The 72089-nt window shown below is 34.1% G+C and overlaps 3 protein-coding genes and 2 long non-coding RNA genes across 11 annotated transcripts; 2 read left to right on the forward strand and 3 right to left on the reverse strand.

Moving 5' to 3' along the window:
- Positions 1-28358: 28358 nt before the first annotated feature.
- LOC120082748 lies at positions 28359-35565 on the reverse strand. Of its 5 annotated transcripts, none has more exons than XR_005483265.1 (4): positions 35204-35565; positions 35001-35082; positions 30769-30923; positions 30441-30648 (listed from the first exon to the last, which is right to left on the reverse strand). It is a non-coding gene; the product is annotated as an uncharacterized LOC120082748 (long non-coding RNA). The 5 variants fall into 5 exon arrangements; XR_005483264.1 differs by having other exon boundaries at positions 30769-30918; positions 35204-35563; XR_005483263.1 differs by lacking the exons at positions 30441-30648; positions 30769-30923 and adding an exon at positions 28359-28409 and having other exon boundaries at positions 35204-35548.
- Positions 35566-37921: 2356 nt separating this feature from the next.
- On the reverse strand, positions 37922-42189 carry LOC120082727 (transcription factor PIF7-like). Of its 3 annotated transcripts, none has more exons than XM_039038004.1 (6): positions 41850-42189; positions 40648-41152; positions 39519-39617; positions 39277-39342; positions 38360-38743; positions 37922-38275 (listed from the first exon to the last, which is right to left on the reverse strand). In XM_039038004.1, exons 1-6 carry the CDS (start codon positions 42041-42043, stop codon positions 38162-38164), a joined length of 1362 nt encoding a protein of 453 aa, XP_038893932.1. In that variant the 5' UTR covers positions 42044-42189; the 3' UTR covers positions 37922-38161. The 3 variants fall into 3 exon arrangements, with proteins under 3 accessions (XP_038893932.1, XP_038893933.1, XP_038893934.1); XM_039038005.1 differs by lacking the exon at positions 41850-42189 and adding an exon at positions 41280-41746; XM_039038006.1 differs by lacking the exon at positions 41850-42189 and adding an exon at positions 41585-41736.
- Positions 41860-47109, forward strand: LOC120082730. The gene is made up of 4 exons (XR_005483253.1): positions 41860-42001; positions 42173-45276; positions 45699-46375; positions 46469-47109. It is a non-coding gene; the product is annotated as an uncharacterized LOC120082730 (long non-coding RNA).
- On the reverse strand, positions 45532-47762 carry LOC120082729. Its single transcript, XM_039038007.1, has 6 exons — positions 47097-47762; positions 46746-46840; positions 46319-46585; positions 46098-46239; positions 45866-45947; positions 45532-45791 (listed from the first exon to the last, which is right to left on the reverse strand). The coding sequence occupies exons 1-6, from the start codon at positions 47120-47122 to the stop codon at positions 45591-45593; spliced, it is 813 nt and encodes a 270-aa protein (XP_038893935.1). The 5' UTR covers positions 47123-47762; the 3' UTR covers positions 45532-45590.
- A 3368-nt stretch (positions 47763-51130) lies between these two features.
- LOC120083544 (heparanase-like protein 1) lies at positions 51131-56735 on the forward strand. The gene is made up of 11 exons (XM_039039341.1): positions 51131-51583; positions 51903-52047; positions 52678-52936; positions 53022-53058; positions 53143-53326; positions 54021-54169; positions 54249-54482; positions 54964-55153; positions 55258-55383; positions 55503-55602; positions 56146-56735. Exons 3-11 carry the CDS (start codon positions 52727-52729, stop codon positions 56524-56526), a joined length of 1611 nt encoding a protein of 536 aa, XP_038895269.1. The 5' UTR covers positions 51131-51583; positions 51903-52047; positions 52678-52726; the 3' UTR covers positions 56527-56735.
- The last annotated feature ends 15354 nt before the right edge of the window (positions 56736-72089 follow it).

A 72089-nucleotide genomic window follows, 5' to 3' on the forward strand; every position in this document is an offset into this window, starting at 1 on the left:
AACAGAAACACAAGTTGTTATACCTGATGACAGCATAGAGGATCCATCGACCTACAAACAGGCGATGAAGGATGTGGACTGTGATCAGTGGGTCAAAGCCATGAACCTCGAAATGGAGTCTATGTACTTCAATTCTATTTGGAAACTTGTAGATAAACCAAATGATGTAAAACCAATTGGTTGTAGTGGATCTACAAGAGAAAACGAGACCAAGCCGATAAAGTACAGACTTTTAAGACTCGACTTGTGGTAAATGGTTATACCTAGAAAGAGGGAGTGGACTATGAAGAAAATTTCTCTCATGTTGCTATGCTTAAGTCGATTAGAATACTCTTATCCATTGCCACCTTTTATGACTATGAAATTTGGCAGAGGGATATCAAGACAACCTTTGTAAACAGCGATCTTGAGAAGAGTATCTATATGGCTCAACCAGAGGGATTTATTGCACAGGGTCAAGAACAAAAGGTTTGTAAGCTTCAAAAATCCATTTATGGGTTGAATCAAGCTTCTAGATCTTGGAATATAAGATTTGATACTGCGATCAAATCTTATGATTTTGAACACAATGTTGATGAGCCTTGTGTTTACAAGAAGATCGTCAATTCTACTATAACGTTCTTAGTTTTATATGTTGACGATATTCTACTCATTGAGAATGAAGTAGGTTACGTAACTGACATCAAGAAATGGCCAGTAACGCAGTTCCAAATGAAAGATTTGGGAAATGCGCAGTATGTTCTCGAGATTCAGATTATTCGGAACCGCAAGAACAGAACACTAGCCATGTCTCAAGCAATTTATATAGACAAAATATTGTCTAGGTATAAGATGCAGAATTTCAAAAGAGGTCTATTACCTTACAGATATGGAATTCATTTGTCAAATGATCAATGTCTTAAGACACCTCAAGAGGTTGAGGATATGGGACGCATTCTCTATACTTCCGCAGTAGGGAGCTTGATGTATATAATGTTATGTATTAGACCTGACATATGCTACGCAGTATGGATAGTCAGTAGGTATCAGTCCAATCCTAGATATGATCATTGGACTACCGTTAAGAATATCATCAAGTATCTTAGGAGAACGAGGAACTACATGTTCGTGTATGGTACTGAGGATTTGATCCTTACTGGATACACTGACTCTGATTTTCAAACCGATAAAGATGCAAGAAAATCTACATCGGGATCAGTGTTCATTCTGAATGGAGGAGCAGTAGTGTGGAGAAGTGTGAAGCAAAACTGTATTGCGGACTCCACAATAGAAGCTGAATACGTAGCTACTTGTGAAGCAGCAAAGGAAGCAATTTGGTTGAGGAAATTCTTGACAGATTAGGAAGTCGTTCCAAATATTCATCTGCCTATCATTCTATATTGTGATAATAGTGGTGCAGTTGTAAATTCAAGAGAATCAAGAAGCCACAAGTGTGACAAGCATATTGAGCGCAGATACTATCTGATCCGGGAGATTGTACATCGTGGAGACGTTGTAGTAATCCAGATATCTTCTAAGCAAAACATTGCTGATCCTGTTACAAAGGCCTTCATAGCTAAAGTGTTTGAAGGTCACCTATAGAGTCTAGGTCTACGAAGTTTGTAAACTAGGACAAGTGGGAGAACTTTTGGGTATATGCTCTAGTTTATTGTATTCATATGTTTATTGTACTCATATTTTTCTCACTTAAATTCAACATTATGATACTCCACTAGGAGTTTTTATGTCCCAGTGGGAGTTATCGTTGGATTTTATGTCCTGAACACTCGTAGTTTGTAAATTAATAAACATATTCTGTTTTGTTTTTTGATAAAGTTCGTTATTGAAATTGTAATCTTGAATCCAATAAACTAAGGTCCTGAGGCCTATTTAATGTAGTTTGAATTTTATGTAGTGACATAAATGTGGATCAAGTTCAAATATATAGCCAAAATGGTCTAGTATATGAATAGGTTGGGCGCCTTATTCTGAGGACACTATGGAGCGGCCCACTTTGTAGTTAGTACAAACGATGTTGATCCTGAATCGTTCATATAGAGATATGTGAGTGGGGGCATCCTATGCAATTGAGTTTGCATAAGACTGAACCATGAAATAAGTCACTTTTTTACGTTCTAAATGCGTTTTATGTATAAACTGAATATTTCGTTAATTGATGACCTAGGTAACCTTAATCTAATCCTGAGCTAACTATGAACTCCTGTTCACTTGGAATTATCCTTAGATCTGGCATAGGTGAGGGCCAGCTCATCATCGGTTGGCCCAATAAGCCTCCCATTTCAGGGGTAAGATCGGGTGGATAGCTGGGAACAAGAGTGCAAGATGGAATTCACTCCTACCTGTTAATAGGGATACTAGATAGGTTGTTTCCTTTTAGTACTGAGATCCATGTCTTGAACAAGGGACCCCACCCTCTCCTTGGCCCAAGAGGGATTCGGTTTATAGGTTGGACCTTAAACCAATTGTTTCATTAGAGGATCAATGGAACTTAAGGAACAAGATGTAGTCTTGGGGGTAAAACGGTTTGTAGACTCAGTAGAGATTACGAACAACCTGTGAAGGATTAGCTTACTAATCATGGTTATATCAACTGGACACAAATATATCTATAGTGAGGGGAGTGCAAATACGAGACTCTAGTGGAATTACCGCTTAGTTAACGAATGGTTATTAGGCTCTGTCTAAAGAGTTTAGCCAGCTAATCTCGATCGTTGGAGCCCATGATCTATAGGTCCATTAGGTTCCCTACTAATTCATATGGAATAAACTTAAGAACAGTATGAATAGAATGATTCGAATTGTTCGAATTAGGTTAAGAGAGAGAAACCGACAAGTATAATGTGATATAATATCGGGTTTTTTCAGTTTAGAGATTCAGCTTTAATATTTAAATGTGATTTAAATATCAAGAATATGGATACGTTTCATATTCGGAAGCTTGAAATAATGGAAATGGTCAAAGGTGTAAAAAGTTAAAGAATTGAACTTTTGACTTTGAAAAGCCAAACTTTGACCGACCTTATATCAAATATGATTTGAATTTCGAGAAAATGAATGCGGATTCATGCTCGGGATGTCAAAATTAGTCAACACGGAAAAAATCATAAAAAGTCAAAATGTTAACTTTTTGGTCCAAAGTTTGACTTTGACCAAATGACTATTTTGCCTTTGACCATAGTTAGTGGAAAATCCGATGAACTTTTGTTGGATAATTCCCTAACAAAATAGTGGGTTAGGTTGTTGGCTTATAGTGGAGATATTAAGCCCACTAAGATAGTGGATTATAGCTGTTGGGTTTTTATGGATTTGGTTCATGCAATTGTTGCATGGTTTTTTTTCTATAAAATGGACTTTCATTTTTGAATGAAAAAATTTTGCCAAATTATTTTCTAAAATTAGGTTGAAAAAAAACCCAACCCTACCCAAATTCCATCTTCTTTTCCATCTCTTTCTCTCTCTCGTTTTCTTCATCCATCGGGTCCACAATCCGGTTGTGATCCAGAGGATAGTAGGTCAACTCTAGTGGTGTCCGAAAATGTTCGGGTAGAGATTCAGCGAGGAAAAGCAATTTTCGGGAGCTTCAAAGGTAAGTAATTACTGTATTTTTTTCCTTCAAATTGCATGTTTTTTCCTTTAAATTAAAAGCAATTAGAGTGTAATTAGTCCTTATTCCGTTGCGTATGTCTCGAGTTCCATCATGTGCTGTCCTCTCTCCCAGAATAAAGAAATTACAGCTATTTTAACTCTATTGACTCCAACACATTGATATCACGTTATCGGTGATAGAAGCTACCACGGATAGCACGTTATCGGTGACAAAGAGCTATCACTAATAACATGATATCAATAAGATCATTGATAGCATGATATCAGTGAGATCATTGATAGTATCTTATCAGTGAAATAAGTTATCACTGATAACCACGATACGAGTGATATCAATGATATGGATGATAGAAGTTAAGTGAAATCTATATCGAGTTTCTTTGAAAGTTCATAACTAGTTATAGAAGTCTGTCATTGCTAGCCTTAAATGTTAATATTTCAAGGTTTATTTTAATTGATGAAAATCTATCAGCGATAGTGATTGATAGCTACTATCAGTGATAGCCACGATAGAAGATTATTATTGATAGCTACTGTGTTAATCTTTTAATATTGATAGCCATCTATGAAAGTCCATCATTGATAGCCACTAATAGTTTTCCATCACTGGTATAGCTTAATCTTTCAAAGTCGTTGGTTTTCTTTCAATGTTGATAACTACTTATAAAAGTCTATCATTGATAGCCATTGATAGCTTCAACTATTAATATTTCCAAAATGATTCCAATTGATGAAAGTGTATTCATGATAGCCACTAATAACCAACAACAAATTAAAAGATGATATTTCAATTTGTATCAACATTTCTTAAATTGAAAGCTACCACTAATAGCAACTATCAGTTATAGCAATTGATAGCGGCTATCAGTGGCTATCACTAATAGCTTTCAATTTGAGAAAATCAGGAAGAAGGGAGCAAAATGGTGGCTAGGCGTGAGCTTTTTAGTCTTTTGCCATTTTTTGTTCTATATATGAAATTATTTTATCATCATACTATATATTCTATTATTTTAGGCTTGAATTCCATTTTTGCAACTAACCTAAAAAGAAAAAAAAACCCACAGACCCAGCGACCCAGAAATATTAAAAAGGCCACAACCCAGCTGCCCAGCCCAGGTACCAAATTAATTAAAAAAAGGAAAAAGAGATCGGTCGAATACGCAGAATTGACCGAACCAATGAACCGAATCGGACGATCGATTTCATTCAATGGTTTAGCGAAATCGGTTTTTAATATATTAAACCGATTTCGTCAGTTTCGATACCGTTTTTCGTTGAAAACCAACCCCACCTGACCGATGCTCACCTCTAGTCACACTTGCTTATCTTCCTAAGAAAAGGCGTTTGAATTTTCCTTTCAATAATCATGTAGCATCACATTGTTTTGATTTAATACATTGTGATGTATGGGGTCCTTTAAATGTTCCAACTTATGTTGGTCTTAAGTACTTTTTGGCCTTAGTACATGACTGTTCAAGATTTACCTGAGTGTACCTTATGGGACATAAATGTGATGTTAGTTCCATTATTCCTCACTTCTTTTGCATAGTAGAAACTCAATTCTCCAAAGTCATTAAGGCCTTTAGATCTAACAATGCTCCATAATTTAGACGTGAGGAATGTTTTGCTGCCACGGGTACCATCCATTAGTTTCTTGGGTAGAAAGACACTAGCAAAATTCAGTGGTTGGGAGGAAGCGTCAACATCTTCTAAATGTTGCAAGAGCTCTATTCTTTTAGTCAAGATGCCTATTCATTTTTGGGAGGATTGTGTTTTGACGGTCTCCTTCCTCATTAATAAGGGTGTTCAAAATTGGACCAAAGATCGATCCGACAGACTGAACCAACATTGGTCGGAGTCAATTTTTTCTTCGCTACACCAAAAAATCGATCAATCCACGTTTAAATAATAATAATAATAATATCTTTTTTTTTTTTTAAAAAAAGGGAAAGAATAGGTAGAAACCAATGGCGCATCCTATCTTTCATAAATCTATCATCACCGACTAACAAAAATCGACCAATCTGTGGTTGGCATTAGTTTTGGCCCAAAACTCGAAAATCGATGTCGACCGACCGACGAACACCCGTAGGACTCCCATACCTCTTTTCTTAGATAGTTCTCCTTTTAACTGTTTTGCACAAGACCATGGTTAAGAATAAAATGAAAGTCTTTATTAAGCCTCTTCTTTCTTTGTTGGTTCAAAGGTGAAAATTTGACCCTAGGGCCACTCCATGCGTTTTGAAGGCTTATAGGCTATATGATCTTACTAGAAGGAGAATATTTGTTTATAGAGATGTGACATACTAACTTAAAAGGAGGCATGATGACACCAATGTGGAGGGTTTGTTTGCTGACATGGTGTTGTCAACCCGTCTTGGATTCTAATGTGCCTATGCTCCCTGCTAGTTCTTCTCCTCCTTTTGGAACCTTATGCTTTTTGCTCCAATGACAACCACCTACTGATAGCAAATGAAGACTGACAGTATAAGATGCGAGTGAATTTTATAATACATCAGAATCAAAACTTAAAAATAAGGTTATTGAAACAAGTAAAGCTAAAAGAAACACAGAATGCATAAAGAATATTCTAAATGCCTTCAATATATACACATCTCAATAGATTATAATAGAGCAATTTCTACCATCTAATTTATTTAATATAGATAAATTTAAAATAAACAAAAAAAAAAAAAAAGAAAAAAAATTGTTTTTGTTTTTGTTTTAAATTTTGAAATATAGATTTCACTTGAACTATAATTTTATTTAATTTATTATTTTAGTAATTTGATATCTTGATTTTATTAAATTTGAAATAAAATTTCACTGACTTTTATCATTCTAACTAATTTAAATTAGGACTTTCTACATATATAGCTTAAATAAATATACCAAATTTCACAATTGCAGTCTAATTGGTTATTATTGTACACAAAAATCTAACTCAATTTACTTTTTCAACCATTCTTACTATTCAATTTTTATTAAATATATATAACAATATTAATATGAAAAGAAGCATGAAAAGGAGTTTCTTCTAGTTATAAACTTCCCAAAACAGCTTTTTTTTAGAACCTATAGATAGGTGATCGATTTTCAGCTATATAAAATAAAAGAAAATAAATGAAATCTCCTAAAATAAAGAAAAAAATAATATTAAACAAAGAAGAGAAGATAGAGAATTAAAAAAAGATATCTAATAAATAATGATAATTTAAAAAAAAACTCCAAAAGAAAAAAAATTAAAAGAAAGAGAAAATGTATTTTAAAAATATTATCATAATTTAGAGTCTGTTTGGAATGACTTAGAAAAAGAATATATATATATATATTTTAATTTCATTTTACTTAAACACTTTTGATAAAGATTCCTTAAAATAAAAACATTTGACAACTCTTTTTTAGAAGTATTTTTATATACAAGTTTGTTTGGTTTGTTATATGTTAAATGGGGTTTTGTTAATGTTTTTCAAAGTTGGCCCATGGTGACCGGAAGTTTGCTGACGGGGTTGTCGGAAATGATGATTGGAGATTGACAGCCGGCAATTGTTGGAGGTGACCGACGAATTTCCTAGATTGATTTAGACAAAAGAAAAAAGAACAAAAAAAGTGTAACTCATGAGTTTGAATAGTAATGGGCAAGAGTATAGGAAGCCTAGCTTCCTAAACTCTTACTCCAATAAAGATTGGACTTATGATGCTTAACTCATTCCAAACCTAACCAAGGAAACAAATACCTCTAAGATGTTGATAGAAAGATTGCAATAAACTTTGTAGCATAGCACCTTATATATTTGATAAACTTTGAGGGATTTGGCAACCCAAATCTGAATCAGGTAATTAATACTTGTTCAAAATTATTTTTCCCTGACTGAAATGAAAATCTGTAGGCATCAAATCGCACCATATAATTTTCAAAGAAAAAGAAAAAATCATAATATTTATTCTTGAATTAACCACAATAGATGTTGAAATTTGAACTCTGAAATGATTATCTTCTTCAGGCACCATTATTAGACTAAACTGAACTCTGAAAATCTAACAAAAAGACCTTAGACAGATGGGTTGGAAGAGAATTATTTTTAGAAAATAATAATAATAATAGTAAAGAAAGAAAAGACTTACCAGCTTTTCTTCAGTTTTCATTTGTGTTGATGGGATTGGAGGGATGATTACCTTCTCATATCCCTTCAAATGCTTCTTTTGTGTTCCTTTAGGGACGACACTAAGAATATGTTCGGGAATAATTCTCAAATAGTCTTAAAATCATTCTAGAACATGTTTTTAATAATTGAAGATCAATTTCAATGATATAAAAATTGAATATAAAAATGTAAAATTAAATATTAAATTGATTGAGGCATGTTTAGAAGTGATTTTGAAGATGACAAAAATGTTTTTAACGATTTCAAAATCACTCCAAAATATACACTAACAAACTGCTCTCACCAGATCGATAAGAGAAAGAAAAGCTTATAGCAGAGAAATCACTTTTAGAATCATATTAAATTTCGAAGCTAATCAATTTGTCTATGTGATTCTGTTTGAAGGATAACCTTAAATTTGATAACGTAGTGGTTGATGAGTGTTTTATGTCACATTCCCTCTTAGATTACTCTCTTATATAGAAGAGACTGTGATGACAGCAATTACTAATCCTCTTATGGCATTCACCGCCCATCTAGACTTCCATAACCTACTTAAATAAACCTTGCCATACAAACACAACATAAAATATACCAATACCATTTCCATACCAACAGAGAACATTAAGGGTTCAATACACAACCATACATAACATATTTACAACACAAAACTTAGTGGGTCCCAACACATCCTTACTAGTCCTTAACCATGTACATGACATTAATACAAACATAACCAAGATAAACACCTATAACTTCTCTTTTAACTTTACGCTTCAATCTGTCTTTTGAGTGACAGAGCAGCAACACAACTATCCTTCGAAGAGTTGACCACTACCTAGGGAAAAGAAAAACATTTAAAAAGAATGAGCTACTAGCCCAGTGAGTGATTATCTGAAAACACATGAACTGGAAAAACAAGCAAACTCATACTTAAAACTTTTAAACATAAAACTACTGAAAATCATTAAACATCATAATCCTTAGTTGAGAGAAAACCCTTTTGCTCAATCCCTCAATGTTAATCCTTAATTGGTGTGGAGTAATCTCAACACAACTAACGTCAACTCTACCTACGTGCACATGGTTATAACTGAGTACCATCATATCTTAGGTACTAGGGCCCGGATACCTTCTCATAGTCCTTTAGTATTGGGTTCATCATCAAATCATTATAAAATTCATTCATGGATTAAAAGCATACTTTGAAAACATAAGTAAGCTAACATAACATAAAGAGATGATTAATGCATGCCTCATAAAACATAAGAATGGAAAGACTTAAGTCATGCTTTCATAGAAACATCATTGTACTTAAGCATGCGTTAAAAGAACTTTTAAAACTAGTTTGCTTGGAAACCTTTCTCTTTATACTAGAAATAAAAACAAGTATCAAACTAGCTTAAGGAAAACCATGCGTTCATCAAAGCATTCGGAAAATACTTGAATTTTTCACTCACTATGTTGGGCGTCCTTCTTATGGTTGGTAGGCCTTCCCTATTGATGTTTGTCCTGTGCAAATGACAAATACATTTGCTCAATGTCATTAGCCCCCTAATGAGCCTAACTTATAAGAACAAATTTAACATCTAACTTAGGGTACCAATCTCTCTTCTCAACACATACTAACTAACGCATTCCATCCTTGGTACCTTAGGTTGCTAGGCTTTGCAATCACATGCACTCATCCCTTGTGCTTTGCCACACTTGCCACGCTTATGCGTTGCACGCTTCACCAATGCATCAATGTACACAGCCTCAACGCAGCCGCGCACACTACCTCACACACCACAACACGTCTACGCCTCACAGCACAACCCTTGCATGCGACCTGGCACAACGCCTTGCACCTAACCTTGCCCTTGCACGTATGCCTATTGGCACCTTCGCTCGGCCAACAAGCTGCTTGTTTGTTCAATCGAAGCAGTTGTCTGCTTGTTTAAATCCAAAATTCCAAATTTCAACTTTAAGCTCGAATAACTCATTTTTCAAACATTATTTTGGAAAACTTCGTTCTAAAAACTTGTTTATAAATGTTTTATCTCTCTTATCTTAAAATTTGAGCTTCAATTCGGCCCGAAAGCCTTTAACCTTCCCACCTTCCTCAATATTACTCGAGAACTTGAATCACTTAGGAAAACTTCAGATTTCAACTTGATTTTATGGGAGATCACTTCCGGCAGCCTAAAATCACCATCTACACTCTTCAATCTTCAAGCTACCTTAAGAACTTCCCTCTTGGAACGAGTGAAATGGCCAAACCGATAACCTTTTATGTTCTCATCTTTTTATAGTTGAAAATGCATGCCTCAAATCAAGCTTAAGGTGCCAGCTGGCCCACTAAGTGAGATTAAACCTTCTAATCATGACAACTGACCCATTAAGATTAGAGTTTAAGCTGAAATCCTTCACTTCTTCACCAATGCAAGGCCCTCCTTCCATCGCATGGCTCAGTAGCACGCACGCCCCTTGTTCGGCCAATGCATGCGCTTGCTCCATCATCACCTGAGGCACAATCGCTCGTTTCTACGTGCGTCCAACACCTCTCTAACCTCAGCGTATGCTTCAGTGCCTCCTCACGCCAACGCCTTAGACTAGTGGTTGTCGCATGGCTTCATTCTCGGCATCAGTTAGCCAACACATGCCTAGACTTAGCCTTGCATCAACACATGACTTGCACCTCTCCTAACCTCTTAGACACATATGGCCGCCACACACCTATGCTCTGACCTTTAACGCTGCAAGGATATCCATACTAGGTTTCCCACAGCTGGCCAAATTTCCTTCTTCCTACTTGGCACATACACACTTCAAAACCCGAGAGCTTTAGGTTTCAACACTTAGAATATTTCCTATAGTCATAATATTACCATAAGCTAACTATGCTCAACATTTTTAATTAATCATGCTTAAGTGGGAAAAACAAGGCATAGGGTTTACAGTTTACCTCCCCCTTATAATATTTCATCCTCGAAATTTTGCTTCAAGTTTATTAGACAAATAAATGAGAGTATCTACTCTTCATTTTCTCCTCAATCTCCTAGGTGGCTTCCTTAGTCACATGATTTCTCTACAATACCTTTACTAAATACTTGCTTTTTTCTATCGAGAATTTCCATCGACTCCTCTTCATAAGACAAATCTTCCTTTAACTGCATTGGTTGCTCTTGTAGAATATGGGCAGGATCTGGTTCATACTTCCTCAATATTGACACGTGGAAAACATCATGTATTCGAGATAGTTCCATAGGTAAGGCTAACATATAAGCTGTTGAGCCAACTCATTCCACTATCTCGTAGGGTCTTATATACCTTGGACTTAGTTTCCCTTTCCTTCCAAACCTGAGTATTCCCTTCCAGGGAGATAACCTAAGAAATACAGGATCACCTATCTCAAACTCCAGATCCTTTCTTCACTTATTTGCATAACTACATCTATTGTTAACTCATAATCTGATCTCTGACTCTTACTTATCTCCCTAGCTATTCTTTGGAGACTAGAATCTTCTGACTACTCGCGAAGAATATCATCAACTGAGGTAGGTCGTACCTGAAATAAAGCTACCAGATTCCCTACTTGGCCGACTGCTAAAATAGTGTCAGCACTTTTTAGCTCCTGCAACAACACCCCTCGAACAGTACAAAGGGTAGCTTTCACTGATCCCGACTTCCTATTGAGAGCATCAACTACTACATTTTCTTTACCTAGATGATACTCAATAGAACAATTATAATCTTTGATCAGCTCTAACCATCTTCTCTGTCTCAAGTTCAGTTCCTTTTAGTCAAAGATATACTTCAAGCTCTTATGATCTATTAATATGTGGCATCGCTCTCTAAACAGATAATGCCTCCATATCTTCAGAGCTAATACTATAGCTGCATACTCCAGATCGTGAGTAGGATAGCTATGCTCATGCTTCTTTAAATGTCTAGAAGCATAGGTTACTATTCTTCCTTCCTGCATTAGAGCACATCCTACCCTATCTAGATGTATCACAATAAATCTCAAACTCTTTACCTAGGTAGGAAGAGTAAATATCGGTGCAGACACTAGTCTTCGCTTCAACTTCTAAAAACTAAGCTCACATTCTGGTGAGCATTCAAACTTCACATCTTTCCTTGTCAGATTAGTTAATGGAAGAGCTATCTTTGAGAAACCCTCCACGAATCTCTTGTAATAACCTGCTAACCCAAAAAAACTGTGTACCTCAGATACTATAGTAGGTCGTTCCCAGTTTACTATCACTTCTGTCTTCTGAAGGTCTACACTAACTCCTGTTGCTGACACCCTATGTCCTAAAAACATAATCTGATCCAGCCAGAAATCACACTTGCTGAACTTAGCATATAGTTTCTTTTCTTGTAATACCTGAAGTAAAGTCCTCAAATGTTCCTTATGATTTTCCCTGCTAACAGAGTATACTAAAATATCATCAATAAAAAAAATTACAAACTGATCTACATTAGGGTGAAATATCCTATTCATAAGATCCATGAATCCTGCAGGGGCATTCGATAAACCAAATAGCATTACTAACAATTCATAGTGTCCACATCTGGTTTTGAAAGCAGTCTTGGGAACAACTACTTCTTTAACCTTTAGCCAATGGTATCTTAATCATAGATCTATCTTGGAGAACACTATGGCCCCCTTTAACTGATCAAAGAGATCATTAATACGAGGTAGTGAATATTTTTTTTGGATTGTCACCTTATTCAATTGCTTGTAATCAATACATAACCTGAGAGTTCCATCTTTCTTCTTCACAAACAGAACTGGCGCTCCCCAAGGTGATACACTAGGTCTGATATACCCCTTGTCTACTAACTCTTGTAACTGCACTTTCAACTCTTTTAGCTTGATGGTGCCATCCTATATGAGGCTTGAGATATAGAAGTTGTATCTAGAATCAAGTCAATAGTGAACTCAACCTCCCTGTCAGGTGGCAATCCTGACGACTCCTCAGAAAATACATCAAGAAACTCTTGCACGATTGGTACGTCTTCTGGTTTCAACTTCTTATCTTGTGAAATAGTTACATGTGCCAGATAGGCTACACATCCTTTGCTCAACAGTTTTTTTAGCTTTAACTGCTGATATCAAACTGTTAAAGAGAAGTCTTATGCTTCCTTCAAATAATATCCTTTTCTCCTAGCCTTCTAAACACTACCTCATTCTTAAAATAATCAACATAGGCATAATATTTACTCAGAAAATCCATACCTAAAATAACATCAAAATTAAGTAATTCTAGAGGAATCAGATCAACCCATAAGCTATAATTTTCAATCATTACCTCATAGTTCTTATAATATTCTCACACTACCATTACATCTCTAACATGCATGGAGATAAATGACTCATCAAGCATGCTTTCTAGCATTCTATCTATATGCAATGCAAACATGCTAGAGATAAATAAATGTGTAGCACTAAGATTCAGTAGTACATAAGCAGATTGATTACACAAAGTTACTTTACCAGTTACAACGTCTAAAGACTCCTCAGCTTCCTGATGGGTCACTGTATATACTTTACCCTGTTGTTGAGGTCATCCTGTTATTCCCTTCAACTTGACTTCACTAGAACTCTCACCTCTGGCTCCAGTTGCTTTTGGTTGATCTATTGTTTGAGAAGTCAGTTTCTGTTCCACCTGAGCCTCTCGTACTAACTGAGGACAATCTTTCTTAAAATGACCTATCTGTCCACACTGGTAACAAACATTTCTGCCACTGTAACAAACATTTCTGCCACTGTAACATGTCCCCAAATGTTGCTTACCACAATTCGTACAAGGGGGTTTCCTACCTGTACTAGTTACAGACTCGCCAGTATAGCCTAACCCAGATCTATTGGCTAAAATAGCTGGCTGTCTCGATCACTTCTTGCTTGATCTCTCATGGTTATCTATCCATAATAACGAGGTCTAAAACTCTTACCTCCCGACTCTTCTGGAATTCTCCGCTATTCCATCTTTCCTTTATGCAACTGTTCCTCATCAGCTAAACTGCTCTCATCCCTGATAGTTGTCTTAACTAGCTGAGTGAAATCCATCCAGTTAGCTGTAGAAGTGATTGAAGTGTGGATCTTCTTTCTCAAGCCATTCTCAAATCGTCTGTGTCTTTCTTTCTCTTCTACAATGATCGAAAGTGCATACTGAGACAGCTCAGTAAACTTCTGCTCGTATTCAAAACCGTCATCGATCCCTGAACTAACCCAAGTAACTCATCTCTCTTGACTTCTCTGAATAAATTGGGGTAATACTTGTCCTCAAAGGCATTTCTTATTAGAGTTAGAAAACACACAGTGAAAGTAAAATAGATTATTAAGCATTCTAGTTCATTAATTTTGGCTTTGAATTTAGCATGCTCATAAACTAATAAGAGGGTTTCATGACAAACCTTTTAAGAACCACTTAAAACTCGAATTCTAGCTGCAAATCTCCTCCAAATCTGCTTGTGAACCACCTCAAGGCCTTCCCTACTATCCTCTTGGTGCCTTAGATTGAGTTGTGGAACTCAAAATAAGCTTGGATTGAGGGAATTTAGAGATGAGGTTACTGCATCATCATGGCTGAAGACCTTCTTCAACCTCAAAATTTTCAGCAAAAACCTTTCAGTTGCATCCCCGATTTCCACTTCAATCTTCTTTATTTATTGCATGACTTTCATGCAAAGGAGATTGTTTCATGTATTGCAGCTCATACTTGGAAGATTGGCTCAAGTTTATGGTGAAGAATGTGTGAGCAAGTTGAATAGAAAGTGGAGAAATCCCATTTTTTGGGATTTTTCATTTTCTATCTTTTTCGATTTTGAATTTCTAATTTGATTTCTAAAATAAAATTTTGCTTTAAAAAATGAAAATCTTTATTAATTTTACAAAATTAATTCATTAATTAATTTTTAATAAAATTATTAATAAATAAATAATTAAACAATTTAATTAATTCTAATTAATTCAATATCAAATATTAAATTAATTTAACACTAATTCCACCAACATGAATCTCTATTCATGAGTTCAATATTTAAATCATATTTAAATATTAATTGATTCTCCAATTTTGTTTAATTACAAAATTAAATGCGTAATTATATCACATATAATTACTAATTTCCTTAATTCTAATTCGAACGTTTCAAATTAACTTATCACGTTACTTTAAGGCTAATCCATTTGTGAGCTAGTAGGGAGACCTCGTGGACCCACACATCATGGGCTCCAACGATTCGAGATTAATTGGTCAAACTCTTTACACCAAATTAACCCACATTCATTAACTACTGGGCCACTCCATTAAAGTACAGAGTTGCACTCCCTTCACTATAGATATATTATGTCCACTCGATATAACCATAATTAGTAAGTTAAACCCTTCATAGGTTGTTCGTAATAACGGTTAAGTCAAATGGCTATTTTACCCCCAAGATTACTTCTTGTTCCTTAAGTTCTGCTGATCCTCTAATGAACAATTGATTTACGATCCGATCATCAAACCGAGTCCCTCTCAGGCCAATAAGGGGGTTGGCTCCCTTGTTCAAGACCATGAGTCAGTACTTAAGGGAACAACCTCCCTACTATCCTTAAAAGTGGGTAGGAGTGAATTCCATCTTGCACCCTATGTCTTTGACTATCTACCCGGTCTTACCCTTGAAATGGAGGTTTATTGAGTCGGCACTGTTGAGCCAACCCTCACCTATGCAAATCTAAGGATATTTCTGAATAAACAGGAGTTCATAGTTAGCTCAGTATTAAGGTCAAGTTACCTAGGTCATCGCTTTGAAATAGCCAGTCTTAAACAGTAAACAACGTTATAAAGTAAGAGTAACTTATTTTATGGTCTGATCTTGTACAAACCCATTACACAAGACACCCCCAGTCCTCATATCATAACATGTACGAACTAGGATCACTTCTTCTATAGCACTTTACAACTTCTTGTAACAACTACAGAGTGGGTCGCATCCAATAATGTTACCAAAATAAGACACCCAACCTTATTCATATACTATAGACCATTTTGACTATTTATTCGAACCTGGTCCACTTTTATGTCTCTATATAAAGTTCAAGTATTCATGTAATAGTCATGGATTTTTTAGTTTAATGGATTTATTTCTAAAACAAAATAAGCAATTCATATATTCAATAACAACTTATTGAATTTTTTTAGAATAAGTTTTATTGTTTACAAACCATGATTTTTAGGACATAAAACCCAACATTTCTAAACTCTGCCCAAGTTAGGGCTTCAGATGTATTCCTTCTGTCATCTACAACTTTCCACCATTTTTTAGTTTCTTTCTAAAGTAAGAACACTGTTAACCCGACCTTCCAGTCATTAGGACAACGCATCATATTAAAACACTTCTCTATCAAGTCAAGCTAGACCTCAACATCTGTTGGATCTGTTGCACCTTTAAATGTCGTTGCACCTAGGGCCTTTAGCCTTTCAATGCCATATTTCTTCTCTCAATCTGCCTTTACAAATCCTACACTTGCCGCTAACCGCTGGGCAATCCTATCAAGCACCCTATCCTTTAATTGAGGATTTTCTTTAATCTGTAGGATACTCGATTCACCCTCAAACGTTGTTTCCTGCACTACTAGATCTCTACCCTTTCTCTTGGTTGGATTTGGATCCTTTCGAACCTCGGGATCTCTAATGGTAGGGTCAGGGTTCTCGTTAGTTGTCTGCTTGCTTTGCCTGTCACTTGTTCTTGGCATCTTTACCTAATTATGAAGTACACATATTAGGGTCATACAACATCGACAAATCTTGAACTAATGCATGAATTCTTTCTCCCAAAACCTTATGCTTTGATACCAACTTGTCATACCTCCTCTCAGATTACTCTTTTAATCTAGAAGAGACTGTGACGCAAGAATTACCAGCCCTCTTATGGCATCCACTACCCATCTAAACTTTCATGAACTGCTTAAATAACCCTTGCCATACAAACACAACATAAAACATACCAATAGCATTTTCATACTAATTGAGAACATCAAGGGTTTAACACACAAGCATACATAACATATTTACAACACAAAACTTAGTGGATCCCAACACTTTCTTACTAGTCCCTAACCATGTACATGACATTAACACAAACTTTATTCATACTCAAAACTTTTAAACATAAAACTACTAAAAATCATTAGACATCATAATCCTTAGTTGAGAGAGAACTCTTTTGCTCAATCCCTCAATGTCAATCCTTAGTTGGTGTGGAGTAATCTCAACACAACCAACATCAACTCTACCTACGTGCACGTGGTAATAACTGAGTACTGTCATACTTTAGGTACTAGAGCCTGGATACCTTCTCAAAATCCTTTAGTATCGGGTTCATCATCAAATCGACATAAAACTCATTCATGGATTAAAAGCATACTTTGAAAACATAAGTAAGATAACATAACTTAAGAAATCTTCAATGCATGCCTCATAAAACATAAGAATGGAAAGACTTAAGTCATGCTTTCATAGAATCATCATTGTACTTAAGCATGCGTTAAAAAAGAACTTTTCAAACTAGTTTGCTTGGAAATCTTTCTCTTTATACTAGAAATAAAAACAAGTGTTAAACTATCTTAAGGGAAATCATGCGTTCATTAAAGCATTTGGAAAATACTTGAATTTTTCACTCACTATCTTGGGCATCCTTCTAATGGTTGGTAGGCCTTCCCTATTGGTGTTTGTCTTATGAAAATGACAAACAAATTTGGTCAATGTCATTAGCTCCCTAATGAGCCTAACTTATAAGAACAAGTTTAACATCTATATAAGAACAAGTTTAACATCTAACTTAGGTACCAATCTCTCTTTTCAATGCATACTAACTAACAAATTCCATCCTTAGCATCTTAGGTTGAGTTGCTAGGCTTTGGGGTCACATGTGCTCATCCATTGCACTATGCCACACTTACCACGCCTATGCGTTGCGTGCTTCACCTATGTGCCAACGCACACAACCTCAACACAGCTGCGTGAGCTACCTCGCACACCACAGCACGCCTGCACCTCACAATGCAACCCTTGTGCGCGACATGGCACAACGTCTTGAACCCAACCTTGCCCTTGCGTGCATGCCTACCAGCACCTCCACCTAGCCAATGAGCTACTTGCTTGTTCAACTGAAGCAGTTGCCTGCTTGTTTAAACCCAAAATTCCAAATTTCAACTTTAAGCTCGATTAACTCATTTTTCCGACACTATTTTAGAAAACTTCCTTCTACAAACTGATTTATAAATGTCTTAGCTCTCTTATCTTAAAATTTGAGCTTTAGATTCCTCTTATTTAGCCTGAAAACCTTAAATCTTCCCACATTGCTCAAGATTACTCGAGAGCTTGAACCACTTAGGAAAACTTCAAATTTCAACTCGATTTCTTGGAAGATTGCTTATGGCAGCCTAAGATCACTATCTGCACTTTTCAATCTTCAAGTTAGCTCAAGAACTTCCCTCTTGGCACGAGTGAAATGGCCAAACCTAAAGCCTCTTATGCTCCTCTCTTTTTATAGTTGAAGATGCATGCCTCAAATCAAGCTTAAGGTGCCAGCTTGCACACTAAGTGAGATTAAACCTCCTAATCACGACAGTTGGTTCACTAAGGTTGGCGTTTAAGCTGAAATCCTTAACTTCTTCACCAACGCAAGGCCTTCCTTCCATCACATGGCTCACTAGCACGTATGCCCCTTGCTCGTCCAATGCATGCGCTTGCTCCATCAGCACTTGAGGCACCCTCGCCCATTGCTACGTGCGGCCAACAGCTCTCTAACCTCAGCGCATGCTTCAACGCCTCCTCATGCCAATGCCTTAGACTAGTGGCTGTTGCATGGCTTAATTCTTGGCCATCACTTAGCCAATGCACACCTAGACTTAGCCTTGCATCAACACATGACTTACACCTCTCATAACCTCCTTAGATGCATATGGTTGCCGCACACCTATACTCTGGCCTTCAACGCAAGAAGGCTATCCATACTTAGTTTCCCACTCTTAGCCGAATTTCCTTCTTCCTATTAGGCACATACACACTTCAAAACCTAAGAGCTTTAGGTTCAACATTTCGAATATTTCCTACAATCATAATATTACCATAAGTTAACCATGCTCAATATTTTTAATTAATGATGCTTAAGTGGGGAAAACAAGGGACAGGGTTTACAATTTATCCATCTGTGAATGCAAATTCTGATTAAAACCATTATCAATTAAAAATTCTTGCAAATAGATCCTTTAGGGGTGGAATAGATGACAATTATAATTTGATTTTGGTTAAGGTCTTCCAGCTTCAAGTTTTAATAACAATCATGTTTGATTGTAATGGTAAAGCATGGATAGTTTGTGATTTCTTAAAATAATGCATAATTTTCCTAATCATTATTCCATATACATTAGCTTTAAAACTAATATATATATATATATATTACATAGTTGCTGATTTTAGTATTTTTTATAACCATGAAATTTTTTTTATAGAAAACATATCATAGCATTTCTAGCCTTGTTATGATAGTAAATGTTGGGGCAATACTTGACTTCTTAATAGCGTTGATTTTTCTTATATTTTATTGTTATTGAAACATTTGTACCCTTTGAATAATATGCTAGAGCTTTGTTAGCATTTTTATATGAGCAACACATTTTTTTAAATACATTGTAAAATCATCTATAAACTTTTAAGGTTATTTTCAAATATAGAAAAATAAATCAAAATATTTATAAAATTTAGCAAAATTTTAGAACTATCAATGATAGACGTTGATAGATACTGATAGAAGTCTATCAGTGTCTATCAACGTTTATCATTGACAGTTCTAAAATTTTGCTATATCTTGTAAATATTTTCAATAGTTTTACCATTTGAAATAATTTTTCAATTTTTATTGTATTTAAATATATTTACATCATAATAAATTTTTAAAAGTAGTATATGTACCTATTGAAGTCAATTGCTCATATTATGTATAGTAGAAAAAAAAAACATAATTCTAATTTCATTTACATCTACGATCACAAAGATAAACAAAATCTTTAAATTTCTCTCAAAAAAAAAAAAAGAAAAGAAAGAAAGATAAATAAAATACTACATTAATACAAAAAGTCAATATAATAAAATAACACAGTGCTTTCAAATGACCATTTTATTTATTTAATATAAAATAAAAACCAAATATCTCTTATAAATCATCGAAATTTAACTCTACCAACACATTAGCCAATATACTAAATAAATATTTAATTCATACATACAAAAACTCCAACAACTATCCATTTAAATAACCAACAATGCATTGCTTTTAAGTTACAAATCAAGGTTAGTCTTATTCTTTTATTCTCACTCCATTTTGAGTCAACATTTATTTGAAATTAACCATCAAAGTGAGCTTAGTTTAGTGGTAATTGACATAACCTTCTTTCCTAAAAGTTGGAGTTTAAATCGCCCATCCCATAATTGTTGTACTAAAAAAAAACCACCAAATCGATCAAAACTAAGAAATCCATGTTTATTAATTTGGAACACAATAAAAGACACCAACCATAACCACAATTATATAAAATCAAGGAATTGTAATGTCTTATTATGATAGAAGAAAATAAAGATGGAAAAATAATGCTTCTTTTGAGTATCACTTCGACTTTCAAAACTACTTAAAAAGTGTCCAAGTATCCATCTTGAAAAATAGATGAATCTATACAACAACACAAGTAATACCCAATGTTATAAACACTATGAAAGATAAGAAGGCAATCTGAGAGAGCAATTAAAAAGTAAAGACAGAAAGGTTGTAACCCAGTTTGATATAATGTCACCTATGTTTGGGAAGGTAGTGTGATTGAAGGGAAAAAAAACTTCACTAATAAAAAAAAGAATTTTTATTGAATCCAATATATAGTTTGCCTTTTTTGTGTTAAAACTTTGGCTCGTAAACACAAAAGTACAGTACGTGCTCTTTTTAAAAGGTTAAATTCTGAATTATTGAAAGAATTCTTTATAGAGCAAGAACAAGTTCTTTCTTTGATCTTTCCAAGAGTTTCTTTTACTTTACGGAGGGTATATAGGGGGAAATTTTGGTATTTGGAATATTATGAACCCTTCATGAATATCAAAGCAAATATGATTAAAACATTTATAGCTTCCACATAAATAAGGAGTTGTACAACAACTACAAATTGGGCGTTTGCTAGAATATAGAATAAGGATATAGAAACAAGAACCAATTCCAACGAAAAATCGAGTTGTTAAATAATAGTACTCTCATACTTCCTAATATAAGACCTAATTCTAACAAGACTACAAAAAAAAAAAATCATGTATCAGTCCAGGTAAATCCATTACATGTAGTAAAAAAATATATAAATAAATCTAAATGTTTTTCATGACCTTATTGATCTAACCAGAAAAAAAATGTATAATCAATTCCTAATTAAATCTTAAGAGGTGTGAATTAATGTAGGTACAATTATTGTATTAATCTTAGTTTTAATATGAAAGAGTAGGAAATAGAAAATATCTATTCTAGTTTTATCATCAGCTATGGGTTCAAATCTAAGAGAAATTCTCGAGAATATTTGCTACCTTGAATTTTTTTTGTCTTTCCTTAATGATAAGGAGAAAAAGAATTGGATAAAAAGAAAACTCCATTTTGGAGTTTTATCAACAGTTTTCTTGTGTAGGCGAAGATCCGATACTTTCAGAATCCTTATGTAAGGAATTACAAAAGAAATTCTTTCAACAAAGATGTGAATTAGGAAGGATTGGTCGACGAAATCTGAACCAGAGACTTAATCTTGATATACCTGAGAACAATACATTTTTGTTACCGCGAGATATATTGGCAGCTGCACATCATTTGATTGGATTTAAATTTGGAATGGGTACACTTGACGATATGAATCATTTGAAAAATAAACGGATTCGTTCTGTCGCGGATCTCTTACAAGATCAATTTGGATTGACTCTAGTTCGTTTAGAAAATATGGTTAGAGGAACTATATGTGGAGAAATTAGACATAAATTGATACTGACTCCTCAGAATGTGGTAACTTCAACTCCATTAACAACCACATTTGAATCTTTTTTCAGATTACACCCATTATCTCAAGTTTTAAATCTAACTAATCCCCTGACACAAATAGTTCATGGGAGAAAATTGAGTTTTTTGATCAACCATTAACGAGTAATCCTAATGTGGGAGGATTTGGTCAGGGAGATGCGGAAACAGTCCTTCAATATCCATTACGTGTGCAAGGCCTTTGGTTCTATTTTGCATATGTTATTTTGGCACAAATCTTTTTATTTCTTAAAAAAAAAAAAAAAAAACAGTTTGAGAAGGTTCAATTGTTCGAAATGAATTTCTAAATCTGCAGATTTATCAACCTCAAGTTCGTAAAAAAAACCAAATTTTTGTTGGCAATTCTACAATTTATTTATATATGATAAAAAAAAATTATGAAAAAATTTTGCTTTTTTTTTTTTTTTTTTTGTTTAGATTCATTTGCTACCGTATTTGGGGAATTACTTATACCGTATTACTAGTCATAGTATGGATATTGTGAGGAAGACTATTTTACCTCTTCTTTATTTCTTTTTTTTTTTTTTTACAATACAAATAGAAGCGTTATTATTATGTCACTGGTGCCAGATTGAAATGTCATTGAATGTATCTATTTTTTTTAATAGAATAAAAATGGATTAGATACTAAAAATGAGATAACTAAATGGAGAATAAAAAAAAATGAAGGGAACAAAGGATCTATTATTGACTATCATGAGATCCTTTCTTATAGCTGGTCCATTCATAAGTTTTTCCTTGATTCATGTTTCCATGAATTGTTGAAAATGAAAATAAGTTCATAAAAATTCAAGATCTAATAAATCAAATAATTCAAAATGATTTTTTAAGTTACTGAGTTTTTGGCTCTGAATATCCAATTGATTAATTAATTTTTATAACGTATTTTATTTTTCTTTGATAAATAAGAAAGTAATCGTTGGCGTTTTTCGAGAATTTTATATAGACCCCTTTGAGATAAATAGTCTTTTTTGTGCAATTCCAAATGTGAAGTAAGTCTTCTTTTTCAACTCTCTCAAAATGGAATCTATTCCATACATATATGCCATAGTTCCTTACTTCGACAGGGTACAAATATATAAATTTTCTATTTTTAGATCCTTTTTCAGACCTATTGTCGATACTAAGTAGCAGTAAAAAATTTGTATCCATTTTTCATGATATCATGCATGGATCAGGTATATGATGATAAATTTTTCAGAAAAAATTGTGTTTTCTACAATGGAATCTAATAAGTGAGATTTTGAGTAAGTGTTTACATAATCTTCTCATGTCTGAAGAAATGATTCATCGAAATAATGAGTCACCATCGATATCGACACATATGAGATCGCCAAATGTTCGGGAGTTCCTCTATTCAATTTTTTTCCTTCTTGTTGTTGTATATCTCATTCGCACACATCTTCTCTTTGTTTCTCGAGCCTATATAGTGAGTTACAGATAGTTTGAAAAGATCAAATCTTTGATGATTCCATCATACATGATTGAGTTGCAAAAACTTATGGATAGGTATCCCACATCTGAACTGAATTCTTTCTGGTTAAAAAACCTCTTTCTAGTTGCTCTAGAACAATCAGGAGATTATCTAGAAGAAATATGAGGTCCTGCTTCTAGTGGTAACATGCTATAGGCGATCCTGCTTATGGGGTCAAATCGATACGTTCAAAAAAGAAAGATTGGAATATCAATCTCATCGATCTTTAAGTATCAAATCAAATCCCATCAATCGAATCACTTTTTCGAGACCTAGGATTCTATTTTATCATCAATCCAATCACGATTCACTTTTTTTCTTTTTCTTATCAATGAATATATCTCTTTACTTGTATGACTTAGATGTACACTTTAAACAAATTTACTTAGGCTCCCCTTATGTGTGAGATCTCCTTACTAAAAACAAACTTAGACTCCTCTTCAATTGAAACAAACTTAGCTTAAACAAACTCATAGAAAGGTTCACACAAAAATATCGTCAATAATGCACTAACACCACATACACTCATTTTCTTTGATTGATGATCTGTTTTTCAAAGAAGTGATGGTTGTCTTGAGTACGAATTTAAAATCGAGACATGGCTCTTTGCATCTATGGCAAAATGAGGCTAAAGTCTTACGAAAATAGCAAAAACATAAAACTAATTACAAATATAGTAAAATTTACCATCAACCCATAGAAAATGTCTAAAAAGTCCATCAAAATCACACAAAAAAGTGCTAGTGGTATGGAATTCTCAATTTTTGAAGTCTATCAATGATAGATGCTATTAGTGAGTCTATCATCGATAGACTCTTTTTATAGATAGTGTCAATGATAGAAGTTTATCGTTGATAGATTCCTTTTATAGATATCATCAATATCTACCTAAGTCTTATCATCGATATCAACGATACATGGATATCACTGATATCAATCTAACTTTTATCACTGATACCTACCTAAGTTCTACTACTGATATCGCTGATATACCCTATGACTGATATCTATTTAAATTATATCACTAATAATTGATTTCAACAATACACAAATATTACTAATATCTACCTAAATCATATCACCAATATCACCAATATCTTTATTATCACTTATATCTATATAACACTAATAATATCGATTTTAAATGCTAGAATTACCAAATTCAAATTTCATTTTAAGTAGGGCTCCAATGAATTCTTTTCTAACATTTAAAGACATGAGTGATAGTCAATGAATTATTCAATCATTGATAGAATCCTCTGAGTGACTAATATATAAGTATATTAGTGGCTATATAATAATAGAAGTCTATCAATGATAGCTACTAATAGATTCGATAATTAGACTTTTGGTTTGATCTCAAGTATCAAATTACATTCTAATTACAAAAATCCAAACTAACTCTTCTACACCAATGTTCATTTACTCATAAAAAAGACTTACCAAACAAGTATTCATTAATAAATTATTGTACATTAATTTATAAAAATCTATAAATTATAGACTTTTATCACTAATTTAAGTAGTCTATAAGCAATAGAAATCTATCACAGATAGACTATAATAGACTTGGCTCATCAGTGAGTTTAATTATCAATGATATAAGTTTATTCCTATGAACTTCATAGTTTTAAAGCATTAAAAAATATGGGTTCATTTGATGGTGTTCCCGTTTCTCATTTCGTTTCCAAAAAAGGTGCCAAATTTGAGAAACTAAGAAATACTACCAGAAATATATCTTTTTATAGCTTTTTATTTCATAGCATTTTATAAACCATGCTATTAAAGAGTGAAAAAAAAGGCGGTTGGTTGGCTTTTTTTAAAAAAAATTGTGCGCACTTATGTTTTTTTCGTTTCCGCTTAAACCTTCGTATTTTTTCCCTTCCCTTCTCCTCACATTTCATCTCCTCACACTCTTCCTTGCAAAAATCTCTCTGTTTCTCTATCCTCCTTATTTCTCTCAAATCCTAAGTCTTTAGCTTCTCTTTTCCAGTCCCACTGTTTCCTTCCTCTCCCTCACTTCGATTGCCTTCACTGTCGTTGTGGCCCAATCTAAAAAATGTCGCGGAAGCTTTTCATCTATATGATTTTGACCTTTTCCTCTTGCAATTTCTTCTCTCTCTCTGATTTTATTATGTTCAATGGGAGCTTCCATTTTTGGTCCTCATATCATGTAACGAAGATTCATTATCCTTTTTATTTGATTTCAATTCTCATTTTTCATATTCAACTTATTTTATTTTTTAATTTAGAGAGGGGAAGGGATTCATTCATCTCTTTGTTCGTATTGTTCTTCCCCAAATCCAATACCATGATTATCTACAGTAACTGCAATCTTCTTTTCTTTCATTTTGATTTCAATTGATTTCCGTTTTCTAGTTGTCGTGGGTGAAGAAAGGTTTTTTTTTCCCTCTTTTTTGTATCTATTTATTCTTATTTTTGTTTTCCCTCTCTTTTTCTTGTGTCCATGAAGTGGAGATTAAAGACCAAACAAATCAAATTTAAGAAACGAAAACGGAAATCAGTAAATTCAGTTGTTTAAGTTTTCTTCTTTTTGTTCATCCTTGCTAGGTTATAGAAGAGCAGTTTTCGAAACTGAATAGGTAAATCACAACATGGTTGATAATTAAATTTGGTAAAAAAAAATCAAGGGAGGTTGGAAAAGGAAGAATGGGAATGGAAGAAATAAAAGGAGAAGAGGGAAAGGGCATGCACAAATTTGAGTGCAACAACACTCGTGTTGGGTGAAAATTTTAGTTTTAAAAATTAAGAGGGAACCAACCTTTGGTTGGAGAATCCTACATTGGAAAACTTTACTTTGGAAGTCTCCCTTATATACTTCAACCTTGAGCTTTGGGTTTGGCCTAAGGGATACCCATGTGTTTGGAGGAAGTGAGAAGATAGATCAATGTGGGTTCAGTGGATGTCTCACACATGCCGCCGTCCGGTCGGGCGCGTGTGATTGTTATTACTATTAATCTCTTTAATAAAAATATTAGTTTTTTTTTAATTTTAAAACCGGAAAAAGAAAAGTCCTCCCCGGTGAGTCGTCCAGCAGTTCATTCACACAATTTCTTCACTTCCATTCGAATGTTCTCCTTTCCTTTCCTACTCTTCTATTTTCCGTTTTTTGAGCAGTAAGTTAGAAAGGGTGTGTGTTTCGGTCAGTAATGGTGTATTTTCGATCGGGTTGTTTTGGTTGTTTTATCCTGGAGACGATGTGGTGATATTTCAGACTTGCTTGCGCACTTAGGTAGAGCCGCGAAACGTCTTAAAGAGAGCGAGCTCCACGACTCAGCCTATACCGAGTTTCTATTTTGTAGGTTTTATTCTTTGACCATTTGTTGTTCGTCGTCTGAAGATCTTGCCGTTTCCAACAACTTGCCCAAGGGTGTGTTTGGGATTCTAATTGTGTGGATGGATTCGAACCGGAGTGATAGCAACAGTGGTGGCAGAGGGGATTCCAAAAGGAGCCCCACAGCGGCAGAGAAATGTATTTGGGGTGGGTCTATGAAGCTTACATGTCTATGGAGTATATGGAAATCGTCGAGAAGGATTCATGACTTGTCATGAAAATCGGAAAAATAAAAAGGATATTGTACTTTTAGAAACTATTTAGGAAAATATTGTTGTTTTCAAACTATTTGTAAAAATATTGTTGTTTTAAATAAGTCACGACCTAGTAGGTCGAATTTTCAACCCTCGACCTTCCTTTTTTTTTTTAGAAAAATATTGTTGTTTTCAAATGGATTCTGTAATCTCAGCAAGTCTGACTAAATAATGCGCTAATGAATCTCATTCTTTTTGCCACTGAACTTTCCAATCAAATTCGAGAGCGAGATTATGAGAGACAGCGAGAGTTTGAGAGAGCAAGATTTTAAGCGAGAGCATGAGCGAGAGCGAGAATATCATACAAATTTCTCCTTTTTTTTTTCCTTTTTAATTATTACACATTCCACCTTTTTTTTTTCTAATCCTTTTTTTTTTTTAATTTTCCATTTTATAAAAAAAAATTCTAAAAATATTTATTATTTTATTATATTTATTATTTAAACTCTAAAAAGAATAAATTAAAAAAAATAATAACTCATAAAAATAAAAAAAATGTAAATTAAATATCTTATTTATATAAAAATAATTACAAAAATCAATGTTGTCCCACAAGGCGGACATCGTCGATTTCGAGCTGGTTGTCGTTGTCGACTTCGAACTTGAGGTTGCTCGGATTCTTCTTGATGTTGCCTCGGTACCCTGCAGGCGCTTCATAATAATAAATATTCATTATGCTCTCCACGACCCGACCATGTCCATGCACGTATGAAGACGAAGGACCAGCCTCTGAGTCATAATGTCCTGAACTAAATGCTGGCATCATCATCATCGGACTAACATAATCAGTTTGACTCTGCGTCTGCGTCATAGGAGGCAACTCTTCCACATTATGTGCAACTCATTAAACTCATCCTCTTCTCGAACAGGTCCTCTTATTCTAGGAGCTGGTGGAGGAACAATAGGTATTATCGTACATATAATGAATTTCCTCCATATAGCTTTGGTTTGTCACTACATATAGCAAGAACCTGGTTCAAATCATTCGCCAACCTCACGGAGTCTACTGTTGTTCGATCTCTGTGGAATTATAAAACAATTAGACAATATTTTAAATAAATTTAAATTAAAAAATTAGATAATATTCATTCATTTACCAGATGACCCACAGCTGCTCCTGGACGAGTGACGAAGCGCCTTGTGATATTATTATACAATGATATATTCTGGAGTGTCATCTGTGTCAAACTGTTTCAAGAGAAACCCCCACTGCAATAAACCTTGCACGATAGTACCATCGCACTACCAAATTGTGCAACTTTTCTGACCAATCTCCAGTCCTTAGGTCAATATCATGCAGTACGGGTTCTGTATTACAAGGCGATGAGATATCCTGCTAAAACCGAATTGTCTCATCACCCTGTCAGAAAGATGCCACTCACCAATGTGAAACATATGAGAGACTCATCGTCCGCTATATGTTTTGACCATTCGTACAAAAATTAGGGCAAAGTATGTACAATAATTTTGTACGGCTCCCAAATAACCTGAAACACAAAATATTATATTAGAAAATATTAAAGACAAATACAATAAAAATATGAATAAATAATCAATTAGGGTTTAGTGTAATGTAACTGTTCAGGGTTGAAGCAGATCAAACATGTATCTATACTGTTGACTACATGTGTGGCTGTCTAGTCACACAATTTTGTCTCTCCAGCCTAAATTATTTTAAAAATTGATAATTTAGAATTTTAAATTAACTAGATCAATGATATAAAAATTAAATTTGAATTTAAAACAACATACCAGAACCGGTAGGCTCGTCCAACTAACTGAGCGTCATTAACATGATGTAGTTTGGAGCCATTGTTGGAAATTGCTCCCAAGCCCATAGTTGTAAAAGTATGAGAGGCCAACTATCTCTCGACCTCAGGTCTGTTGCTTTGCATAGTTGTCTATACAACCATGCCAAGCATGCTCCACCCCACGAATACCGCCCCGCATCATGGAGGTTAGTTAATAGTGGCAGGAACATCAAGTGAACAAAATGACTTGATTTATCTGAAAACAGACTTCCACCATCATTTAAGTATATTATGCTCGCGCATATCTTATGACGGTTTCCTTGTCTGCATCATCTGTGAGCTCACGAAATTGTGTTCTAACCATATTAAACTTAAACCTTGATCCTTTAATCTTGTCGGCAGGTGGGGTCGCACCGAGGTACAGTTGACAAACTTTTAACTAGTCATCGTACATCACTCCGGTGACCGGCTCATCGTCAATAGGTAACCCCGAAAACACTTCTATATTATGTAGAGTGATAGTGCACTCTCTAATAGACATATGGAATGTATGCGTCTCGGGCCTCCATCTCTTGACCAAGGCTGTGATCAGATGCCAGTCCAACTGAATAAATCCTGCCTCTCGACGTCTGCAATATATTTCTCCAGTAGTACGATCTCGCCATACAACATATGATTGATGAATGGACTGGTCATACAAAACATCGGGATCAACAGGTCCTGGGTTTATCTTGACGCTCCAATGCATCCCTTATTTTTGCTCTTCTTTTCTCGAAATAGTTCAAACATTTGAAGAGTGTTATATGAGCAAGAGCATTTATAGGCAACATTCGAGCTCCCTTGAGGACTCCATTTATGCACTCTGATAGATTTGACGTCATCCACCCATATTTGAATCTCCATCATGTGCAAGTCCATTGCTCTAAACTAATGTTGTAAAAAAAACTTAGACAGCTCCGATTTATTCCTTTGATATCTTCAATTTCTTTGTTGAACTTTTGAATTTGAAACTGACACCCGACACGATAAACATAAACTAACACCCAAAAAGTTCACGTTATCACAACGAGATGGATTGGACAGAACCAGCTACTCGACAACGATGTGGATTTTGTAACCAGTTAGGACATAATCGAAGGAAGTGTCCTTCGTTACTAAGACGGGCTCCAGATAGTTAGGGATTGAATAATAAATAATTTTTTTATTATATATTCAATTTTTTATTATAATTTATTGTATATTCAATTTTTTTTTTATAATAATCTATTGTATATTCATTTTTTTTTGTAATCAATAAAGTTTTAAATTATTATAATTTAATATATTCAATTTATAGTATAATAATCTAATATATTCAATTTATTCAATTTATTGTCTAATGATTATTCAATTATAGTATAATAATCTAATATATTCAATTTGTTGTCTAATGATTATTCAATTATAGTATAATAATCTAATATATTCAATTTGTTGTCTAATGATTATTCAATATAGTATAATAATTTAATATATTCAATTTATTGTCAATGATATTCAATTATAGTATAATAATCTAATATATTCAATTATAGTCTAATGATATTCAATTATAGTATGATTATTAGCTCTTTTTTCTCTTTTTTTATAATATATTTCTATGGAAAGTTTAAATAAAGTGAAGACTCTCGCTCTCTCCTAAGATCTTGCTCTCTCACTCTCGCTCTCTCCTAAGATCTCGCTCTCTCTCAATATCTCGCTCTCTCTGTTATTGTTGTTATTTTTCCATTAATGATTACTAGCTTTCATTTCTTCTGGAATAATCACAAACATTTTTTTTATTATGGATTTACTTTTTTGTTCGTAGACAAAGCTAATTCGGAATTGTCTTTCATTCCAAGGCATAATTTGTATCCATGTGCTTCATATCCGCCTGGTGTTTGCTCCCATAAATATAGTCATCCCCACCCCCCACGTCAATCCCATAAGCCTCCATCTAATTCGAAATGATAACAAAATGCATAGGTTGTTAGAAGCAGCTCGAGTACACAGATACATATAGTATACCATCTCATTACTTTATTTCCTCTATGAGGGAAAAAGAAAAGTAATAAACCTGCAATCCTGAGGGTGAATGTGTGTCGAAACTTCAACCTTCGACAACTTAAGCGAGATTCACGAGATTTTCCTTGTCGAGGGTTGAAGTTTTGGCTTATGTATTGTTTCCAAGTTTTTCTTTGTTCGTCGAGTTCTCAACGTTTGACCTCTAGCCTCGAATTCCCAAAACAACAATATTTCTCTAATAAGTTTCAAGACAACAATATTTTTCTAATAAGTTTTGAAAACAACAATATTAATATTAAAGGTCATGTGAAAATCTATGAAGCTTACCTGTCTTAATAGGTAAATATTGCTACTTGTAAGGAATATCCTGTGAAATAAAATTGAAGTGTAGATCTTATAGCCAACGTGATTTGGTTTGTGTGCTTGCAAGGACTGTTTTAGTACTTTTCTTTAAGATAAGCATGCACTTCGGTCTTCAATAATACTCAGAATGTATGTTGTTAAAAGAGAATCATAACATAAATGGAATTTAATTCAATCAATATGAACTATACTTGTTTGGTTGTGAATTTTCCTATCCCTTTATTGATATTTTCTTTCCTGTATTTTGTGGTTGTTGTTGCTGCCTTAAGTTAAACGTCTTTGGTTGATAAAACTAATTTTTAGTTTCTTGGAATGTTGTTAGTTACTTTGCCAACTTCAGTTCCTTTTTTTTGTTGAGAATTTATGACATGGACCTTATAATTGTTGGGTTTTATTGTTGTTAGTTGTTATCTTTGTGCCTGTTTACGACTTTAGGACTTGGACATTTATTTTTGACATGGACCTTATTATAAAGAGAATGAGAAGAAGAATTTTCTTAAAGTTATCGTAGAGATTAGTGTGTTTTATGAGGACTCCCAATGGCTCTATTTATATGACTTCCTCATCTTATTAAGATAACCCTTTGTAGAGATTTTTTAATTTAAATATTTAATAATATCTAATATTAATAAATAACTATCTAACTATTATCTCATACTAAATAGTTTAAAATATTTAAATCATATTTAAATATTTATCTTCTGCAGAATCTTTAATTTGAATCTCATCGAAATTAAATATTATTATTTGAATACAACTCAAATTAATTAATTCTCTCTCCAATTATTTAATTAAAATCTCATTTAAGAGAAGCCTTAGCAGGGAAAGATTCATTCTTCTACTCAGATGCCCTAACCACCTCAAACCAAAGGGCAGACACTGAAGAACCAGCTAAAAACCTTGATTGGGTTCTTGATTCAGGGTGTCATGTTCATATGACCCTTAACAAGGATTGGTTCAATACTTATAAAGAAATGATGGAGGCTCAATATACATGGGTAATAACCACTCATGTTCAGTAGTTGACATTGGCTCGGTTTCACTAAAGTTAGAAGATAGGTCGTGAAGCTACTCAGAAATGCCAAAAATGTGCCCAAGTTAGAAATTTGATCTCATTAGGCATGATTGACTCAATTGCAGTGAATATAGAGGGAAAGGAGGCTACTGTGAAGTTTTGAAGGATGTTAAGAGAATCTTCGGAGGGGTAAAAATAAATGGTGTTTATGTAATTCAATGAGTTAAAAAATTGCAGTCGACTTTAGTTGTAACATCTAAAAAACCTATTGAAGGAGACCTTTGGTAAAAAACTCTCACATATTAGTGCCAAAGGCCTTCAAGCTTTAGCCAAACAAGGAATCCTACCTAAAGAGGTTCATCAAGGCTTATCCTTTTATGAACATTATGTAATAGGGAAGGCAACAAGGCAAAGTTTTACCAAGGCTTAGCACACAACTAAAGCAATCCTTGACTATGTGCATTCAGTCCTTATGAGGGCCCTCACCTTTCCAATCCTTGAGTGATACCAGGTATTTCTTAACTTTTGTTGATGATTTCTCTAGAAAAAGCAGAATATATTTTCTTAAAACTAAAGACATGGTCTTTGAGAAATTTAAGGAATGTAAGATTATGGTTGAAAAACAAACTAGTTGTCAAATTAAATGCCTTAGAATAGATAATAGACTTGAGTTTTGTGCAGAAGAATTCAACGTTTTTTGTAGACAACAAGAAATAGTCAGACACAGAACAGTGAGATACACACCTCAATAAAATGGGGTGGCAGAAAGGCTTAACAAGACTATACTTGAAAGAGTGAGGAGTCTCTTATCTGATGCTATCCTATCAGAGAAATTTTAGGCTGAAGCAGCCTCCTACACAATTTACACACTTAATAAATGCCCTCATGCTTCACTAGATCTTCTATTCTTGAGGGAAAATGGACCAAACACCCACCTAATCTAAGTAACTTAAGGGTTTTGGGGTGTATTGGTTTTGTGCATCAGAGTAAGGGGAAGTTAAATGCCCGAGTTGTCATATGCATGTTTTTGGGGTTTATTGAAGGAGTGAAAGGTTTCAGACTATGGCATTCTACTGAGAAAAATTATGTAACTAGCAGAGATGTCATTTTTAGGGAGACTGAAATGTTTATGCAGAAAGCTCTAACACCCCTGAACAAGCACCTCAAGAGCAGACAGATACAATTGAGGTGGAGCATTCACTTATGCCTGCATCAGTTCCCTCAAGCTCACATTCTGATAATACCAATGACCAGGTACCTCAACATGAAGAAGAAGAAGAGGCAGCCTCTAACACTAAGTAAGAGGGACTAAACCAAAGGGATTATACTTTGGCTAGAGATAGAAAAGGAGAATAATTGTACCACCTTCAAGGTATGAGGATTACATCAACCTAGCTCTAAATGCTTCAGAACATAACAATGATACAAAACCTTCTAATTTTGAAAAAGCAGTAAATTATGCAAATGCAAGAAGGTGGATAGAAGCAATGAATGATTGAAGAAGCAGTAAGTCCCTGATAAAAAATGATATGGGGGACCTAGTTCCTCTACCTAAAGGGTGCAAACCTATAGCATCCAAATGGGCGTACAAGTTTAAGGAAGGTATCGCTAATATTCAAGAACTTAGGTATAAAGCTAGGTTGGTTGCTAAGGGGTTTACACAAAGACAAGGAGTTTACTACAACGAGATATTTTCTCCTGTGGTAAAACAAACCTCTATCAGACTACTTCTATTCATAGTAGCACAACGAACCTTGAGCTTGACCAACTTGATGTAAAAACAACTTTCCTTCATGGTTATCTAGAGGAAACCATATATATGTGTCAACCTAAAGACTATCAAGTCAAAAGGAAAGAAGATCACTACTGTCTACTTAAGAGGTCCATCTATGGACTAAAGCAGTCTCCTAGGTGTTGGAATAGGAGGTTTCATGAGTTTATGCAAAAGAATGGGTTCCTAAAGAGCTCCTATGACAGTTGTGTTTACATTAACACTAAAACTTTTGCAAACCTATCTTCTTCTTTATGTGGATGATATGCTACTATCAGGAAGTGCTATGAAAAAATTGAAACAAGTTAAAAATCTCTTAAAATCAGAGTTTGAAATGAAAGACATGGGAAATGCAAATAGGATACTTGGCATTGGTATTACAAGAAACAGAGCAACTCACAAACTATACATAAATTAGACTATTAATATTGTGAGAAATTGATTCAAAAGTTCTATATGAAAGAAGCAAAAACAGTAAGCACACCAATTGCACAACATTTCAAACTATTAATAGAGAATTCAGCTAAAGAAACAGATATTGAGCATCAAAGACTAATGTCTACAATACCTTACTCCCAAGAAGTGGGAAGCCTTATGTATCTGATGATCTCTACAAGACCAGACATAGCCTATGCGACTAGTTTGGTTAGTAGGTATGTGGCCAACCCAGGCAAAAGACATTGGGAGACTACCAAATGGATTTTGAGGTATCTAAAGGGCACTAGGGTGACAGACTACTGTACCAACAAGCCATTGACACAAAACTAGAGTTGTTTGGCTTTGTTGACTTAGATTATACAGGAGGATCTCGAGAGAAGAAGATCATTATTAGGATATATCTTCCTATATGGAAGTTGTGTCCTAAGTTAGAAGGCTTCACTACAATCAGTGGTAGCCCTTTCTACCACTGAGATAGAGTTCATTGCCCTATTAGAAGTTGTGAAAGAGGGCCTATGGCTAAAACATCTTCTACTAGACTTTGGTATAACACAGAATACAGTAAAAATCCATTGCATAATCAAAGTACTATACATCTATCCAAACATCTACAGTATCATAATCGTACAAAACATAAGTACCATTTCATTCGAGAACAAATCGAAGAAAAGAAGATTGAAGTACTAAAGATACATACATCTGATAATGCCTCTGATATGCTGACTAAAGTTGTTACACAACTTAAACTCCAGAAGTGTCTTGACATTATCGGAATTGAACTGCAAGACAAAGGATAGAAGAAAAAGATTAGCAAAAGGGAGTTGACTAAAAGCAAAAATTAATTTCAAGGTGGAGATTTGTTAAGAAACCAGAAATAAACAGTCTGAAATAAACTTTTACATTATGTTAGTGACTACTTTGTAAAATCTTCAGCTCCTTCTGTGGATGTAGACCTCTAGTTGTCGAACCACGTTAAATTCCTATGTTTCTTCTTCCTTTTTTTTCACTACATGCAAGCCCAAAAGCTTATCTTCATCTTCTTCTTTTACAGAAAGACCTTCACAGAGCACTCACATTTTTCCTCCTCTGTCTCGTTTGAACTCTGTACAAAACTGATACAAAATGAAATTGATCTAGATTGATTGCAATCTGTAAGTGTTAGTGGAGAAAGAAAATCTTGACCCTAAACGTGTAAGGCTAGATAAATATCAATGTGGTAGATTATTTACCACCTGTTTCCTTCTCCAAAGCATCAATCTTGAGCACCTTCTTCAGTTTTGGGCCTGAGTGGAAAGTGGAAAGGCCCAATAGATGTTGCTACTTATTTGTGTTGAAATATTTGCCAGGCAGGCTGTATCAAAGACCGACCTATGACAGAGGGGCAGGAAAAAACCGTTTAATTGTTGGTTCGATTTTGGAGTACAAAAAACAAAGTTGAACCGAAGTGCTTAAACCCCTATTATGATTGTGCACATTGGGGTCCGTAGTAGAATGAGTTTTGATTGTAATGTTATCCAAAATCCATGTTTGGATTGAACATTTTGGGTACGATTTGTAATATTAAACCCATTCCGTTCTGCCAATTTTTAATCAAACCCTCTTTTCCACCGTTTTCACGTTTCATGATTCTATTTTATTCTATCCTTGATATTTCACGCATTCTAATACTCCAAGTAATCCTGGTTACGTTTCAATCTCTCAAACAACTCCTTAGTTTTCTTAATTGTCGGAGTGGCCTAAATTCCAAAATAGGAATAGGAAAAATTCTTGACTTGAGGTGGTGGCAATTGCTTGAGATATCCACTTCATTTCCTTCAGCCTATAACACAGAGGAAAAGCTTGTCCACAGTCCGCATAATGAGATCTCATTTCTCATAAGACTTGTTGTTGCAATAAATCCATCAAATTTCTTTCATTTTGGTCCTCATGGTTTTACTTTTACATTACCATATTTAAAAGAAGCCTCTTTTGTGGTCCTTTGGGTAATAAACATAGCCATAATCAAAATCCCTTATGGGTCGAAGTGAAGTGAATTTGTTAGGAAGAATTTAATGTACTTGCTAACTGTTGTAATATAATTTTATTCACTCTCATGACTATTATTGTATTTAATGGAGGGGACAAAGTCAAAACCAATCATATTCATTTAGATAGAGATTGGTATAACTAGTTGAAAAGGATAGGGGATGTGGGAAATGATGAAAATTCCAATTTGGAGAAAGCTAGTTTGGTTTGTCATTAAATGCAATGGACCATGTGCATAACATGGTGTGTATGCCTTTGATGTTGAGAAACAAACAAAACCAAGGACAACTCTTCCTTAATTTCGTTTCTCGTGTTGAAAATGTTACTTTCTTTAGGATAAACATGTCCATATTTTTGTTATTTATTTGACTTACATGTTTATATGAAACCAAGTCTATGTTTGGTATTTGTTTTTGTTTATTGAAGGTCAATATTGCCATTTGTTATTTACATGGAAGTAAAGAGTTGATTATTGGCTATGGATTGGATTTGTATAGCCTAAAAGTTATGAAGTTAACCTGTCTTTTGTGTATGTAATTTTTTTAATACTAGATTAAGGATTTGTTAATCTCATGCACTTCTAAAATCTACCACCTCATTTACTCCTTAAAAATACAAAATAGTGAAAAATAATTGACTTTCAATAACATATTTTACTGAAGATTAGGAGTGTTCATGGGTTGGGTTTGAGTTGGATTTAAAAACTTTTCAGACTCAATCCAATTGTTTGGGTTGTAAATTTTTTCAACCAAAATAATTTTAAGGGTTGGGTTGGTTCGGTTAATCGGGTTATTTATTTAAAATTGTGTTATAAAAAGAAGCAAAACACAAATATGTAAAAATCTAATTTAATTATTTCCATATATTGAATTAAGATTAACAACACAATTTCAATTTATATAGTGAAAATTTTCTTTCTAAAGTGCAAAGAAACTAATTTTGAGAGTTGTTGAAGAATAAATTATTCAAAAAATATTGGAATTAAATAAAATTAAAATTAATATATGTATAAATAATTGTGTTATGAGTAATAAAAAAACAAATTTTAAAGTTAATAATAAATTCGAGTTGATTCGGGTTGGTTTGAGTTATATTAGGTGAACCTATGAACCAACCCAATCCATAAAATTTTCATTTATTTGAACCCAACCCAAACCAAATGAGTTGATAATCCAACCAAAACCGCACGGATTGGGTTGAGTTGATCGATTTTTTTGGTTCATCGAGTTTTTTGAATACTCCTAAAGATCATGTAAAGATTTTAAATAACATAACAATGAAAAACAATCGTATGTTATCTAATAGCTTTTGTGATAGAATTCAATATCCGTCTACCTTAATAGTTAACACATCTCTACTTCCTTTAATAACTACTTTTGTGTTAGGGAACCAATTGACATATTGATCAGAAGACACTTTCATCGCTCGAGAAACCGAAACTAATCCATTTATAAACGTTCATATATTTTACGTCTAATCTGTACTCTTTGAAGAAAAAGAAAGTTGAGAGGTTATCTAAGAGTATGGAATGGATTTCCTGTTCCTCAAACGAAATGAAATATGAAGTCAACGAACAAGAGAAAAAAAAAACAATAGAAAAATCTTGGCATCACTCCCGTTTTCATTTCAAACAAGAACATTCCATCAGAAATTTGATATGTAATAATACAAAATCATGTTTGTACATAATCCAATACCAATAATTACTCATAAATCATGAAATACAGATATTTTTCAAAGCTCAGTCCTTGTCAACTAAACATAGAACTTATCAACAAATAAAGTTGAGTGCTTCTGTGCTTATCCAATCTTTGAGTTCCTTCTTCAAAAGCACTAATTTCCTTGCACATTGTTTGACTGTGTTGGGCTGCTCATTGCATTTGTTGTCTGATTAACTTGTTGGCGATAGAATGCTGCCATTTTGTTGTAGATATCCATATTCATTGTCTGCACCAAAAAAATAAAATTATCACTTATATAGAAGAATACAAGAAAAACAAAAGAAGGGCCTGAAAATCCAATGTCCCATACTTGTGCTAGAAAGGCAGAAAATGGATCAACAGAGCCATTGGTGGCAGGCTTGGCTTGTGTTGGATCCTGCCTTGGAATTGCAGGGGGTAACAAGAAGTGGGGCGGAACAAATGCGGGAGGTGTAGCAGGAACTGATGTAGGATGGATGAGAGGAGGAAGCGCCTGCGGGGCCGAACGTGCTATACCGCTCATGTCAAGCATCCCCATTCCCATGCCTAGACCGACCCCCATGCCCATACGCGCTAGAAGCGACATTTGAAGTTGTTGCTGCATTCCTATAGGCATTATCATTTGTTGCATACTCCTCACACTCATGAACTGAACTTGTGCTTGAAGTTGCTTCAAGTATTCAATCACCTCATCAAGCATGGAAGCTTTATCAGTCTGCCTTAAACAATTGTCATACAGTTCAACATTAGCTTAAATCCGCAGTTTGGGACACTTTAACACTATGAAACCTCTATGGTTCAAAGACTCAAAACTCACATACAAAGATATTTGAAAATTTTGAACAATATTAAAAGGTGAATGATTAAGATGTAAGAAGCACAAATATGGATACGACACAACATGAACATGACGACATGCCATTTTAAAAAAAATTAGTATGATGTATTTTATACTCAAAATTTATTATTGTTGTCACATATATGCATTTTTAGTCTACTTAAGGAGTGTTCTATGCATACTTAACATATTTGTTGCACTAACAAGTGTCCAATACGTATCCAACAAAGGTCGGAGTGTCCAAGTGTCGGACATGGACACACTAGCTAAACTAAAGTGTCCATGTAGTGTGTCCATGCTTCTTAATTAAGATAGTTAGCCTCATATCAAGTAGTATTTAAATAGCATGTACATTGAGAATCTCGAGTCTTTATATCGATGATCGTTGAAAAGAAGATATTCATGCTTACCTTGCTTGCATTTGGCACCAACTTCTGCAGAGCTTTCATCTTCTCATTAATTCTGTCTCTCCTCCTCTATGCAAATAATATAAAGCATGGATTTTGTTAGCATAATCAATGGTATTGTATCGTTTTTTTTTATTTGATAAATAATGTAGTTAGCTCTTAAATACTACCACTTCCACAGTAAACTTTTCAAGAATACTGCAGACTTCCAAATAACAACCAGTGTTAGGAGATCAGATTGTTACCCGTTCTGATTGATTATGTATAGCAGCTGCTCGACTTCGTCTAGCTGAATGAGCGCGATTCGCTACACGCTTCGTATCTTGTTCTTCCTCTTGATTTTCCTGAAGCATGTAAATTTAGTATTAGTACATACCATTTTACACTCTTTTTCTAGCTTGCCACTTACTAAGAATAACAGTAGTGTTAATAAACAATTCAGTGATTATTATAAGTTACTATTACTTCGGAAAACCTTAAGGCTGGAAACAGACAAAAGAGTAATTGTAAAAACATAACTAATCCAGTGACAAAGCTTATGGAGATGGCTGCTGTTTTGTATATCCATATCCTCAATGATACAAATCACAATAGTAATGAAAGCAGCAGCCAGGGAAAAGAACAGCTCAGTTTTTTTTCTTCCTTCTTTTATTTTTTGAGACAAAGAACATCCTAGTTGGTAGCTTGACTGTGCAATAAAGAAAATACCCAAAATTCAGTTAGATCCAATTCTTTTATTGGAAGCTCTACCTCCAAAAAGCATTGAGTTAAGAAAATGTCACAAAACAAAATTGAGAAATTGTACTAAATAACTTCATAAAGTTTTCATCTTTTATAGCTAGCACCTTTTAGAGCATTCCTTAAAATATTTTTTTCAATTCTTCTCGATTGAGATCCACCCTGAAATTCGAATACAAATTTATCTTTTTTTCATCACACATCCAAATTATTGATTTTTTTTAGTTTTTTTCGGTGGAATCTCAACCAAAAGATAGAGATGGTAGGTAATCTTTCCCAAATCACACGAAATCTTTTGTAAAATTTGATTCATCATAATTACTAAAAGTATGGTATAAGTATTGTATTTTTTAAAATAGTTTGTTTAACTAATGAAGAATTTGATTCATCGTAAATATTAAAATCAATCATTAAAAATCTTAAAATTTCTTTAAATTTGAAGAAGATTACATATTACAAGCTCAAAGAATCGATAGGCTGGATGTGCGATAAATTAGTGTTTCAATCTCGAGGCCATACTTGGCCACAAAGACCGAGAAAAACTATTACGAAAAATTTTGGAGGATATTCATGACAATTTTCTTACAAAATTGCCTAGAGATTCAAAATTAACTGAACAACAAAATAAAACATTACCGATTCAACATGACAAGCAGAATCTTCATCAATGGATTTGGTTTTCAAGCTTCGAGGAGAATCAAAGGAAGCCCATGTCATCAAAGTAGTGTCATTATCCCTACAAAACGCTGCACTCGCACTTCCACACACACTGTGATCGCCATAGTCCACTTGTATAGTGTTGCTGTTGTTGTTATTATTGCTTGTGCTGACATTTTTCCCAGCATAATCGGAAGTCGATCGTGTTCTTTTCCTCGCCGGCGGTTCTTGGTTGCCTCTCTCAACCCATTTCCCATTGGCGCCGGAGGGTGCGAGGGTGCGGCCAGTATGGACCAGTGGCTCACCTTGCTGGATCAGATTTGGGCCTTGGGTTTGGAGTTTGGCTTGATTGACTACGGACTCCAACGTATCATTGGTTCGGTTCCATGTGGGCTTTGGTGGGACTATTGGCTGCAGCCCATCAATCCCATTCAGAGCGAGTTGCCCATTTTGCCAGGTTAGTTCTGTAACTCCTTGCTTTGTCCTGAATAAGACACATAATATCAAAAAAAGTTCCTAGCTTTGTAACATGGGTTAGTGGAGATAATGATTTAAAGGAAGAAAAAAGACAATAAGTTGTATGGATGTTCAAGAGAGTGAGTAAGAAATACCAAATGGGTGTACTTAAGATGTGTTTAAGTTGAAGTAATACAACTTTCATGGCTTTTAAAGAAGAGAAAAGGGTTTTCTAGCCTTGCAACAACAACAACAAAAAAGAAAAAAAAAAAAAAGAGAGAGAGAGAGAAATGGGTTTTCTAGAGCAAAATTATTCCATTAAAGTAGAGGGAAAAAATCAAAAGAAATTATTAGTAGAAAGGCAGTATTTTGAGTCTGAAATTTAAAAAGGAAAAACTGACAAAAGAATAAGAATGTCCTTGCTATCAGAAGTTGGGGTTGAAATGGATAAGAACCGTACATAAGAAGGAAAAAAACTTCAGAAGGGGAGGGGAGAAAAAAGCAACTTTTTGTTTTCAAATAGTTGAATATTAAAGCAAAGCAGAAGAAGCTGTCATGGAGTAATAATCAACAAGAGGAAACTTGATAAAGCCAGCCAAAGCTTTTTTTTTTTTTTTTTTTTTTTTTTTGGGGGGGGGGGGGGGGGGTCTTTATTTTGCATCAGAAATCGTTCAAAGTTTTTCCATGAAGAAATTGAAATTTGTAGAAACAAAAGAGATATTTACATTTGCTGGTAGAAGGGGACAAGAGGTTTAGTGGTGGTACTGTGATGATTCTTCTCAGCAGGCACGTGAAAGGATCTCTTTTCTTCCTCTTCTTCGACTTGCTCTTGTCTTTCGTGGCTCAGATTCCATTTTGGAACTACACAATGACTCATGTAGGCTCTCTTTTTTCTCTTTCTTTCTCTCAAGCAACACATAAACAAATGGAACAGGAGATTTAGGGTTCAACTTTGGACACTGTTATATCCTTGTCACCTGGTCCCTTTCTTGTGTTAATAATAGCCACTGAACTTGAGGTTTTACAACAACCATTTTATTTGTGGCAGCAAGCAGAAACCTGAGATGTCTCTCATTGCTGAGTTATGGTAAGGTTTCTTTCTTTTTATTTTGTTTAGCTCTTCCCTTTTTCCTTCACTACCCACTAGTCAAATTCACTACTTGTGTAAAAAAAATGTAAAAGAGGGCCTCTTCAAAGTAGGTTTTGAGGGGAGAAAAGAAGGAATAATATACCATAAGATGAGAGGAGATGAACAGTTTAAGTAACTCTATGCATCTGTTTCTAATTTTTAATTTGATGGTTAATTACAGAATTTGAAACTGGTCAAGTCTATGCATCTGTTTTTAAACTTTAATTTGATGGGTTAAATCCATTGTGATCACTTATTTGGAATATAATATCTTATGAGTTCTTTTATACCTAAATGTTATAGGGTCGGACAAATTGTCCCATGAAATTAGTCGAGGTGCACGTCCGAATTATCATGGATATGAAAAGAAAAATTCTGTAAATAGAATAAGTTTTTATTCATGAAGTGGGTAGAAGAATAGCATGGTGGAAAGAGAAGTTTTTCATTTCTGGTGGGTGTGAGAATACGAAGTGAATTAATTTGATAGCATAGGAATTTACTTCAAATCATTATCACAATAGTAGGAGTCGTACAAACTCCTTCAAATCATGTCCACGTTATATATTTAATAATACAATTGTCAGTTTTGTACTTATCCAATGGTAGCCATGCAAGTCTCTCATGAGGGTCCAAAGCCTATCAACCCCTCAAATTCAATGGAACCATAGACCTGATCGATAAAGGGACCATATTTATGTCAAAATTGAAGCTTTTCTTTTTCTTTGTAGAAATAATCCTCAAGAAGATAACAGTAGTTTGCATCAAATCATGTATTCAATTGCATCCCATTCATCTAGACTCGAGGGAAATGAAAGCCTTCAACCAAAACTTGTCCTTTTCTAAGTCCTGAACAATCATTATGTTCTCTGTTTATATTGTATAGATACATATGAATATAGGATAATGTTTTTATTCCTCTGTTCAGAAAGGAGAAGCTGAAAACAAATAATAAAAGAAACATGGTTCATTCAATCATTTTTCTAACTGATTCATTTGGATCACTTGAATTTGGCAATAAACTTTCTTTATGATTCTTCTGCAAGGTACTCTTTTAAAAGGAACGATTGAGAACAATCATTTTAGTTCACTGTTATTCCCCATTTTTCGTATTTATTGGAGAATGGTTTCTTTAGTTCTCTAATAGTGTTGAAGTCGGGAATTCTATGATGGATTTTTTTTTATATGAAATTAATCTACATATATTAAAACAAAGTAGGTTGGGAACATTAATGAAGTTGGGTGAATAAATAGACTAAATGCTAGGTTTGAACTTGACACCACAGGTTCTATTCTCTTCCAAGTTTGATTAGAAGTTGTCATTGTCATCAATTTTCTCTATTGAGTTTTTATTCAGCTATTGGCTAGAACTGCACTGCTGAGAAACATATAATGCCTCAATAGGAGATTGTAAAATCATCCGACAGCGGAATGTATGATCTGGGTGCAAACATGTGATGTCACTGAATGCATTAATGCATTAGCATTTATGTATTTAGAGTTGTAGAAGAATTTTTAAAACCACAAGGACATGTATTCTATATTTATGAGTGAAAGATTTCTTGAAGACATAAATGATAGATTAGATGGGAGCTTGGAAGTTAATTTAACAAACCCCAATCAAGTTTGGTGTATCCTAAACACATATTTGTATATATAATGTATCACTGATCCAGCGAGGACGACTGAGATCTGATCCAGCCAAAAATGAAATATACCCAATTATCTTATGTGATATTCAGTTCTGGCTTCAAAATTTTGAAGAGTTTATGTGGAGTAGTTTCATAGATTGCAGCTGAGAAGTTACATGAACTTTGCCATTCTTGGATAGATGATTGCATGCTTATGGTTCATTTATGCTTAATTGTTTTAGATTTTCGCTTTAGTTAGAAATTTAAAAATGATAATTTAAGATATGACCACCATATTTCCTCTAACTTCTAAGCATGGAGGTTCACTTTGGTTATAAGTTCATAGAAAAATCAGATCTGACATCATGGATTACCCTTCACTTGGTAAAAAAAATATAAAAGATTGTGAAATAAGTTACTGAACCAATGACAGATTAGGCAGACATAGTTTAGTGTCTATTTCACTGAAGCTGGCCTTGTAGTTGGGGTCCCTCTGTTGCAATTTACAGTATGGTTTCTCTGTCCTAACAGACAGGCTTGTTCATCCATTAGAAAATCTCCCCGTGTGTTGTTCTTCTCAGATTTTGATTTATTTTCACATTGGAAGAATTTTGAAATTTGGTTGTAAATATTTAGAATTACTTGGGAAAAATAACATATCCCAGCAGCCTTTTGCTTTTAAATCTTCGAAATATTTTACGATATCATTCTACTCTTCCTGGTCATCTGCAGCTCTCCTTTCTGAAATTTAACTGTTCATACCTATCTATTATGAATTTTGGCTGGGATTTTAAGTTTTGTTGATTCAATTTTCCTTTCCATGATTCATCACATATAATTTACGACTAGAAATGAAACGACTGGCTGTAACTTTTAAAATTAAATAAATGAAGTCTGAAAATCCAGATATTCATTTCCTTTCTCGTAGGATTTTACATATTTAACTTGTTTAGTACTGTTGGATCAATAGTTAAAATGCATTGTAAATCCTAGAACATAATTGTTTGCACTTGCGGATGAGTAGAATATAGACTTATACATCACTGGTGGAAAAATTCAAGCCAGGATCTCATATCGTGATTCATGCATCTTCCCTTTGGCTCAAATTAGAATTATCAATGTTAATGAACTTTGTTTAGAGAAGAGGCCATTAAGATTTTTGTAAACTTGAGTGAAGTCTGAACACTTGGAAGCATGAGAAAGCAAATTTAATAAAATGGGACTACCTAAGCTTTCAAGATAGTTGTTCAAATGGACAAAGTGGAAGTTGTAATAAAAATGAGAGAGATTTTCATGTAGCACTGATGAAACTAGACCCATCTCAGAAAGGGTGGATTGGGTTAGGATCGTAACACAGAGAGGGTATAAATGAAGAAAGGCAGAAATAATAAATATGTAAGAAACTTTCTACCTGCATATTTTTTCTTCAATTATCTTTTGCAGGATTGCTGTTTAAAATATAAAATGTTTGGTTAATTTGTTTCATGTAAAATTTGTAGAAGATTAAGGCTGTGTTAATCTCTGTAAATTCAATCAAATCTATCATTGTTTTAGTGTTTGTGGCCACAAAGAAAGAAACATATGATACAGTTTACACCACAGCACAATGACTTGATATTGATTTTGGATTAGAACTGGTTAGATGAAATGTAAGTAAATAGGAGTTGTTTGATTTCATGTTTCTGTGTTCACAAGGCCAAATCTCATTCTTAGTGATACTGGAGACAGAAACAAGTCACAGGAAGTCGTCCAGTTGATCTGATTCTGTTTGCTGTTTCTCTTGCTTTATTCTCTTCCCTTTTTCTCTTCTCTTCCAGCTGTGCTCTTGCTCCCCCCGCAATCTGGTCAATTCGTGCTATGTTGTCCTGGTAATATTGCAGAAACAATGCCTTTTTGTGCTCCAATTCAACCTTCGTTAACAGAATTTTTCTCAATAAACCTTCAAATGTATAATAAAGAAAACATTCAAAAGGTGAGGCAAGACCTTTTTCTTTTCCATATGAAGTTTCGCACGCATTTTTCTCTCATTCTCCCAGACAAGAATTGAAGCTTTTATCTTATGATACCTGAAATATGAGATTCTCATAGAAAATAACTCTATAAGCAAGTTTCAGGTGAGAAATCTTTTAGTGCAAGAGTTTCATGAACTTGTCAACTCCTGAAGATTGATGGATGCAGCAGCTATAATATTAACTGATAAAGCACTTAGTATATACCTTTTATTAATCTTCTCCATCTTATTTCTTTCCCACACATCTGCTCTAGTTGGTACAAGGCTTCGTCTCGGTGGCGGTATGGGAATTCCAGTCATTGATTCCTTCTTTTCCTGTTCCATTGGCTTCTTTATTGAAGATTGACCTGGTGTAGTGAACATGAACATGATATTTTTTGTGACAAGAAGTTATAAGAAATTTCTAAGCACAATATTTAAATTTACCAGGATTGGTGGTTTCCTTGTTAGACAATCGCTTTGTTATGCTGGGAGCGAATGCAGGTGTGTTATCTTTTCTGCTTTTAACTTTTGATATTGAGGCTTCCAGGCTTTCCCTCTTCTTTTTCTGATATTGTAAATCTGTTTCTTCTTGAGAGCGAATTGCAAATGCAGCTGATGCTACTGCAGTGGCAAGCTCTATATCACTTGAATCATAATCCTCATTCATTTGGTTTGAAAAATACCATTTTAACTTCTTGGATTCCTTTTTATCTGGACAATTGAGGGGAAGAAGAATAAGTTTTTTGCACTACAACCATATTGATGAAAACCAAAGGGATTGTAAGTCATAGCAGCAGTTTTCTAAGGAAACTTTGCATTATGTTTCTGTCAAATGATTAAATTTTGTGCAGTGAAAATATCATATCAGTACCCTCTTTGAAGGATCTTGTTTTTTTCTGTGGAATTCCATCTCTACGTTTGATGGAAGCATCCTTTTTATGTTGTCCTGAATCCGAAAAACTCACTCTACAAAGCAGGCAATAGCTATATTACTTTCAGTATTCAAATTAAAGAGGGCAAGAAGAAGAAAACTGTTGGCCTTCTAGAACCTAAGCTTGATGGCTCTTGATTTGATTTGATTACTTTTCTGTCTCAATGATAGTTGTCATTTTCTTTTCCCTTTTAGAACTTTTTAAGTTGTAAATGATGAACCAGATGAAAAACTGATGAAGATACATCAAATATTCAAAGTAGGCTATGGGGATAAAGAGAAAAAATATACCTTCTTTGACTAATCAAAGTTTCCATGTGCTGAATTCTCTAGACTTATAATTTTCTCAACAGAGTTTCACAATGAACAGTGTTTGATTTTGATGCCTTTCAAATTTTTGAAATTGTTTCTGAAGTTTATATGTATCTCTATACAAGGAAGTTGTGAAGCATAGGAAATGCCTTCTTTACACACAACTCCATTCAGAAACAAGGCATATTCTTCTTCTTCATCTTCTTCTTCCCCACACATAAACACAATTGGTAATTTGATAATGAGCCTTAATTGAGAAGTGGCTGTTTTGAACATGCCCATCATTCCCCCTTGAAAACCCATCTGGGCAAAAAGCCATCTTTTTGAAGTTCTTTGTTTCATAATCTCAAAAGCAGTCAGCCAAGTTTTGGGAAGGAAGACATTGCAGATTGCAAGAATATCTCTTTCTAAAGGTATACTTGCAGTTATTCCTTGTCCCTCCCAGAGGGAATGGTGTTAAGTATATTCAAGAAAAGCAATTATCATTCTTTTGGATTGCAGACTTTTCCTGATAGTTGAAGTCTCCTCTAGAGTTTTTTTAGCCTTTGTTTATTCTCTTGGATTCTGTTTTGCCCCATTTTAGCAAGAATGGAGATATAGTAAGATAAGTATTTGATCCATATGAATGAGATATGGTGTTTATTATATTAAATTATGAAGGTCTTGATAGCTATTTAACTTTTCTAAATTAAGATTATAAATATGAGTTTCTTTGTTTAGACCTAATTGTTAGTAATGTTTTCAGAATTCAATCCAAATTTTTAAAACTAAAAAGACATTATTATTATTATTATTATGTTAGAACTGAATATGCATTCAAAATTTTTCTTTGAAAAGATTGGAAATTATTGGAAAATAATTAGTGAGAAAATTAGAATCAGGTTTGCGAATGGATTATCCAAATTTGAGGGAAAAATGAGATTTGCCCCACTTTTGAAAAATGAGGTTTTATTACACTTTGCTAACATTAAATTTGGATAAAATTACCAAAAAAAAAAAAACTTCACATATGCGGAATAGACTTTTCACTCTCTTATTCTCACTCTCTCGCTTCCTTTCCTCTCACAGATCGCTCTTCTCTCTTCCTTTCTCTCATGTCTTGCTCTCTTACTCTTGCTTTTACACTCTCGTTCTTTGGTCTCGTACTTTGGTGCTTGGTCTTCCTCTACAAAAATTAAATAGAGGGAAAGAAGAAGAAGACGACCATCGGAGTTGCTCATATGGACTCGTTGGAACTAGTGTGTGGTCTCTTCAAAGTTGGATGCACTAAAAGAAGAAGAAATAAAAATAATTTTGTAAATTTGTTTGATGATGAACAGAAAGGTCAAATTCTTAAATTTTAAAAAGTGGAACAAAAATCATTTTATACGTTGAGAATAAGCTTTTTAATCAATTTTCTCAACAAACTAATTATCAAATAATTCATATTAAATTTAAAACAGAGTACTTAGAATCTAATTATAAAAGTCTAGACAAAACCCATTAGAACAGTGATGATTGTTGAAGACCGTGAGACAATAAGCCTGTCCGTGGTATTGTTTGCCTGTGGTATCATTTCAAGAATATATATATACACAAAATATAACACATTACACTTTGAAGATTCTATGATGTGTAAGGTTCCATAATTGTTCATTGAACGAACAATAAATATCAAACAATCCCTTAAGATCATGTTTAGAATGTTTGTTTTAAATGAAAAAGAAAAAAAAAACATTTTTTAATCATTTGGATAAGCATGATATTGGTACAAACAAACACTAAGATGGAATAAATTTGCTAATATGACAAGATATCTGTTGTAACACGATAAGAAGTTATTCTGTTGGGAATAAAAAGATCAAACCCTTTAACACACGCACGTAGAATTTACTGTTTGCATCATTCTGATTAATTTCTAAGGATTGGATATCCATATTTCTAGACCATATAATATGATTACATGAAATATATCAAAACTATTTGTTTGTTATCAGTTTAATTGGAGTAAAATACTAAGAAGTAAACAAAATTCATTTGTCCAATTAATATTTGGATAAACTATTGTACCTCTCATAAACAAACCAAACTTTTTTTTTTCCAACCATAGATGAACCATATTTGGAAGAAACAGCATCTCTTATGTGGCAAAGATCTTTATTTAGCTAACCTCACAAGTTCTCAAAGCACCACCATCCCCTTTACATAGAATTATTTTATATAGGTTGTGATAAGATAATAATTGGACTATCAGTACTACTTTTTATATTTAAATAATTCAAACCTATATTTGATATATACTTATTAATACATAATATAAAGTTTGACCTTTAATTAAGCTTTTAAAACTCCATTTGGCACAACAATGGGGAAAACAGAAATAAAAGTAATATTCTATTTCTATCAACACTCAACTTTGTTTTTTCTCCCTTTTCTCTTTGTTGAGAAAAATCTTCACTCAACTTTTTTTTTTTGTTTTTTTTTTAATTTTATTATTCTTTTTCTTTTCTGGGATAAATATATATAAGCTTCTAAACGGTAGGTGATAAAATCGTTGAATTAGTTTTATTTGAGTCCGTTTATTATCAGTTTGGTTCTCGATTTTTTAATGTGTTTTTTTTCTTCCAATTTTTATTTTTATTACCACTTTGTTTTGAATTGGTCACTTTTGTTAAGGTTAAAATTAGGTCTATTTCTTTTATTTTTTTATAAATTAAAATTTGACATTTTTTTTTATATTTTACCAACTGTTGGAGAGGTACCAACACACAGCGAAAGCGAACAGGATCAATAAGCACTCTAATTGATTAATTTTGGCATAAACATAAAACGCGAAACTCAAAATAACCACTCTAGATTGAGTTCTGAAACTCAAAATAAGCTAAAATTAAAGGGAATTTGGAGGAAGCTCACTACAACAACCCAAATGAAGAACATCTTCTTCTACCTAAATTTTTTAGAAAAATTCAATCGGTTGCCACATCCATAATCACTCCAATCTTTTTCTTGGCACTATTTTAAATAAAAAACATACACTTCATAATGATTGATATTTTTTTCTAAAGAATAAATATACACGTACCATAATACTAAAACTTAGTTTATTTTTAAGAGTATATGTACCATTAGATTGGTTCGATTTTTATTAGTTTTTCTAATAAAAAACGATCTGAACCAATAATTTTTTGTTTTCTCCAAATACAAATCAAGATTTCCAATTCTAAACTAAAACGCGAAACTAGACCATTAAATTAGTTTTGATTAATTTGATTTTTTGATTTTTCAATTTTTTATTGGGCTCCTATTATCCATTTACCAACTTTTGAAAAATGGAAAAACGCACTTTTCTTGTGTCTATCCTCTTACAATTACAACTAATCAAGGAGAGAAAATTGTATTTTTCTAGAGACAATGCCTTTAATAATTCTCTCAATAGTTTTCACGTGAGAATAATGACATTCCTTATTTTTAATGAATGATTCTTATTAAGTAAATGAGAGAGAAGAGAGTGCGGAGAGGAAAAGAGAAAAAGTAATGTAAAATGATATATAAACAATATAAAATCATTTCAAATCATTTAAAGTTCCCAACTCAATAATATGTTGTCATTTTTTTTCTTAGTCAACTAATAGCCGGTTTAACTATTTATAATCGCTTTTTTAAATTATAGAGACTAAAGTGTCACTTAAAACTCATAGACCAAATAGACATAAATTCTAAAGCTCAAAACTAAAATATATTTTACCTTAAATTTTTTTCCAATGTAGGGATAATAGTCATAACCAATGTGAGCATAATTTAATTGACATACATTTTTCATTAAAAGATCGAAACTTTGAATCTCTTTACCTCTAAATTATTGTATTTAAAAATGAAATCTACAAGAGTTTTGATTTCTAAAAGGAATAAACCAATCCCACATTTTGTTTAACTAAAATGAAAAAGAAATTTAAGAACAAGGTCATGAACATAGATGACTATGGTGAAAAAAAAAGTCTTTAAATTCGAATTAAGATCTCTTGATGATCGATATCTAGCCGACTAGATGAGCTACGCCCCTTTGGTACATAAATGATCACATTCCTTAACTATATGGTTTCTTGAGATTCAGTTATGGAGCAGTGGAAAGTAGAAGAAAATATGGTGGGAAAATGGAAATCTCTTGTTTTATTTGTATGATGGCAGGGAAATGGAGATTGAGTGATGGAACTTATATTTCTTTCGATGGGTATTACTTTTTGAACGAGACTATTCGAGAGCACTCACGGATTGCGATGAGATGACGTAAGACCCACCATCGCCCACCGATTGCAATCTCTTACCAAATCTTCATTTTATCCATCTCAGTACGCTATGAAGCTTCTTCATTGCTAAAACTAAAGTGAAAAACCATCGTCAACACTTTCAAAGATCATGTGAAGAATAGCCCAAATGGGCATTTTTCCTGAAGAATTAAGAAACTATTCTTCTCAGGAACCAAGGATTTGGTGAAGGCCTTTCCCTTTACTTTTACTTTCGAATGCAAACTTTTCTTCTAACCCATTTCATCATACATTCTGAAATCTCAACAACCCTGATATTATATTACTCTTATGTCACTATATCTTCTTTGTATTTTATCATTAGTTGTGAAACTGTAACTAGTTTTTGACTAAAAAGATGCCCATCTTTTTAGTTTTTGGCATTTAGCACACATACCCTTCAGAATTCATATTTAGTTTGATGCTTCTGTTTATTTATGTTGAACTATTAACCTGGGTGGGTGTATCAAAGGCTTACCCATGGCGTGCAATTTGGTTTTCCTAGTTGTTGGAGTGGCCTAAAGTCCAAGATAGGAATAGGAAAGTCTGGTGGTTTAGCTAAAAATTCTCGACTTCAAGGTGTGGCAATTGCTTCAGAGGCCATCTCCACTTCATTTGCTTGTATTATTGACGAATGCCTCCAATTTGAGGTGGGGTTCTCTATCTGCTTTGGTGGTTTTTTGTTTTCTATTATTATTATTATTATTATTATTATTATTTTGTCAATGGTTTTTATTAAAAGGTATCTGAAAGTGTGAGCATGGAGATCAATTAAATTCTTGAATGTATAGTGTAGCAAATACGAAGGCATTGCTGGTTTACTTTTCCTGTTGTTGTTATTCTGGTGTTGTAGAAAAGGGCAAGGGTATTCGAATACTGTATTGTTAAAAGCATCAACATTCTGGATAAACATATAATTCTTTGAGTTTCAATTCGTATTCGGATCAAGCCTTTTGAGTCTGTTTTATGCTTTTCAGTGATTTTGTTGTTAATCCGGGTTATATCTCAGCTGAAAGTGGTCTTTAATCATTGCTTCTGTTTGGTCAAACTGGCTCTCTCAATTTCTTGATAGCGTGAATGATTAAATCATATCCCACCTCAATTTCTTTTTCCCCATAGTTAACATTTGAAATTACTGTCTCCTTTTCAAATGTAGTCCAAAGTTTTTACTCCTTTTCAGATCTGCAACACCACAGGAGTGTAGTGTAGTTTAAGTCTTTTTGTTGTGCTAATCTTTCGAAGTTTAAATGACTATTATATCTGTTCTTGATTCTTGTCAGTCGGTATGTTTTGTTGAGCTGGTGAGAGACCGTATCGATTGCCCAAGCAATGGATGTCAAATTCTGCTTGCTTCTCTTTGTAGTTTCTATACCTGCTATCTGGGCTCAAGATATAGAACATGCCAGAATTATAATCAATTCTACTGAGAAAGTTGCAGAAACTGACTATAATTTTATCTGTGCTACCTTGGATTGGTGGCCTCATGATAAGTGTGATTACAACCAATGTCCATGGGGGTACTCATCCGTCATTAATTTGGTAATGATTGTCATTGTGAATTGCCTATTAGTTGATTTGTTAGATCTCGATTTTATGTTAATGGTGTATCAATCTTCTTATGCAGAACCTATCTCATCCGCTTCTTTCCAAGGCAATTCAAGGTTTGTTTCTGATCTTTTCAAGTGGACACTATTGATTATTTCTTGCACCAAATAATATCGATGTTCTCATTCTTTTGGAAATAGCTTTCCATAATTTAAGGATCAGAATTGGTGGCTCTTTGCAAGACCAAGTATCGTATGATGTCGAAGGCTTGAAAACCCCCTGCCGTCCATTTCAAAAGATAAGCTCAGGGTTATTTGGTTTCTCAAAGGGATGTTTACACATGAATCGGTGGGATGAGCTAAACCATTTATTCTCCAGGACAGGGTAAGGTTTGTTCATTTTGCATCCCTATAATCTTTACCAGCTCCCTTAAACTGTTTCCTCACATGACTTGACCAACTTCCCCCGAGTCCCTGTCCTTGATTTTTGATCAAAAGTTAAATGTCCTTCACAATGGGTATACTTAAGGGAAACTTATGCATACAGGAGTTACTTTCTTAATGATATCATACAAATGTTCAATTAATATATATGTAGTATTTTGATTGATTCCGTTAGAGTTACAAGGAAGTGAGGGCTCTTATGCTGTTATGCATAAAGGATTTGGTTTTTTTTAAGGCTTATAGGTAAATTGTTATTCTTTTTTTGAAGATGGTAAATTGGTATTCTTGTCCAAACAATTGATGCTTTTCTTGAATTACACAGTAGGGAAATTTTAATTGATTCAGTTTTCTTAAAGTTTCATTCAAAATTCTCAATTTTTCCTGTCATGAGTATGCTGGTTGTGGATGCACTTGGTGTTGTTTGATTGGGATATAATCATTTCAACATTTTCTCTCTTCAACTAATACGCTAGCATGGCACGCTCCCCAAGCATTGTATTCTTACAGTCTGGTTCAGACTTCATAGAACTTTCTGTAGACAAGAAAGTATAATAACCTCCTTATTTCAGCAAACAGTTGAACGTTTGATTACGTGCTTTTGCATCTCATTCTTCTCTAATATCTTATGATTTCAGAGCCATTGTGACATTTGGCTTGAATGCCCTTTATGGGAGGCACAAGATTGGTAGAATTCAGTGGGGAGGAAATTGGGACTCTAGTAATGCTCGCGATTTTATGAAGTACACCATTTCCAAGGGATATTTGATCGAGTCATGGGAATTTGGTATATACCGTAAACTGTCTGCACTGTTTTTATCAAGTTTGTTACCCGAAACCAAGTTAATGATTTTTTGCCATTGTAGGTAATGAATTGAGTGGAAGTGGTGTTGGTGCTAGTGTTGATTCTGTACAGTATGGAAAAGACCTTATTCAACTCAAGAGCATCATCAACGAGCTCTACCAAGATTCCAGCCCAAAACCATCACTTATAGCACCTGGAGGATTTTATGAGCAGGATTGGTATGCAAAACTTCTCCAGGTTTCAGGATCAAATGTAGTCAATATCGTCACCCATCATATATATAACTTGGGTCCAGGTGTGCTAATATGGAACCAACATCTGGTTTTACTTCCTTTTTACTTTTCGTTTCTTTTTTTTTTTTTTTTTTTTTTTTTTTTTAATACATCTCATGGTAAAGGACCAGCCTCTTTGAAAAAGAATTTGAAAGGATGATTAGTAATAAAATTTTATAATACTCGTCTTCATGTCACCGGTTGGAAAGTTACTGAGCTTTGCGAAAGCTTTTTCAGAACCTGAAACCTGTTAACAATTTCCAATGTGAGGAGAGTTTGAGCATGACCATGTTGTCTAGATTACTCTAGTGACTGTAAGCTTGATTTTCAATCAATAAATGAACTAGTGGAAGACAGCATGTTGAACATTCTTGATAAGTATCTGTAGGCTTCATTTTTAAGTAATCTTTCGACCTTTTCACTAGGGGATCATAAACACTTGCCACTGCAACTTTTGTTGTCTTCTAAATTTCATCCTTTTATATCTTATTCCCTGGACTCTAGGTGTTGATCCCAATCTAGTGAAAAAAATACTTGATCCACAATACCTTAGCAGAGTATCAGAAACATTCAGCAAACTTGATCAAACCATCCAAACATATGGTCCATGGGCTTCTGCATGGGTTGGGGAATCTGGTGGGGCGTACAACAGTGGTGGCCGTAGTGTATCTAACACATTTGTCAACAGTTTTTGGTAATTTTTGGTATAACTAGTATTTCCAACTCGTGGTTTCGTTTTCCCAGAAAATGAAGTGTGACAAAGCCATGTTTCTTTCTTGTGTTTGATGCATCACTTAGGTACCTAGATCAGCTGGGTATGGCAGCCAAGTACAGAACAAAGGTCTACTGCAGACAAACACTAATTGGTGGAAATTATGGTCTTCTAAACACCGGCACATTTGTGCCAAACCCAGATTTCTACAGGCAAGAATATAGAAATTGAAAATTTTTCTTGTCTTGGAAAGTGATGGAAGGATTTTGTCAGTCTTTTTGCCTTCATTTTCAGCCCATCAGATCCTGAAATGTTTTTCTTTTATGACTAGTGCACTTCTATGGCATCGGCTTATGGGAACGGGTGTTCTTGCTGTCAATAGTGATGCATCTCCCTTTTTACGCTCTTATGCTCATTGCTCAAAAGAAAGGGTAAGACTTCACTACTTTTTCTATCTACCAAGTTATTATGAATCATAACTAGAGACAAACTATGGAAATTTTTACAATGTGATACATACTGCTTATCTTATATTTGAGAATTGTCACTGGTTTATCTTGTGAGCTTGTATATGTAAACACATGCCTAAGTTGTCAAATGGGTAAATTTTCTAATCCCTACCGCATCCATTTTTCCACCACCCCAAATCTCCTCGGATCATGAATTTTGATAATCCTAACAAAATATGGTTCAAATAACTATTATTCTCTTGATGCCCAATCATGTACAAAATCATTGTATATACCATGCTTTCAGCAACTACACACCTATCCCAATGATCGTCATTGAGTTTCAATTATTTCACAAAAGACGCAAGGTCTTAGGATGGATGCAATTGAATCATTGTTGTTTTCCTCATCCTGTTCTCGTATCTCCACGGTTAAGATTCTTTCTTGTTTTCTGTTTATATCCTCTGAATTACAGATGAATTTTCAATATAAATTGTGGTTACTATTGAAGTCAACTTGTTGCAGGCTGGTGTGACTGCACTGTTTATTAATTTAAGCAATCAGACACGTTTCGTAGTAAATGTTCAGAACAGCTTAACTATCAAGCTGAGGAGGATTTACAAAGGGAGCTCTTTCATGCAAGGTATTAAGAAAACAGTAAGTTGGGTTGGAAACAAGGCATCAGATTTGTCCATATCAAGAGAAGAATACCACTTGACTCCAAAAGATGGTTACCTTCAAAGCCAAACCATGGTTCTAAATGATGTCCCATTAGAGCTGACTGAAGATGGAGACATTCCACAACTAAACCCTGTTCTTAATGATGTAAACTCTCCAATACTTATAGCTCCATTGTCCATTGCTTTCATAGTCTTCCCAAATTTTGAAGCTCCAATTTGCAAATGATCTGCTTACAAAAAGTAGTAAAGGTCTCCCTCTCTTTTTTATTTGTTGCACAATTTTCAGGTTTGTTTTGTCAAATTGTAAGTTATATAATATGTGTCATTGCCAAGCAACTGTCTCTTCATTTAGTGTGTGGGTAGACAATCACAATAGAATTTGTATTGTGTTACATACCTGGTACATTTCTTTCTTAAAAATTTGAACTTTCTCCAGCTTTCCAGTCTTGGGATCATACAAGATCAAAAGGAATGAGAAATACTGACGCCCTCTTGGAAGCTCCATGTAGTGGCAATTATAGTAGTGGAGGAGGACCATGTAGAATGCAACTTAAATGACCCAACAATATTCATTCCTTTCAATGTTTATGATCCAAGTTCACACATTGAAGGCGATTATGACTACGACTAAGAGAAATTTGGGTAATCAAAAGGAGTAAATTGAAATACAAGTTGCCCAAGCTTTAAACCCCAGCCTGCAAGTGAGTAAATTGGAAAAGGAGAGTTTCAACAATATTTGTAGAAGAATATCGGGGGGAAGCTCTGAATTTACTATGTTCTTGCTTTTCCGCCTCTGCGCCATCTTTTTCATCCTTGGAAAACAAATATACGAATATACAAATATAATCGAGCAAGATAACTCATACAAGCTAGGAATCGAAAGAGAAATAAACTGGATTACTTGTTTTCTGATTCTCTGATTATACAAGAAAGATGCTGGAAAATTCGTAGGAATTTTCGGTTAGGGCCAAAGAGATATATAGATGATCGAAGTCTTAAGACTACACGCAACAAATCAAAATTGAATCGAAACAACCAAACACAAATCAGGTCCCAATCCCAATTTGCCACAAGGATGTTTTTCCGTTGCTATATTAGGTTATTGAGAAGACAGTGATGGAGATTAGAACTAGAAGTATACTAGTAAGAACAAGAGCGAGGGTAAAAATTCCTGAAAAACCAGGGAAAAAAATTTCACAAAATGATCCAAAAACAAAAAATTTTTCTACTAATGACCTCTTCTTAAAAACTTTTTTATCACTGACCTTTTACTCCTGCAAAATTTCAAAATTACCCTCAGTTTTAAAAATCCTTCGGACCAAAGCCTCCATCTTCTTCCTTCAACCATTCAATATGTATTTAATACAACACCAACATTCTACCAAAGCATTTATTCCCAACTAATATTCTACCAATAGCATTTAATAAGATTGGTATTAATGGAATGGAAGGTGACTCTCAATATTCACTTTCTGTTGAACTACCCACAAAATTCTCTCATTGTTCTCTCGGAGTGTTTTCTCATAGTTTCAGTCCAACATTTTCGTTGATCGCTTTCATCGTCAGATTCAGAAGTAGAGACAATGTAAGTGATATTCTACAATATTTCTTGTCCCATATCGCTATCATAATAAGTGTCATTTAGCATTAAATGAACGATCGTATAGTAATATATATACAATCGTTCATTACAATATAAGTGTCGTTTAGCATTACTAGATGATTGTATACTAAGTTGTAAACGATCATGTAATAATTTATGAATGATCGTGCAGTCATTTATAAACGATCGTATAGTAATTTATAAACGACATGTAGTAATTTATAAATGATCGCGTAGTAATTTATAAATGATCGTATACTTAGTATTGTATATGCGATCATATATAAATTTCTGAACGATTGTTTATATAGTACTACACGATCGTTTATAAATTACTATACGATCATTTAAAACTTAGTATACGATCGTTTATAACTTAGTATACGATTGTGTGTGTATATATAAACGGTCGGTCATAAATTACAATATTTGCTTAAGATTTGGTTATCTCATTGTAGATCAATAATGCTACTTCACATCTTTATACAATTTGGTGGGAATTGGAATGAGTCCCTAAGGAATTATGTTGGAGGTCATATGAAAGGTTTGAAAGTTAGAAATGATATAACATTCAGTGAATTAGTGAGTATGATGCGCTAACGACTGAGTATCGATCCGGATATGTTTGATATACACATGAAATGTTATTACAATTTATTGGTTCCAACTCCCCTGATCGACATAATTGACGATGAAGAACTTAACTTTTTTTTTTATAAGGCAGTGATGCATCCCGGATGCCGTTATTTGTATCAGTTACACCTTGCAAAAGTTATAGAGTACACACAAAAAATATGTACCAGCATTGCAATCCAACCGATCAACTCATTTCAACCAGTCAAAACTTGGGGGATGATCGAAGTGAAGCTTGGTTTGGTCACAACAGTGAACCCAAATGTACTTCACAGTTCGATATTGAACATAGATATGGACAATCTTCAGAATCAAAAACTTCTCCAACACCTTACATCTATGTTCCAACCCCACCCGCTCCCGTCCCACCAGTTGTGATGCCTTCGGTTCAAATGCATTCCATCATTCCAACCCAACCATTTGTAGATATACCCAGACCATCAGAGGGCCCATCGTATGACGACCTCATCACAATACCTCATGACTATCTGAGNCTAAAATTCATGTTCCAACCCAACCTATTCTCATCTCACCAGTGGTAGTGCCTTCAGTACAAATACATTCCACTATTCCAACCCAACCATTTGTAGATATACCCAGACCATCAGAGGGCCCATCGTATGACGACCTCATCACAATACCTCATGACTATCTGAGTGACGAGGATATAAAGGTTGATCAAATTTAATTTTCGAAATATGATTTTTCAGTTAAATTATCGATGCTTGCAATAAGAAAGAATTTTGACTACCATGTAAAAAATTCAACAAAGAGCTTCCTAACTGTCCAGTGTTCGGTGGAGGAATGCAAATGGAGGGTCCGTGCGAAAAGAATGAAATGAAGTGATTCCTTCAAAGTGACTAAATATTCAAGCGAACATACATGTTCTCTTGAAATTAGAATGGATAATCATCGACAAGCAAAAAGGGGTAAAAAGATAAAATTGGCTAGCTGTACTTACGAGCGATTTGTGAAGGGTCATCGTACTATCGATTGGTTATACTCGATGGACATATAAATACATCTGTAGTACGAAGAGTGCAGTTGTCGGTCTTTAGTGGAGTGTCCGGCAGTTAACGGATGGTGGATATCGTGATTAAAGAGTTTAGTCAGTTATTCACATATTGTTGGAGCTTCAAACTACAGGTCCATAAGGTCCCTTGGTAGCTCAATGGATTCATGTTGAGAATCAGTTTTTGGGTTAGTTTGAAATGTGTTCAAATTAACAAGAGGGAATTTGATTATATATGATATAATTAAATTGATTCAATTATATATGATATAATTGATTTGATGTATTTGATACATTATTTGATTGGAGGAACTAATATAAATATGATTTATATTAGATGTCATAAAAGAGAAAAAAGAACTATGGTTTATATGTTGCATATGACGTAATATTAAAATTATAGGTTATAAATATAATATGATAAATTAGTTATTATATTTATTTATAATAAGTTAATTATGAAATAATTGATTTCGTTTTCTCCAAATAACCACCTTAGTGGGTGGTTTTAGATAGTTTATGGCAACCGGTGGGATAAAGTTGAAAATAGTTTTCATTTTGTCATTCCACATGCTACACGGCCAAAAAATAATCAGATTACTATTCGAGAGAGTAAACGATTGTCATCGAGTTTACTATACGATAGTTACTCATTACTAAACGATCGAGTACTCAAGTCTATATGATATGTTTATTCCTTCTGTTGCCTACTCGATCGTCTAGTTCCTCCATCCCTCTACCCAAATCCATACAGAGTCCACACCTTCTGGATTCTCACATCGAGAATACCAAGGTAGCCTCGTGGTAGCGCCGAGTTTCTTTCGAGGGTCAAGGATCGAGTTATACTCGATTGTGATCGAGGATTTTCCAGTTCGCACTATTTTCTGGTTTGATCGTTGCGTTCGTGCTGGTGGATGCATTAGTGTTCGATCGAGAGAAATACTAGAAGAAAAGGGTTCTTCAAAGGTATTGTACTCGATTTTTTGTGTTTAATTTCAAAGAATGTTGTAATTTAGTCTTTGTGTAAGAGTGTATCAACATGCAGCAGAAGCAACAAGGATCAGTAAGCATTCAAATTCACTAATTTTGGCAGAAACTAAAGCGTGTTCATCTGATAAAAGAGGGTTACCTTTGTAGAACTCTTCAAGATCTTGATCAGCAGAAGTTTTCTTCTCCAAAGAACACCGTGAACCACCTCAAGATCTTCCCCACTATCTTCTTGGAGCTTTGGAACAAGTTTTGGGACTCAAGAACAGCTTGAAGAAATGGAAAACCAGAGCTGCACCAGCATTGTTTGAAGAACTCTTCTTCAACCTGAATTTTTCTTTAAAATTTCTATTGAATGCATGCCTCAAATTCACTCCAATCTTCTTTATTTATTGTAAGTGAACATGCAAAGAAGAACACTACACTATGAAGCACAGATACTTCATGTGAGGCAAATAATTAGTATCAGACACGTATCGGATACTGATACTTCTAGATACTTCCCAGATACGTATCTGACATGTGATTTGACGTATCTATATTTTCAGATACTTTCTATATCTGACACGTGATTTGACGTATCTATTTCTATGCGTAATTTTCTTTAAAGAAAAAAACAAGTAACTCATCTAATCTTTCCTAATCTAAAATTAGGCAACCTATTTAAAAAGCTCACTACTCGAGTCCAAAACTAAAAGAAAAAAATAATAAATAACGAACTAAACCCTAGACTAGAATTGTATAATCTCCATCTTTACATATGAGTCCCCACAAAGTCCATCAAAATATAAACCATTTGGATATCTTCGGCAATTCAATGAAGAAATTATTCGTTTATTTTCATACTTCTCCCTCTAATCTTCTTCTTTGTAATATGAGTCACTTTTCTATTGCATTTTATTAACTATTGTACTTTAACATTTTAGGTGTTGCTTTTTTTGTATTATATTTCAGTGTTTGTATTCTATTTTTTGCTATTGTTATTAACTTTTATGCTAAATTTATCTATATCATATATTTTTTGAAGAAAAAAATGTATATTCAACATATCAGTATCTTCATTTTTCAGAAATATATATTTTTAAAAAATATAAAAAACTAACGTATCCTTAGACGTATCCGTATCGTGTAGCCGTATCTATGTCTGTGCTTCATAGACACTACATGAGTTGTAGCTCATGCTTAGAGTAAATGAAGAGGAGGAAATGGTGTTTGTGTGAGCAAGTAGAAGATGGGTAATGGAAAAACTTGTTTTTCCATTTGTGCATGTTTTCAACTTTTAAATTTTCATAAAATCAAATGATTTTCAAAAACTGAAAATTTTATTAATTTTATAAAATCAATTTCATAAATTAATTTTCTAATAAAATTAATAATTATTTAATTAATTTAATATCAAATATTAAATTAATTTTTACACAAACTCATCTTCATATATTTAAATCATATTTAAATATAAATTCTTCTATTCCGTTTAATTCTAATTTGAACGTTTCAAATTAACTTATCAAACTATTCTAAAGCTTATCCATTTACGAGCTAGTAGGGGGACCTCGTGGACCTACAGATCATGGGCTCATCCGAGATTAATCGGCTAAACTCATTAGATCGACCTAACCCCCATTCGTTAACTAATGGGTCACTCCATTATAGCCCATAGTTGAACTCCTCTCACTGTAGATATATTATGTTCACTTTATATAACCATAATCAGTAAGTTGATCATTCACAAGTTGTTCATAATCATAGCCGAGTCAATATAATCGTTTTACCCCTGTGAATACATCTTCTTCCTTAAGTTCCCACTGATCCTTTAATGAATATTTTGATTCATAACACCTACGAATCAAATCCTTTCTCTATCATGAGAAGGTAGAGCCTCGATTGTTCAAGACCTGGAATCAGTACTTAAGAGAACAACCTATCTAACTAACCCTAAATTGGGTAGGAGTAAATTCCATCTTGCAGGGCTATGTCCCCAACTATTCATCCGGTCTTATCCCAAAATGGGAGGCTTATTGAGCAATGTTGTTGGACTACTCTCACCATTTGCAGATCAACAGATAATCTCGAACAAACAGAAGTTCATAGCTAGCTCAGATTAAGATTTAGTTAACCTAGGTTATTTAATAAATGAAATAGTCAATTTTAACAGTAAACGGTCGTTATAAAGAAAAGTGACTATTTTCGTGGTCCAGTCTATATGCAAACTCATTGCATAAGATGCCCCCACTCACATATCTCAACATGAACGATCTGTGGATTACATCATTTGTAGCACTTTACAACTTCTTATAACAACTACAAAGTGGGCGCATCCGATAGTGTTACTAGGATGAGATACCCAATTTCATCCATATACTTATTAGACCATTTAGGCTATATACTGTTAACTTGATCTTGTTTATGTCACTACATAAAGTTACAGTATTCAGACTATAGACATGGATATGTTTATTGGATTTTCATAATAGAATGCAAAATCAACAATTTGTTATTATTGATAAATAGAATGTTTAACACGAATTGTGAGTTTTAGGACATTCCCAACACTTTGATGCATAAATGATCCTATTTGATTGTAAATGTTTGTATTCTTTCACAATGGGGTTTGGAACAATCTGCTTCCGCTCATTGGTTATCTAATTTTATGAGTTCTATCAATCACAACTGGTGGGATGGGAATAGGTAGGGTTGGAACATCGATGTAAGGTGTCGAAGAAGTTTGTGATCCTGAAGATTGTCCATATCCATGTTTAGTATCGAACTATGAAGTACATCTGGGTTCACTATTGTGACCAAACCAAGCTTCACTTCGGTCATCCCCAAGTTTTGACTGGTTGAAATGGGTTGATCGGTTGGATTACAATGCTGGTACATATTGTCTCTGTGTACTCCATGACTTTCGCAAGGTGGAATTGATACAAATAATGGCATTTGGTATGCATCACTGCCTTCTAAAAAAAAGTTAAGGTCTTCATCGTCGATCATGTCAGTATTCAGAAAAAGATATTTTTGTCATTTTTTCCTCAAGACATGATTCACATGGAGGTAAGGAACTCTCTTCTAACTGATTTAGATGATCGTTTTTTACCAATCACTCAATCCTGTTGAGATTAATGTGACCAAGCCTAAACTGCCAAAGATAGGCATTAAGAGAAATTTTTCGCTTTTTATTATGAGTCTTAGCCGTTTTAAACATCTTTATATTTAAAATGGCTCTCGCTTCAGTTGGTTTTAATATGTACAAGTTATTTGAACATTTTGTTCTAATTTGAATGTTTCAAATTAACTTATCAAGCTACTCTGAAGTTTATCCATTTACAAGCTAATAGGGGGACCTTGCGAACCTACAGATCATGGGCTCCAACGATTCAAGATTAATCGGCTAAACTCATTAGATCGATCTAATCCCTATTCGTTAACTAATGGGTCATTCCACTATAGTCCATAGTTGAACTACTCTCACTGTAGATATATTATGTCCACTTTATATAACCATAATCAGTAAGTCGATCATTCACAAGTTGTTCGTAATCATAGCCGAGTAAATATAATCGTTTTACCCCTGTGAATACATCTTCTTCCTTAAGTTCCCACTGATCCTCTAATGAATATTTTGATTCATAACACCTATGAATCAAATCCTTTCTCTATCATGAGAAGGCAGGGCCTCAATTGTTCAAGACCTGGAATCAGTACTTAAGAGAACAACCTATTTGCTAACCCTAAATCGAGTAGGAGTGAATTCCATCTTGCAGGGATATGTCCTTACTATTCATTCGGTCTTATCCCCAGAATGGGAGGCTTATTGAGCAATGTTGTTGGACTATTTTCACCGTTTGCAGATCAAAGGATAATCTCGAACAAACAGAAGTTCATAGCTAGCTCAGGATTAAGATCGAGTTAACCTAGGTTATTTAATAAATGAAATAGTTAATTTTAACAGTAAACGGTCGTTATAAAGAAAAGTGACTATTTTCGTGGTCCAGTCTATATGCAAACTCATTGCATAGGATGCTCCCACTCACATATCTCAACATGAACGATCTGTGGATCACATCATTTGTAGCACTTTACAACTTCTTATAACAACTATAAAGTGGGCCGCATCCGATAGTGTTACCAGGATGAGATACCCAATTTCATCCATATACTTATTAGACCATTTAGGCTATATACTGTTAACTTGATCTTGTTTATGTCACTACATAAAGTTACAGAATTCAGACTATAGCCATGGATATGTTTATTGGATTTTCATAATAGAATGCAAAATTAACAATTTGTTATTATTGATAAATAGAATGTTTAACACGAACTATGAGTTCTAGGACTTTCCCAATACTTTGATGCATAAATGGTCCTATTTGACTGTAAATGTTTGTATTCTTTCACAATGGGGTTTGGAACGATCTGCATCCGCTCATTGGTTATCTAATTTTATGAGTTCTATCAATCACAACTGGTGGGATGGGAATAGGTGGGGTTGGAATATAGATGTAAAGTGTCGGAGAAGTTTGTGATCCTGAAGATTGTCCATATCCATGTTCAGTATCGAACTATGAAGTACATCTGGGCTCACTATTGTGACCAAACCAAGCTTCACTTCGGTCATTCCCAAGTTTTGACTGGTTGAAATGGGTTGATCGGTTGGATTACAATGCTAGTACATATTGTCTCTATGTACTCCATGACTTTCGCAAGGTGGAATTGATACAAATAATGGCATTTGGTATGCATCGCTGCCTTCTAAAAAAAGTTAAGGTCTTCATCGTTGATCATGTCGATCGAAGGAGCTGGGACCAATAAATTATAACAACATTTGATGTGTATATCAAACATATCCGGATCAATATTTAGTCGTTGCCACATCATACTCACTAATTCACTAAATGTTATATCATTTCTGAATTTCAGACCTTTCATATGACCTCCAACATAATTCCTTCCAAACTCATCTCAATTCCCACCAAATCATACAAAGATGTGAAGTAGCATCATTGATCTACAATGGGATAAGCAAATCTTAAGAAAATATTGTAATTTATGACCAACCGCTTATATATATACGAACAATCATATACTAAGTTATAAACGATCATATACTAAGTTATAAATAATCATGCAATATTTATAAATGATCGTGTAGTACTATATAAATGATCGTTAAGAAATTTATATACGATCACATATACAATACTAAGTATACGATTGTTTATAAATTACTACATGATCGTTTATAAATTACTACACGATTGTTTATAAATGATTGCACGTTCGTTTATAAATTATTACACAATCGTTTACAACTTAGTATATGATTGTCTAGTAATGCTAAACGACACTATATTGTAATGAATGATTGTGTATATATTACTATACGTTCGTTCATTTAGTACTAAATGTCACTTATTATGATAGTGATCTGGAACAAGAAATATTATAAAATATAACTTACATTGTCTCCGTTTCTGAATCTGACGATGAAAGCGATCAACGAAGATGTTGGACTGAAACTCTAAGAGAACACTTCGAGAGAACAATGGGAGAATTTCGTGGGGAGTTCAACAGAAAGTAAATACTAAGAGTGACCTTTCATTCTGGTACAACCAATATTATTAAATGCTATTGGTAGAATATTAGTTAGGAATAAATGCTTTGATGGAATGTTGGTGTTGTACTGAATACACATTGAATGGTTGAAGGAAGAAGATGAAAGGCTTTGGTCTGAAAGATTTTTAAAACTGGGGCTAATTTTGAAATTTCGCATGGGCAAAAGGTCAGTGATAAAAAAGTTTTTAAGAATAGGTCATTGGTATAAAAGTTTTTAGTTTTTGGATCATTTTGTGAAATTTTCCAATTCTTCCAAAACTTATTAAAATCGGGGTCTCTTTAAATATATAAAAAAAATATTTAAGAATATTTACACGCAAAAGGTTCCAAAAATACTATAAATTAATTCATTTTTATCTTGTTTGCAAATTTAATTTTAATTCAAGATTGAAATAATGATCTTTTATCTTGTTTTGGAATTTAATTTTAATTTAAGATTTAAATTAACTATTTTAGTGGGTTGAGATTTAAATATATTTGGATATTTTCATCCTTTAGTAATTTTGTTTAATATTAAGGTAATACGTTTTTCCATTTTTACTATAACAAACAAATTTAATCATTTTTCAAAATTCATAATTAAATTTTGTTATTTATCATGTTGTCTTTAAAAATTTGAAAACTTAATGATCAAATCGATACAAATTTCAAAATTCTGATAGAAAAATATTGGTCAACACTTACCATATATATGAATTCATATGAGTTTGCATGCAGGGGGAGGAATAACGGTACTGAAATTATATGAATTTGCAGTGCAAAATGAAATTGCATCTTACCAAGGTGGAATCCTTAGACAAAAACTCCAAACAAGCCATCATCACCACCATTTCAGCTAATCAATCATAAATTGCCTCAAATTTATATGATACAATTTAATCAGACGAGAGAATGAAGCATAAATATATTGATGATAGGTTTAATTTTAATATCTCCAATTCCATTCTTAGTCTATAAAACCTATTCAAACCTATCTCAAAATCTCACTCTCCCTTGATTATTTGATTTGTCTCTTTATTCTATTACTATGTCGGCAGTAGCATTGCCCATGTCTCTGGCCACAGTTGAATTCGAGGTCAAGATGATTCCGGTGATTATCATCTCTATGATGGCTGCTCTCAAGTTTGGTTATGACATTGATCTTCACTCTTTCTCCAGTACATCCTCCTCCGCCAACTCTGCCCCCACCACCGACTCTCGTGACTCCACCGACAGCTCCTCCCAAAATAACCCACCCGCCCTACCTCTTTCGCCGCTACCCATCTCCCACACCAAAAATGCTTTTTTGTTTCCAAATTCTTCAGAAAAGAGCCGAAGAATCGTGGCGCCGATTCCAAGCCGCTGCGTGTTGCTGGTTCCAAGTCGCCGCATGTTGCTGGTTCCAAGCCGCCGCGTGTTAGAAGGATGTAGTTGATCAAGAAATTTTTCACAAAAATGCAGCTGAAAATCTGGTGCTACCAGTCTTCATCGCCGAGCGACTCCGGCGAGCTCCCGTAAGGAGGCGTACAAGGTTGCGACTCATCGTACATATTGTCAACGGAAGAACGCAAGAGAGCAATCCAAGCGGCCATTGATTACTACAAGGAGACGTTACACAGTTAATTTATATATATATATATATATATAATTGGATTCCATGTAGAAACAAATATATTACCTTAACGAGACTTTTCATCAAAATTCTTCAGATATTGGTCAAGTTGTTGTATGTGGGTATCTACGTGAAGCACACAATACAAATAAACAGAAGAGGTCAAAAAATATAAACAATAAGAAGAAGGCCCATCCTTTTTCTAGTGAAGTAACAAAAGAAAGCTCACATAAAACATTATCACAAGTTAAGTTACAGATAATTAAAAAGAAAAAATATTGTTGAAGTTGTGCTACTATCTTATGCCTCAGTTCAAAAATACCCACACAATCTGTTAACAACCACTACTTAAAAAGAGTTTCAAAGACACTTCGACAAACCAAATCATATGCCTGAACAACAAGGGGAACCTTTTCATCGGCAATTCTGATGCTATGCTTCTACTCATCAAGAGCTTCATCAGAGAGTCTAATGAGTGAAGTATCAGGAGTAATATTACCACATTTAACTTCCCGCTTAATATCCTAAATTTCTTGCTCGCAGCCTCGCTCATTCTGTTTTACTAGTCCTGCATTCACTGAAATAACAACCTTCTTGAAAATCGATAAATCACGTACCAAAGCATACTTCTTTTGAAAAATGTTGGGTACTGATTCCAGGTTTGTATAAAGGTACAAAAAGAAAAAAGATGTAAAATCTTATTCTTTTTAACTTTATCTAACCCTATCTTTCTTCTCTAATCTTATTGTTAACTTTTATCTAACCCTATTTTCTCAAAACGCAAAAGAGGAAGTAAATTTTTACCCACAAAAGGATTACAATCCTAAAAACCAGGACATAAAGAAATTAGTATAAATCAAGAACAGGGCACATCACGAAATAATAGAAACATATACAAAAATACATATATCAATACAAAAGTGAAAGAAAGAAATAAACTAAAAGCGAAAGAGAGGAGAAGAACAAAGTCCAAAAAACTTAGGAGGAATAATAGTAATTGATGACCAAGATAATCGAGATAAGGTTTGGAACAGTAATAAATCGAGAAAAAATGCAGAACTGGCTCATCTAGATTGAACGATATGTAATTTTTTTGGGTGATCGCTTAGTTATTTGTATGCGATCGCTTAGTTATTTTTTTGGGCGATCGCTTAGTTATTTCTAGATGATCATTTACATATTCTTAAACGATCTTGCACATAATCTTAAATGATATTTTACTTAGTTTTGTGTGATTTCTTAGTTATTTATTTGCATAGTTAAATGTACGTGATTGCTTAGTTATTTGTAAGTGATCGCTTAGTTATTTGTGTGTGATCGCTCGGTTAATTATGTACGATCGTTTAGCTAATTATGCGCGATTGTTTAGGTAGTATTACACGATCGTGTAAACGATCGATTAGAATTTTCTAAACGGTTGTTTAGATTTTCTAGACGATCATTTACATATTCTTAAACGATCTTGCACATAATCTTAAATGATCTTTTACTTAGTTTTGCGCGATTGTTTAGTTATTTATTTTCTTAGCTATTTATTTGCTTAGTTAAATGTACAACACCAATTATATTCTACATATTTAACACAAATTTATCACAAAAAATATTACCATAAATATTTATTTTCTCACAAATGGGCAACATATTGTTTCCTATACAATCCCATACTCACCTGTGTTAAGTTAACTCTATCAATCCCAGTTATACAATATTCTATAAATTTAGCATAAAATATTCCACAATCCAGAGACTTGCCCTCTTGGAGGGTCACATTCGATCTTCTAACTTCCCATTGCCCGTACTTGAACTTCTTATGTTATTTGTCGAATCCGACAGAAATCAACTTGGATGGTATTGCTCTGGCCACGAGCATCAGATGACCCTCAACTATGTCGCCACCGATGTAGTTCGGCATGGAGTCGAATACAAAGATTGTGTACCCTTTAGATCGATGGCAAGCATAAGCCAGTGTTGTTTGATATTGATTGGCCCAAATACATAGTTAAGGAAGAAGGGAGACTCCGCCCAAAACCTCATGTGTGCTTCTTGATCCAACCAGCCTACCACTTTTTCATCCTCTATTTCAATACCGTTTGGCCGGATCTTAGAAGAAAAACACTCTGGCTCTATCAAAGCATCCTGGGAAAGGCAAGATGTAAATACATGCTTGAGTTAAGAGTAGTTTCAACAGATATGTGAAATTTCCATACCGTGAAGCTCGAATCAATGACCGTGAATCGAATTGTACAGAGGTCAGGTGTCGAGTGCAACTTCTGATGCACGTGACTTAAAAGAAGATCCATAGTCTGATACAACAAAGAAAAGTATAAGTTGAGCTTAAAAATTACTAATCGTTTAGAAACTTCTAATTGATCGTTCATAATTTTCTAAACGATCGTTTAGAAGTTTCTAAGTGACTGTTTAGAAAAATATAATCGATAGTTTATTAGAATTCTAATTCTAATTGTTCGTTTAGAAACTTCTAATCGAACACTTAGAATTTTCTAAACGATCGTTTAGAAGTTTCTAAGTGATCGTTTAGAAAATTATGATCGATCGTTTATTAGAACTCTATTCTAATCAATCGTTTAGAAACTTCTATACGATCAATTAGAATTTTCTGAACGATCGTATAGAATTTTTTGAACGATCAATCTTGGTTAATGAATTAACAAAAATACTCACATCTCCAAGCACCCACGTGTTTTGCTCAAGCATTTTGAATAAATCATTAGCCCTGAATGTATATACTACCGTCCGCTCTTCGTTTTTTGTTTTAGGATGACTTTTCCATTTATTGTATGCATTCCACAGAACACCAGGAACTAGGAAGCATGGGTCATAGGAACGAACAGTCCTTATGGGGAACTCAAGTACAGGGACCAAGGGGTTGAGATTGATAACACTAGTTGCCGATTTCAGTGCCACTATAGGTGGTTTAGCTTCTTCAGATTGGGGCTGAGAAGATCTTGGAGGTGAATGGGGCTGAGAAGATTGGGGCTAAGAATGTTGGGACTGAGAAGATTGGGGCTGAGTTTTAAACTTCTTCTCCCTTTTGAAACACTCAGGTGTGAACTTGACTGATTTTTTCCTTTTTCGGCACTCTTGGCCATTTATTTCCTATATTTAAATTATAAGTTAGTGGCAATACAATTTTAAGAATATTAATTCATGCAATAGTCGTACTTCGACTTTAATGGCATCTTTTTCAGTTGACGTCCCCGAATTGAAATGGACCCTAACACTAAATGCTTCAGTTGACATTCCCAAAACCAGCTCCAACTCAGATATTGGATCCTGATCGTTGATAGTTTTGAACTGCTCACTGATCGTCTTAGCTGGTTATTCACTGTGGGTTTCTTGGTGGGTGTGAGGGGGACTTGTGCATCGGTCTATGGGGGATCATCATCATTATGAGGTTCTTGATTATTGTGACCATCACCATTATTATCATCACGAGGTCCCTCATCATGATGAATCCTTGTATTATTACTATCCTGAACAAATCAAACGAACTATTCTGTCAAGGGAGATGATCGATCGTCTAAGAATATGTAAAAGATCATTTAGAAACTCTATACGATCATCTATGAAATATAAACAATCGCCTAGAAAATCTAAAAGATCGTCTAAAAAATGTAAATGATCATCTAGACAATATGAACGATCGTCTAGAAAATGTAAACAATCGTCTAGACAATATGGACGATCATCTAGAAAATGTAAACGATCGTCTAGAAAATGTAAACAATCGTCTAGACAATATGGATGATCGTCTAGAAAATATAAACGATCATTTAAGCAATATATATGATCGTCTAGAAAATATAAATGATCGTTTAGACAATCTATGCGATCTTCTAGAAAATACATACCTTACACTAACGATGGACCATCATCTTTATCCCATTCAGTTGTTGACCCATTAGATGATGTTGGACAGTAAATGTATCTGTCATCTGACGGACCATGGTAGTCAATTTTGCCAAATCTTTCCGAACTTTTATTCCCTCCCTAAGAATCTTATACGATTTGGAATGATGATGTTTGGAGGACTTTTGTTGCTTACATAGTTTCGGCTCTGTTTGGTTAATCTGAACTAGCATATGTGGTTCTAGCTCTATACATTGCACATTTACAGAGCTTTCTACATGGGGTTCATGCTCTTCGTGCCCCTTAAAGGACTCGCAAGTGTCGATGGAGTTTTCAACCCCTTCAATCCTCCTTTCTCCAACAACAGAAACCACATTAAGTCCTTCAAGTCGGTCCTTCTTGTACCTTAACTCCTCTATACTAGGTATAAGTCTCGACACAATAATAGTCTGTACATAAACAAATGAGCAAGTCAAA

The sequence above is a fragment of the Benincasa hispida genome, chromosome 8, assembly GCF_009727055.1.
Source record: "Benincasa hispida cultivar B227 chromosome 8, ASM972705v1, whole genome shotgun sequence".
Taxonomy (NCBI): Eukaryota; Viridiplantae; Streptophyta; class Magnoliopsida; order Cucurbitales; family Cucurbitaceae; genus Benincasa; species Benincasa hispida.

Excerpts from the sequence above, each read along its gene's own strand:
- LOC120082727 (XM_039038004.1), bottom strand. The coding sequence starts at position 42,043 with ATGTGTTGCTTGAGAGAAAGAAAGAGAAAAAAGAGAGCCTACATGAGT. Across the intron at positions 38,744-39,276 it reads TGGTGCCAAATGCAAGCAAG|ACTGATAAAGCTTCCATGCT; the intron begins GTAAGCATGAAT and ends TGTTTAAGGCAG. Across the intron at positions 38,276-38,359 it reads TTTCTGCCTTTCTAGCACAA|ACAATGAATATGGATATCTA; the intron begins GTATGGGACATT and ends TTTTTGGTGCAG.
- LOC120082729 (XM_039038007.1), bottom strand. The coding sequence starts at position 47,122 with ATGGAAACTTTGATTAGTCAAAGAAG. Across the intron at positions 46,586-46,745 it reads AACAAGATCCTTCAAAGAGG|ATAAAAAGGAATCCAAGAAG; the intron begins GTACTGATATGA and ends TCAATTGTCCAG. Across the intron at positions 45,792-45,865 it reads TTCATATGGAAAAGAAAAAG|GTTGAATTGGAGCACAAAAA; the intron begins GTCTTGCCTCAC and ends CTGTTAACGAAG.
- LOC120083544 (XM_039039341.1), top strand. The coding sequence starts at position 52,727 with ATGGATGTCAAATTCTGCTTGCTTCTCTTTGTAGTTTCTATACCTGCT. Across the intron at positions 55,154-55,257 it reads ACATTTGTCAACAGTTTTTG|GTACCTAGATCAGCTGGGTA; the intron begins GTAATTTTTGGT and ends TGCATCACTTAG. Across the intron at positions 55,603-56,145 it reads CTCATTGCTCAAAAGAAAGG|GCTGGTGTGACTGCACTGTT; the intron begins GTAAGACTTCAC and ends AACTTGTTGCAG.